Source organism: Ovis aries, chromosome 3, assembly GCF_016772045.2.
Source record: "Ovis aries strain OAR_USU_Benz2616 breed Rambouillet chromosome 3, ARS-UI_Ramb_v3.0, whole genome shotgun sequence".
NCBI lineage: Eukaryota > Metazoa > Chordata > Mammalia > Artiodactyla > Bovidae > Ovis > Ovis aries.
In genome coordinates, this window is record NC_056056.1 from 180,956,508 (window position 1) to 181,027,693 (window position 71,186).

Below are 71,186 nucleotides of genomic sequence, written 5' to 3' on the forward strand. Positions count from 1 at the left end.
AAGAAACAGAAGGAAATAGAAAAGCATGCTGTTCGGAGGCCAAGGCACAAACACACATCAGGCACTGAGTGTTCAACAGCATCGAAGTCATGTGTCCATAGTGCTTTGTGTGGCTGTGGATTTGGCAGTGTGGAGAGAGAGCTCTGCTGGCTTTGTCAGAAGCTGTGTTTATGGAGCCGATTTCCCTGGGGTGAGGAGTTAGTGAGAGGCAAGAAGTGATGGTGGTGGTTGTAAGCAAGACTCTAGAAGTGGCAAGTGTCTCTTCTGCCCACGGAGATGGACCTGACCATCCCATTTAATGCTGCAAGTTGCTCTCCCCTCGCTCACCCAATCTTCTTACCTTGCTTCCCTTATTTTCCCCATGATGGCATTAATCCCCTTCCACAATATTACATGACTCTATCCTTTGCTTGGGGCTTCCCAGGTGGTAAAGAACTTGGGGTTAGTGGTAAAGAACTCACCTACCAATGCAGGAGACATAAGAGAGATGGGTTCGATCCCTGGGTGGGGAAGATTCCCTGGAGTAGGAAATGGCAACCCAGTTGCCACTACAGTGTTCTTGCCTGGAGAATCCCCACAGACAGAGGAACCTGGTGGTTTACAGTCCAAAGAGTCGCCAAGAGTCAGACATGACTGAAGTGACTGAGCTCAGCACACACAGCACATCCTTTACTAACTTATGGTTTTCTTTGTTGATTGTGTCTCTCCCCTGTGAGACCAAAACAGTTTTGAAAATGGAGATCCTTGTCAGTGGCATTTGCTGATATATCCTAAGTGCCTAGAGCCTAGAACAAAAGGTTAACATCCAGTGGGTTTTCAAAAATGAATGAAGAGGAGAAGGACAGGGATTAAGAGAGATGCTGGGGCAAAGCAGGCTTTGGTTCTAAAGATGGTGGCAGTTTGACTATGTTTATGGCTTGGAAGACCTCTCCAGTTTGAAAGCACAGAAGAGAGAAGTGGGAAATAATGACTCAAGGTCTAAGAAATGGTGAGTTTCAGAGCATGCTTAAAAAAAACAGTCTGGTTTGGGGAAGTTGCATGTGCTGACATGTAAAGGGGAGGGTAGGTCCATGGAGTGTCTTAAATAACTCCAGTGGGCTCAGAATTAATGACCTGGGAAATGGAAAACCTGGGGTTAATGCTCTTTTTGAACAAGAAAGAGACAGATCACTTCGGTGACCACTCAGGGTCACAGTGTTGCAGTGTCTCAAGACAGACCATTCAAAATCCTGTACAGCACAAGGTGAATGGTGCCTTCTGGAGCTGTGTAAGATGGCAGCCCTGTGTGGAGGGGCCGGTGCTGAGAAGGGTACAAGGCAGGATTGTATGATGGGAAACTCTTGGAGACGTAATGAGGCCTGACTAGGGTGTAGAAAGTTCCAAAGGTTGATTTTTTTTCCCAGCTTGTTGCAAGCTTTAATGTCATTCACATGCAACTGATTCCAGAATTTGTCCTGGTATTTGTACTCAAGATATACAAAGGGATGCTTTTATTCATATTTCTACTACTTTTATAAAGAACATGGTTTGAGAAATGTGTCCAGGGGTAGCATTAATGCAGGTTTATCTCCTTTGGTTCTGACTTTATTGCATGTTCCTCTCGTGGCCCCATACTGACTTCCATACTGAACAAAAGTCCCCTGCATTGGGAGGATGTCGAACTGGATCTGTTTCATTGGTTGGAGTTCCCTTCTCCTGTGTTCCCCATGGAAAGCAAGACACAGATGCCAGAAGGGTGGGCCAACCTCTAGTAGTGAGCAATAGACTTTTATTCTCTGTAAGTGGAGAAATAGTATAGTCCTTCTTCTGCCAGTGTTGGAGGGTCTCCTGGGGAGATGTGAGTCAGCAGTGGCTTGCCATGGGGGTGGGGGCATTTATGGCAGCAGCCAAATTCAGATCTGTTGGCTTGACCAGAGGTTTCATTCAGGTTTTTCAATAAGATGCTATGGAAAAATCTGAATGAAACTTTTGGCCACAGTACTAGAGGGTGGGCTAAAGCTCCACTACTTTGGGCACCTGATGCAGACAGCTGACTCATTAGAAAAGACCCTGAGGCTGGGAAAGGTTGAAGACAGAAAGAGAAGGGAATGACAGAGGATGAAAGGGTTGGATGGCATTACTGACTCAGTGGACATGAGATTGAGCAAGCTCCGGGAGATGGTGAAGGACAGGAAAGCCTGGTGTGCTGCAGTCCATGGGGTCGCAAAAAGTCAGACATGACTGAGTGACTGAACAACAATAACAACTAGTGGTTGGGAAGGTAAGAGGATCCGAATATTAAATGTAAATTGTTTATGGAAAGCCCTTCGAAACCTGGGCTGGCTGGACTGAGGAGATAATGAACTGGGGTTTTGGTAGTTGCACTTGCTCAAGAAAGAAGGAAGTCACTTAGATACCATAAAATGTTTTGTTAAAAGCATGATTGTAGATAAGTTCCCAAACAAGACCTATAAAGGGAATTTAGCACTTACCCAGAAAAGGACAGCTAGAAGTTGTGACCTTTGAGATTGATGTAGGGAGGCCACCTATGTCATACTGAGATCATATTTCACTGTCCTATTATTCTTACTTGATTCAATGTCATCTTGTCCCCTCTGTAAGATTTAACTACATTCTAGTCTATTTAATAGATTTTAAATGGGTATCTAGAAATCATTGGCATCAGAAATGCGAAATAAATGGTGAGAAATAAATGGCATAGTCCCTGCTCTTGACTGGTTGTCAGACTTCCAAAGAAGACAGAAACACAAACAACTAGAGTAAACTGTGGTGGTGGTTTAGTTGCTAAGTCGAGTCTGATTCTTGTGACCCCATAGATTGTAGCTTAGCAGGCTCCTCTGTCCATGGGATTCTCCAGGTAAGAATACTGGAGTAGGCTGCCATTTCCTTCTCCAGGGGATCTTCCCGTCCCAGGGACTGAACCCAGGTCTCCTGCATTGCAGGCAGATTCTTTACCAACTGAGCTATGAGGGAAGCCCTAATGCTAAATGAAGCGTCTATGGAGATTGGGGAGGGCAGAGGGAGGAGAAGGTTCCTTCCCTCTGAGATTCCTATGGAGACTTTTCCTTGGTCATCTTTCTGCCCAAAGTCCCAGGAGCTGGAGTGTACAGTGGAGGAAAGAGTAAAGAAAGCTCAGGATTTCACGTTTGCTCCTAGGATCCCTGACTCTCCTCAAAGTCATTAGAGGTATCATTGGCCTCCATTCAACCTCTAACTGGCTGTGACCTTGAGGTGCCATTCACTGCTGGGGAGCCTGTGAGTGGGGATGTGGACTCAGTCTTATGTGGAAGCCCTTTTGACTGCCTGGTGCCCTCAGGAGCAAGCCAGATCAATGAGTAGACCCTAGGGATAATGAGCAAAAGCCCTCACCTCCAAGAAGCCTGCCCAGATAACCTTTTCCTTTGCCTGGCAAAGCCTCCATAAACTCTAAGATGTAGCTCCGTGGATATCTCCTCTGTAGAGCCTCCTCTGATCTCCTAGGAGATGTGTCTCTAACTTCCACGTGCTCCTACTGTGAGTGGGAGGTCCTCACAGTGCATAGGAGTGAGAGGTTTGCACCTGACCCCCCCCACCCCCCCCGGATTGTGCATTCCTTGTGGCCAGTCACCGGCTTTTACTAAACTTGATTACCTAGCACATGGCAGGTACTCAGCGCTGGTTAAACAGATGAATACATGAATGAATGTCAACATTTTACATCCTCCTTCACTCCACAGAGCTACCATCAAGGTCCTTGAAAGCTTCCCTTGCCTCCTTGGGCAGAAGTCATCTTTCCTCATACTCTCATCGAATGTTCTTTTACTATCTACTACAATACGCCAGAAAATTTGGAAAACCCAGCGGTGGCCACAGGACTGGAAATGGTCAGTTTTCATTCCAATCCCAAAGAAAGGCAATGCCAAAGAATGTTCAAACTAACACACAATTGCACTCATCTCACATGCTAGCAGAGTAACGCTCAAAATTCAACAGTACATGAACCGTGAACTTCCAGATGTTCAAGCTGGATTTAGAAAAGGCAGAGGAACCATAGATCAAATTGCCAACATCCATTGGATCATAGAAAAAAGCAGGAGAGCTCCAGAAAAAAGTCTATTTCTGCTGTATTGACTATGCCAAAGCCTTTGACTGTGTGGATCACAACAAACTGGAAAATCCTTAAAGAGATGGGAATACCAGACCACCTTGCCTGCCTCCTGAGAAATCTATGCAAGTCAAGAAGCAACAGTTAGAATCGGACATGGACTTGTTCCAAATTGGGAAAAGAGTATGTCAAGACTGTAAATTGTCATCAGTGATCAGTAATCAGTGAAAGTCACTCATTCTGACTCTTCACGACCCCATGGACAAAATAGCCCATGGAATTCTCTAAGCCAGAATACTGGAGTGGGTAAACTTTCCCTTCTCCAGGGGGTCTTCCCAACCCAGGGATCAAACCCAGGTCTCTCGCATTGCAAGTGGATTCTTTACCAGCTGAACCAAAAGGGAAGCCTAAGAGCACTAGAGTAGGTAACCTATCCTTTCTCCAGCTGATCTCCCCAACCCAGGAATCAAAGCAGAGTCTCCTGCATTGCAGGTGGATTCTTTACCAGCTGAGCTATGACACCCTCTTGCCCGGGGCTCTGCCAGATCGGGCCTCTGAGCAGAGCTGGAGCTCTGCCGTTCTGGAGGCGCACTCGGGCCTTCCCCATCAGGTTAAATGCCAGGCTGGATGAAGCATAAGCTTGAATCAAAATTGCTGGCAAAAGTATCAATAACCTCAGATACACAGATGACACCATCCTTATGGCAGAAAGCGAAAAACTAAACAGCCTCTTGATGAAAGTGAAAGAGGAGAGTGAAAAAGCTGGCTTAAAACTCAGCATTCAAAAAACTGAGATCATGGCATCCAGTCCCATCACTTCATGGCAAATAGATGGGGAAACAATGGAACAGTGACAGACTTTATTTTCCTGGGCTCCAGAATCACTGCAGATGGTGACTGCAGGCTTGAAATGAAAAGACGCTTGCTCTTTGGAAGAAAAGCTATACAAACCTAGACAGTATATTAAAAAGCAGAGACATTACTTTACTGACAAAGGTCTGTCTGTTTGAAGCTATGGTTTTTCCATTAGTCATGTATGGGTATGAGAGTTGGACTATAAAGAAAGCTGAGCACCAAAGAAATGATGCTTTTAAACTGTGTTGCTGGAGAAGACTGTTGAGAGTCCCTTGGACTGCAAGGAGATCCAACCAGTCCATCCTAAATGAAATCAGTCCTGAATATTCATTGGAAGGACTGATGCTGCAGCTGAACCTCCAATACTTTGGCCACCTGATGTGAAGAACTGACTGACTGGAAAAGACCCTGATGCTGGGAAAGACTGAAGGCAGGAGAAGGGAATGACAGAAGATGAGATAGTTGAGTGGCATCACTGACTCAATGGACATGAGTTTGAGCAAGTTCTGGGAGCTGATGATGAACAGGTAAGCCTGGCAGACTGCAGTCCATGGGGTCACAAAGAGTCGGACACGACTGAGTGACTGAACTGAACTGAACAAAACAGGAGCTGGCTGGCAAAGTTTTTTGTTGTTGTTGTTTTTTCTTAAAGGACCAGATAGTAAATATAGCTTTGCAGACCACATGATTTCTGTTTCAATTTCTCAGCTTTTCCACTGGAGCACAAAAACACTGGAATAATTAAAAGCAGGGCCTCTGGAGACAGAATAGCTATATGCAAATTCTGTTTCCAAACTCTGTTTCTCCCTTCCTTTTACAGTCAGAGTTCCTAGGCAGCCTGATGAGGGTAGGAAGGCAACCAGGACTCATGCAAGGAGTGTGGCAGTAATGGAGTACCAGAACTGGGTAGCTCAAGACAACATTTATTGTCTTATAGTTCTGGAGACTTGAAGTCCAAAGTCAAGGTGTCAACAAGGCTGAGCTCTCTCTGACAGCTTTAGGGGAAAATCTCTCTTTGCCTTGTTCACGTTTCCAGTGTAGGCTGACAATCCTTGATTTTTCTTGCTTAGAGATGCTTCACTACGCTCTGTGTGTCTGCACATCTTCTTTCTGTGCATGTGGCTGCGTCCACATGTCCCTTTTATACACATGCCAGTTATACTGGATGAGAGTTCACACTAATGACCTCATTGTCACTTAATTACTTCTATAGAGACCTGGTTTTCAAGGAAGGTCACATAAAAAGTGCACTGCCCTTAGTATTTTCTGTAATTTGAAATTGTCTCAGAATAAAAGCAAAAAGAAGAAAAATACAATGTAATCAGAGACTACCTATTTGACAAGTTGTTTCACTTTTTATGCCTTAGTTTCATCAGGAAGGATAAGGCAACAACTACCTAAAGGGTATTGTGAAGGATAGAGATCATGTGAGTGAAGCAGCAGGTCCAGTGTCTGGCCATGATGTAAATGCTCACGCCACGGCTCTTTTCAGTACTATGTTCTTGTCCATAATTTGCAGTATTTCTTAGAATCTGAGACGTCATCAACAATAATGTAAGGCACATTATCATTCTATATGCTACTGGGAAAATAAGAACATACCTAATTAAGCTGACAGAATGATTCTTTTCACTTAGAATCTTTAATATTTCTTGAGAGAGCTCTTTTAGATTTCTTTTAATGTAGGCTTTAAAATTCTATGTCTCTATATTAATTATGTCTCCAAAATCAATGTGGATGGTGACTGCAGCCACAAAACTAAAAGACACTTGCCCCTTGGAAGAATAGCTATGACAAACCTAGACAGTATATTAAGAAGCAGAGACATCACTTTGCCAATAAAGGTCCATCTAGTCAAAGCTATGATATTTTCCAGTAGTCATGTATGGATGTGAGAGTTGGACCTTTAAGAAGGCTGAGCACTGAAGAAATGACACTTTTGAACTGTGGTGCTGGAGAAGACGCCTGAGAGTCCCTTGGACTGTAAAGCAATCAAATCAGTCAATCCTAAAGGAAATCAGTCCTGAATACTCATTGGAAGGACTGATGTTGAAACTGAAGCTCTCGTACTTTGGCCATCTGATGTGAAGAACTGACTCATTGGAAAAGACCCTGATACTGGGAAAGCAAAAGGAGAAGGGGGTGACAGAGGATGAGATGGTTGGATGGCATCACTGACTCAAGGGGACATGAGTCTGCGCAAACTCAGTGAGATAGTGAAGGACAGAGAAGCCTGATGTGCTACAGTCCATGGTGTCACAAAGAGTCAGACATGACTTAGTGACTGAACAACAGCAAAATGATCACATGAGAAGAAACTTACAAGCAAAAAAAAATGCATTGGTTGAGGTGTGCCAAAGATTTTTTTCATATTTGCAGGCTGGTGCTCCCAGATCATTTAATTCAGAGTCCTTGCATCTTTGCTTTTCTATCCAACAGCATCTGTGTGCCATCAAGGGCATCAGTGATACAGTGAATGTTCCGCTGTTAATCTCTGAAATGTTCTTCCTGGCTACCACCACCTACCATTCTGTGTATATTTAGACTTGTTATTAAAGGACAATGAAGGAAAAAGAGAAAAGGGAGAGAGAGGGAGACTAGGAGAGTGATGACAGATTTTATCTGTCTTTTTTATGCCTATATCTTATGTCCAATATCTGATTGCTCTATATCTTTATCTCTTGGGGGTCTATATCTATTGTTTGTTGTTTTTGGTTACTTTCTGCAGCTTCTTTCCTTGTAAGTTTGGTGACTGTTGTTTGTGAGCTTATAAGTGAGGAACAGATAATGCTTTTCTCCAGAGAGATACGCATGTGTTTCCACAGGGAGTCAGGGACTATCCTCCCCTAGACTTGATTGCGGTCTCCTTGAGGGCTCTAAGTTCGAGGTGAAAACCTTGAATTTACTGTCCCTGTCTTTGGGAGCCCAAAGTCCAGATGGTCAGAGCAGTTAATCAACATTTGCACTGATCGCAAATTTGACACCACATTTCCTGCTTGCTTAATACTCGAGGTTTCAGCTCACTATTTTTGCTGTTTGTTTTTAATTCTTGTTTGAAAAGAGGGAGTGCCTTAAAGAATTCCTTCTCCCCTGGGAAGTTGAGCAATGCATTTAAAAGACAAGTGGATGCAGAATCTAGGGATTTCAGAGTGAAAGAGACCCTTGGTGTATTTAGATCATCACACCAACTGACCTAGGAGATCTTCTGCTGTCTTTGGGGGTTGACTCATGGTCACGCTGAGTGGAATGCCACAGTGGAGCAGCAGATGACGGCCTGATTATTATTATTATTTTCATCCCATGCAGGTGGTATGCAGGAGTCTTGAGGGTCTTTTGTCAGATTTTTGTAGGGTGTCTACTTGGCTCCTTGACCAGCTCCTCTCCACTTTGAAGGGCCTTTCTGTCTGGATTTTCTGACTCACTCTCTTTCTCAGTTTTGCTTCTGACTGAAGGCCAGAGGAGCTGCCTGTGCTGGGCTGCCCACCTCTTCAATGATTTCTTTGCTTCTGTGTCATAAAATCAAGAGCAGAAAGTCACTTCTATGTCCTCGATTGGTTGCTTTGGTACATTTCTTTTCAATTTTCTTCAGGAATTTTTTGTTCATTTTGGTTAGTATCTGGGAAATACAATCTGAGTTTTTGCTTCACACTCTTATTTAATCCAGAAGTCTGAAATCTATATTTTTCACAGCACCTTAGAAGTCGCAGATGGTCTTTAGAGCAGAATTTTAAAGTCAAGGGTCACCCATGGCCACCAAGTTAGCATGAATAAGCAGAGAAGGTTATGGACAATTCTGATGTCAGAAAGTCTGCCTATCACTTTGTTTAACTGAAGCACATAAAATGCTACTAAGCATAATGTGATTTCATACAAGTAAAGTTCAAAAGCAGGCACAATTCAGAATGGCAGCCTCTCAGTCACTTAGACAGAAGTACCATAGACTCATCAATTCCACTTCTGGGAATATTCTCAAAAGGAGTGAAAGCAGGGATTCGAACAGATATATGTGTATCTGTGTTTATAACAACATTATTCACAATATACAAAAGGTAGAAACAACCCAGATGTCCATTATAGTTGACTGGAAAAACAAAAGCAGTCTATTTACACAATGGAATACATTCAGCCTTAAAAACAAGGAATTCTAACATGTGCTACAGTATGGATGAAGACATTATGGCAAGTGAAATAAGCCAGTCACAAAAAGCTATATCCTGTATAATCCCACTTACATGAGATACTGAAAATGGTCAATTTCAAAGAGATTGAAAGTGGAATGGTGGTTGCCAGGGAGTAGGAGGAGGTGAGTACAGGGAATTATTGGTTAATGGGGACAGACTTTCCGTGTTGGATGATGAAGAATCTCTGGAAATGGATGGTGGTGATGGTTGCCCAGCCATGTGAGTGTACTGAACTGAATGCCACTGAACTGTACAACAGGGTAAAAATAGAAAATTTGTTTATTTCGTTCCAATTAAAAAACACACAAATTTACAGTCAGGGAAATCAAGGTAATGGTTATCTTTGAGAGAGAGTGATGGATGGAGGCACAGAATAGACTTCTGGGGTTTGGGAATCTTCTATATTTCATCTAGAGGTGATTATAAGAGCATATAGATTTCTTAATAGTCCCTACACTATATATTTGCTGCTGCTGCTAAGTCATTTCAGTCGTGTCAGACTCTGGGATTTGTGTAATTTAGAGTATGCACCTTTAAAATGTTCTAAATACAAGTACCATGGAGAATTTTATGGAGAATTTTTTTTACTTCCACAAGCAAAACTTGTTTGGTCCCAGGCAGAGAGGAGTTGGGCTCCACGACATTCACAGCAATTGAGAAAAGAATCACAGAGCTGGGAAAAGGCAGCCTGCCATGAACCAGGTGGCGCTCCTCCACCCTCCAGCCAGAACAGTGTTGAGTAACCACGTACCCCATCCCGCCCTGTGGAAGTTCACACCCACGTCATAGTCACGCCTCAAGAACACAATTTCAGTTTCTCTCCGTTTATTTTTTGCGAAACTTCTTGTTGTTGTTGCTTGTTTTTACATTATTGGGGGCTTTATTTTCAGACGTCAAAGACTGTTAATCTCTGATGCTCCATGTTCAGGTCACCTCACTGCTGGAAACACATCCTGTCACTGAGTCCCCCACGTGGAGCCTCGAGCCTGAGGGTCATCTTTGCCCACTGAGAAAGAGGGGTGTAACTCTTGTTGGGAACTCTGCTGCGCTGGGAGAGGGAGCTGGGCTGCCAGGTACCAGAGAGCTGATGACAACAGCTAGCTGACAACTGAAAGGGTTAAACTTTTATCACTTACTGTGATGGTGTAAGATGCTATAAGATGGTAGAAGCAAGATGGTAAAACAGGAGAAACACAGACCCTTGTCCTACCTCCATAGGGCCAGATGAATCCTCTCATTGTTGAGGAAACCAGAACACAAGGCTCCAGCCTTTTTATGAAACTTTGAGTTGGGTGAGGGCCAGGTGGAGGGCTTGGAGTTGAGAAGCACAGGGTTCTGGGTAGGGAAGTGTCCTCCAGGTGGCTCCCTTCCCCCCATAAGGAGACCTCCACCCAAGGCCTCAGCTAAGAGGTCTAGGAATGCAAGGATGCGAAACAGCATGACGGACCGGGGAGAGCCTGAGTCCTTGACCTCTACTCTGCCGGAGCTGGCCCTGCACCGTGCGTGCACAGTCTGGAGTAGGGGTGGGGGGCAGACAGGGACAGCTAATCTGGGGTCAGGGCTGAGAAGCACACACGGATTTTTAACCAGGAGCCGGACTCCTCAGCAGTGTGTCTCTTGCCCTCTCTAGGTGGGAAACGAGGGGTTGGAGGGTCAGACCTTCCCCGAGGAGACAAGACGGAGTTACTCAGGCTCCCTGGAGAGCTGGAGAGCTCAGCACCTGTTGCTCTCAGTCCGCAGAGCTCAGTCCAGTGAGACTACCACACCTCGACTTTCTGGAAGGGCCTGTTTCCTCCGCCTAGTGATCAGGCCTGGGGTGGGCCCTTTGGGGTGGGGTCTCCACCCCCTAGACCACAGCAGAGGAGCACAGCGCACGCCTTCTCTGTCCCACAGGACATTCCAGGCATTTGGGCCGGGCCTCTCCTGGTAGGAGAGAAGCAAAGAGACATCAGGCCAGGAATCCAGTGGCCACAGGTTCCAGCCTTCCTCGCCCTTCTGCCCCAGCCCCTGCCCTGCACCGTTTCCCCTCATTTCTCCCCTTTCCCGTCACTCTGTCTCTGCTCAGGAGAAAAGGTACTGTCTCTTGCCGGACTCCAGTATGGCTCAGGGTGGACCATCAGCACATGTCTTTATTTAAAATGTTGTATTTGTTTATCATGTATTTTAAAAATGTTTTTATAGTATTGTATTAAAATATCATCTTGAGGACTTCCCTGGTGGTCCAGTGGTTAAGAATCCACCTGCCAGTGAAGGGGACATGGGTTCAGTCCCTGGTGAGGGAAGATTCCATGTGCCACAGAGCAACTAAGCCTGGGTGCCACAGCTCCTGAAGCCCATGCAACCCAGAGCCCGTGCTCTGCATCAAGAGAAGCCACCGCGATGAGAAGCCTGCACACTACAAGGAAGAGTAGCCCCACTCGCCCCAACTAGAGAAAGCCCTTGCACAGCAGTGAAGACTCAGCGCAGCCAAAAACAAAATAAATGCTTAAAAAAATTATATATATATATATATTTTTTTTTTTAAAGATAAATAAAACTATCATATTGATTACTGAGGATTTGGGTGCCACCTGAAACTCTGAGCCCAAGGGGATGCCTTCCTCTTGGCCCTGCTGTGCTCAGGGGCCGCTCTCCATTCACTTCTTCATTCATTCATTCATCTGCCCCACACACAGCTGTTAAGGGCCCCATCTGTGCCGGGGGGCATGCTGGGTACTGAGGAGAGAAAAGGAGCTCACAGGACAGTGTTGGGGAAAGACAGCTGTGAGCCCCAAGACTTGTGGAACAGTGGAGGAGGGGGGTACAAGGCAAAGGGGCCCCAGGGGAAGCAAAATTGTACCAGCTAACACTTGGGGGTCTCTTGTACCAGGCTTTGAGCTAAGGTCTTGCCCTGTGACATTTCAATGGCCCTTTGATATTTACAGATACTTGTAAGTCAAGATGTGGGTCCCGAGCCCTGGTGAAGTTACATGCAGGTAATCTGCAGAAGATCTCACCCTGAGCAGGTGGCGATGGGAGGCCAGGTCCCTGTGGCTCTGAGTTCTCACCTGCTTTGGGTGTTGCAGCCCCTCCCCCCGCATCCCCCCGGGGGTGTCTGGGAAGGCTGCATGAAGGAACTTTGCACTGAGCAGAGAGAGCACATGTGGAAGTTTCTAGGGAGACCGCATAGAAAAGATTGGAGTACTTCTAGAAGAAGGAGCAACACTGGCAAAGCCAGAAAGGCTCAGAATAAAGCTTCACGTCTTGGTGTCCACAATTCTGGGAAGCCAGGCAATCTTGTGAAGAGGCGCTTGTACAGAAAGAGGCCAGGGCCTGCCGCTTCCTCTTTCTGCTTCTCTGTTTCCTAACAACGTCAGCATAAATAGGAAGCCTGAGAGGCTCGCTGACTGCCTCCGGGAGACACCACAGAAGGGCCATCTGTCCCGGCACAAAGAGGTACGTGTGGGCTTCGGGGCAGGCTGAAGGGCGGGGTCGGGAGCAGGGGCGTGTGGCAGTCTGGGATGGGAAGGACAGTGAGAGCCTGGGGGTGTTGAGTGGGCAAGTGTGCCCCAGGGACTTGGGAGGTTAGGGCTTGGCCTTTTGGAAAAATCTGAACCCAGACTCCTGGGCAGCCAGTGGACGAGGAGACAGACAGCAGGGACCAACCAGCCTAGGTGTTGGGGGAAGGGCTTTGGGGGTCCAGTCCTCACTGGTGGATCCGCCTGTCCTGTCAGCGGGGAAGATGCCTGGGACGGTAGAGAGCTCAGGCCTGGGAGTCACACAGCTGTGTTCTGTTGTCTTTACTTTGTCACTAAGGTGTCACTAAAGTTGGTGGCAGTGGTAAGATCCTGTCCTGGGCTTCTGTCTCGTGTCTGGAACAGGGGAGCGCCGATAGTCTCTGACATCCTGGTTTAGAAAAAGTCTGTGCATGCACGCACATGCACACTCATTCGTGTGCGTGCAGACACATGTGTGAATGTCCACGGGGATGCAGAGACACTGCAGGCAGATGATGAAGCCAGGAACCTTGCTGTGCTCAGACCTAGATTGGTGTGGGGTGAGGAGCTCATGTCAGAAGATAAGAGGGGAGCAGGTTCCTTACTTACTTAGAGGCATGTCTTCCGCCCTCCAAGAATGTTTTCTTTATGGTCGTACTCTGCCCTGACCACTGTTGATTAGTTGGGTTTGGGCCCAGCTGTGGATGCCTGCTCCTGAAGTGAGTTGGCTAGGTGGTGGGCATCTGGGGGTGTTTTCGTCCAGGTGTGCACTTGCCCTCTGGATGGGAAGGCAGGTGTTTCTCTGGGTCCCCACTGAGATAAGAGCCTGGGGGGGCTTGCCAGGCAGCCCACAGCAACAAGTTGCAAATGTGCAACGTTTAGCCTTTAGACACCTCGCTGTTACATTTTTGTATAAACGGATTCTAATTTTCTCTGCTTATCATCTTCCTTGCTTTCCAACGGTTTAATAACAAGTAAAATCTGTCCTGCTAATTTTGGGTCACCCTTTTATTCATTCATTAGTTTTATTTATGTTGTGTTATATCCACTAACATCACAGGATACTTCTTGAGTTCTTTAACGAATGCATTTAATATTAAACAAGTGAATCCATGGATCTATGCTTTGCTAAAAATTTAAAAATTGGGAGTACATTAAAGTGATTATTACATACATGTTGCCCTATGGCTTAGTTTTCCACTTAGTATTATATTCTGGACAACATTCTGTAATAAGGTGGAGAGATGTGACTCATTAATTAGCCCTAAGAGAGACACGACATTTCCCAGTTTAGGTGTTACTGAAACAGCGTGATGGGGTCTGGCTGCTTGCCGTTCAAAAGCCAATAAGCAGGCCAGGTTGGTGGAAAGGAAAGTTTGCTTTATTTCAGATGCTGGCAACTGTGGTGGCAGGGCGTTGTGGATGTCTGTCCAAAGGCCAGCTCCCCACACTGGCAACCAGTGAGGCAAGAGCTTTTATAAACAGAAGGTGGGGATGGGGCTACATACAGAAACAGCACAATCAGCTCTGACAGTCATCTTTAAATTGGTCACCGGTGATCTGACCAGTGTCATCGTTATTGTTTTAGATACAGTTGACCTTCAGTTTCAGGGCCCATTTGTTCCCATTTCTTTGAGGCCAGTTCTCAGAATCGTGGCAGCTGATGTCGTGAGTACAGTCTGGTGGTCATGCAGTTAACTTCTCCATCTTGGTGTTTTAGTATCTGCAAGACAGCTCACAGGATATGGCTCAGAATACTATCTATAGCCCTTGAGAAAGCACTAAAGATCCTTGACTCTGCTTAATGATTGCATTATTATTATTACATTATTATTATTTGGTCTCTTTCGACCATTTTCCCTTGCTTCTGTATGTCTCACTTTTCTGATTAAACTTATTCTTTGACTAAAGTTTTCCACAGAAAAAGGCAGGCAGAGGACGCGGTGGGGTGGAGGGTGGGCAAGGACCAGGGGGTCCTGCTCCATTTCACAGGTGCACCACGATTTACCCAATCGATCGTGGTGCACCTAGACACTTGCTTGACACTTGGGTGGCTTCCAGTTTTCCACACCTGAGAAAGTCTTCCTACAGCCCAGATTCCTAGAAGCAGAATTGCTGGGCAACAGACTGCACATTTGAAATAATAATAGATATTGTCAAACCATCCTCAAAGTAGCTGAACTAACACACATCCCATGGCAGTGCATAAAAAGTCTGGTTTCTCCTTAAGAAAACAGTCCATCTTTTAATTGCATCCAGTGTAATGGATGAAAATTATCTGGTTCTCACTTGGATTTTTCCTTTCCCTGGTGATAGGTCAAGTTGTGCGTGTTGAAAGGCCATTGGGATTCAGTTTGTAATGTGCATGGAAATGTCCTTTACATTTCTCAATGGGTTGGTTGTCTTTTATGTATTGAGTATTAATACATTTGGAGCATTTTAGGAGCATTCCATTTATTACGTGTATGAACCATTTATTGACATATGTTGAAAATATGTCTTTCGGATTACTAGTCTATTTTCTCTTTGGTGTGTTTAAAGATACCTTGCATTGTATAAAAATGTATTCATTGCTTTTAAGTCAAATCTGTCATTATTTCGTATTTCGGGCTTTCTGGATTTGGTGTCTTATTCAATCCCTGAGATTAAAGAAATATTTTAGAGCTTTTATCATTTTTAGCTTTGACATTTAAATCTTTAATCCATTTAGAATTTGGAGGTGTGGGTAATAAGTAATCATCTAACTTTTTAAAAAAATGATTAGCTGGTTGTCTCAATATCATTAATTTTGAGTGTGCAAACCATGTGTTCTCTGTGATTTGAAATTCTATTATTACTTCCAATTCCTAAGTAATTCTTTTCCTTAACATTTTCTGTTCCATCTGTCTACTATTATACTCATCGTTTTTCTAACCAATAGAGCAAGTCCCTCATGTTGGATTTGTTATAATCTAGAATCAATTTGTTAAGCCAGTTGAAAATCTTTCTGAAGTCTTACTTTGGATTGTCTTGAATTTACAGATTACTTGGGGTAAGGCTGATCCCCAAATACGGGTCATGTCATAACAACAGCAGGCAGCCTTCTACTTTAAATTAGAAGGTACTGACATTTCTGTTGACTTTAATGTTACTGAAGTTTTCTAGTACATACCCAGAAATGCCAACATTCTTTTCAATTCCTCATTTACCAAGGTTTATTTCTTTGTCTGATCACGAATGGCTTTTGTATTATCAAATATTTAAGGGCATCTGTCGAGATAAGCTTATCTTTTTCTCCTTTTAATCTGTCTGTTGATCTATTTCTATTAATCACAAACAGAGTTGATGCATTCTTCTTTTTAAAGTCTTCATCAGGTTGTCTTATGAAATTGTTTTTGTCTGGAGTGAATTTGTGCCTTTTTTTACCTTTTCCAATTGCTATTTTTATCATTAAATTTCTGCATGAGTTTGAGAATTTTGGTGAGCATGTTTATTTTATTTTGAGCGAGAAGGCATTTGGCTTTTCTCTCCTCTTCCTCCCTCTCCTCGTTCTCCTTTCCCCCTTCCTGTAATCCTCTGGTTCCCATGCTTAATCCTCACTCATAGTGATCTTTAACCCTTACATTTTAAACACATATATTTATATTTAACTTATATTTTCCATCAGCATTTGGGCTTACTCAGAGTATATATACTCCTCCAAAACAAGGCAAGATCCTCATCAAGCTTTGGGTTCATCTCTGCTTTTTACCTCTAACCTCATAGCCAACACTTGTGTTAAAATGATCTCAGTTGTACTTCAATGTTGTTACTGTGTATTTATTTGTTTTTACTTTGAAAAGTGGAGTTGCTCCATCGTGCCGGACTCTTTGCGACTCCATGGACTGTAGCCTACCACGGTCCTCCACCCATGTGATTTTCCAGGCAAGAGTACTGGCGTGGGTTGCCATTTCCTCTCCAGAGGATCTTCCTGACCCAGGGATTGAACCCAGGTCTCCCTCATTGTAGACAGCCGCTTTGCTGTCTGAGCCACCAGGGAAGTCAGTAACAATATTTCTTTACTTAACAGTAAGTCCTATTGGTTTCTTTTTTCAAAATTGATTCTAGTATCAGGTGCTATCTCTCTTTTTTGGAACTTTTATTTTGTGTGTGAAATATATGCTTGAGTAACTCTCTTTAAAAAGATCTGGAAAGCTTTTGGACTGTAGCCTGTCAGGCTCCTCCATCCATGGGATTTTCCAGGCAAGAGTGCTGGAGTGGATTGCCATTTCCTTCTCCAGGGGATCTTCCCAACCCAGGAATCAAACCCAGGTCTCCTGCATTGCAGGCAGACGCTTTACCATGTGAGCCACCAGGGAAGCCCTTTTTGTCCTTACATTTCCAAAATATTATGATTTTTACCCCTTGAACTTCAAAGTAAGCTAGACTTTTTATATTTCTAGGTTCAAACATATTTTGTTCTCAGTATTTTCAAGACATTACTATCTATTTAGCATCCTGTGTTACTTGTTAGAGGACTTTGCAAACCCAATCTTTTTTCACTGAAAATAACTTATTTGTTTACTTCTGGAAGCTTCTAGAATTACCTTTTACTCTTTGATGACCAAAAGTTTATTAGTATGTGACTGAGTATGGTGCTATTAAAAGTGAGTTTTGCTTTTAACTTAGTAGATTATTGCCTGATGTAAAGCCCTGTGAATTTTTCTTCTATTTGCAATTGTATCTCTTTGGTTGCACATGGAAAACCCCCAAATAACAGTAGCATAATACTATATAAGTTTATTTTTCCCCTCACATGAAAGATGTCCAGAGGTAGGCAGACTCAGACTGTATGGTTGGTCCACCATGAGAAGAGCTATCGAGGTTCCTCTTTTTCTGTGATGTATGATTTCTACACTCAAAAGAACCTTCTAATTCAAAATGACTGCTGGAAATCCAGCCAGCGCTGCAAACTGGAGAAAGGAAAAAAAGCAGAAGGGCAAAAATAGATTCCTCCTACCTGAGCCACTTCCTTTAAGCAACTTTTTTTGAAAGACACACCCAATGATTCTACTCACCTCTTCTTGGACAACATTTAGTCACATGACCACACCTAGCAATAGGAGAGTGTAAGAAATAAAATCTTTTATTCTGGCAGCAAGAAACCTACATAAAACCTAACCTTTTGTTACCAAGGGGAAAGGGGACAGCTAGGTAACCGACACCGTCTGCCATACCTGCCCTCCGTTCTCTGTCTTCTGCTTCTAGATGTTGGAACTCTTGAATTTCTTTCCGAGGCTTCAATTTTTCTCTAAGACTTTTCTTTTCCTAGCCTATTTGCTGTCTTCAATATCTACATTTGTAACATGACAGTTCATAGTGTTAATTCTGATTTGGCCCATTATTGAATTACGGTGTGTGTTTGTTTCTTTGTTTTATGGATTTCTTCAACAAAACTTCAATAAAATTTCAATTACCTTCAAATGCTAAGAACTCTGATTATTTGTCCTTTGCATAGCAATCTGTTCTTAAGTGGCCACGATTTCTCAAATCTCTCTGAGCATGCTACTTAAGATGTTTTAACGTTTTGTTTTGTTTTTGCACAGACATCTGTGCATATCTACAGAAGTGTCTGTTGGGTCAGTATATGTCAGGATAGAGATGTAGGACTCCAATAATTGGGAAATACAACACTATGCTACTCATTATTATAACTGGTTAAGAACACAAATTCTAAAGCCAATCTCCTGTGCTACAGTCTCAGCCTTTTCCTTTCTGCTGTATCACCATGGACCTATACCAGTTCCCTCATCTACAAAGTGGAGATTTTAACCTACACATTGATGTGTTAATATCTGTACAGCCTTTTGAACAGTGGCCAGATGATGGTAAGTGTTTTGTAATTGTTAGCCACTAATACGAATTCTCTGCATGTAGGTCTTTTATGCTTGTGTCCTTGGACGCCATCAATTTGTTTGAACTATTTATAGCATAAAGGTAGTCACTTGTTCTCCATATTTTGGCACAAACATTTATTTTTTACTTTGTCCTTTGCTTTGTGGTTCAGTTATTTTTATAAAACACTGAAGTGTTCACTTTTAGGCACTTTTATTTGTCAGCCTTTGTCTTTGATTTCTTCTGGTGCTTTGAAGCTGAAATAGTTCAACGATATCCACTTGTACAGTTTGCAAGTTTCATAGGATTTAACTGCCTATATTTAAATTTTTCATTGATTTGATACATGGGGAATGGTGTAAGGTAGGGATTTAGGCTGATATGTTTTATGTTGTTATTCAATTGTTTCAACACTTTTTATTATTCCATCACTTAATACTGATTTGTGGTTCCTCTTCATCACATAGTACATTCTCTGGTGAAATACAGTTCATCTAATCAGTATGTCCACTGATATGTTGTGTGTGTGCGTGCATGTGTGTGCATGTGTGAAAATCCATTACTTTACTTATCAGATCTTTATAATAAATTTTGCTATTGAGTGGAAACTCATTATTTTATTGACTATAGTTGACTTATAATATTTAATAGGTGTCAAGTGTAAAGCAAAGTGATTTGGTTATACATATATATATCTAAATTTGTTTTACTTTTGATTCTTTCCCATTATAGCTTATTATAAACATAGTTTATTTATAATAGTTTATTACTGAATACAGCTCCCTGTACTGTACAGTTAGTCCTTGTTGTTTATGTATTTTATATATGGTAGCATACATGTCAGTTCAGTTCAGTTCAGTTCAGTTGCTCAGTCGTGTTCGACTCTTTGCGACCCCATGAATCACAGCACACCATCTCTGTCCATCACCATCTCCTGGAGTTCACTCAGACTCATGTCCATCGAGTCCGTGATACCATTCACACATCTCATCCTCTGTTGTCCCCTTCTCCTCCTGCCCCCAATCCCTCCCAGCATCAGAGTCTTTTCCAATGAGTCAACTCTTCACATGAGGTGGCTAAAGTACTGGAGCCTCAGCTTTAGCATCATTCCTTCCAAAGAAATCCCAGGGTTGATCTCCTTCAAAATGGACTGGTTGGATCTCCCTGCAGTCCAAGGGACCCTCAAGAGTCTTCTCCAACACCATATTTCAAAAGCATCAATTCTTCAGTGCTCAGGCTTCTTCACAGTCCAACTCTCACATCCATACATGACCACAGGAAAAACCATAGCCTTGACCAGACAGACTTTAGTCAGGAAAGTAATGTCTCTGCTTTTGAATATACTATCTAGGTTGGTCATAACTTTTCTTCCAAGGAGCAAGCATCCTTTAATTTCATGGCTGCAGTCACCATCTGCAGTGATTTTGGAGCCCCCCCAAAATAAAGTCTGACACTGTTTCTACTGCTTCCCCATCTATTTCCCATGAAGTGATGGGACTGATTGTCTATTTACCCCCTACTCCCAATTTACCCCTCCTCACTTTCCATTTGGTAACCAAAAGTTTATTTACTATTGGTGCTTACTCACTCAGTTATGTCTGACTCTTTGCAATCCTCTGGACTTCCCACCAGGTGCCTCTGTCCATGGAATTTTCCAGGCAAGAATACTGGAGTGGGTTTTCGTTTCCTCCTCCAGGGGATCTTCCCAACCCAGGGATCAAACCGGTGTCTCCCGCGTCTCCTGCATTGCAGACAGATTCTTTCACTGCTGAGCCACTGAGGAAGACCCATTTTTCTATGAGACTTCTGAAGTCTTATTAACTGTCCTCACACATATTTTTTCTCTTGTGAATTCCTGCCAAAAAGAAGGAAAATCTTATTAAGTTTTGATTAGAGTTGTGTTAAACTTATAACTGATTTTCAGAAGAATTAACCTCTTTACATGTGAAGAATTTGCATTTGTGGTAAGACCCAAAGAGAAACTCTGAGTTTTTAGCTGAGTTCCAGGTAGGCAGAGCAAGCTGCACCAGCTCAGGCAGACTCTCCTTTGCCTGCCAAGGCACTGCTCCCCTGCAGGAGCTAAAATACTCTCCCCCAGCCCCAGACAAACCCACTCTTCCTTCCCAGGCATTTCTTGGACTAACCACCCCACAAAGATCATCAAGTTTGATTCTCTCACGATCTCATGTGAGATACGTCGGGTTGGGCCCATTTTACAGGTTTAGAGAGCGAGGTTCAGAGGGCACTGAAAAGTCAGCCCAGGCCGCCAGCACAGGAGGGACAGGGCCTGTGTTGAAAGTCAGTTTGGCTGAGCCTAGAGCCGCACTTTTCCCAGCAACAGAGCTTCTGGTATATGTGTCTGTGCAGCTTGAGTGAAGTTTTCGACAATTTTACAGACAGAAAAGGAGTCATGGTCCTCTCTGTTCTACTTTCCTGGTACTTCCCAGGGGCTGGATAAAATGAAATGAGGAAATCCCCAACCTTCTGCAGAAAAAAAAGGGAACCGGCATTTCAGGGGGTAGTGTGGGAGGAATGAGGTAAATGGAACAACGTGGGGAGAGCACCAGGCTTGTGTATGTGTGTGTGTGCATGCACGCGTGAGCATGTGCGTGTGTGGTGAGGGTGTGTGCACATGCTCACTCCCACAGAAGGATCACACCCCAAAACCCAGTGACTCCCCCAGGTCAGTACCTGGTGGGGGGAAAAATCAAATACCAGGCTTCCCTCTTGAATTTTCTCATTACCAGGGCAGTGTGGCCCAGTGGGAACCCACATCTGCAGAGGCCACTAAGTGCATCTCCTTCACGGTCACATCCCTGGCACTGAGTTGAGGAGCAGGGACTGTCCCAAGGGCCAGGCTGAGGCAGCAGTGGGGCTGCAGCCAGGCAGCAAGGCCGCTCCTGGGTCCGCCCTACCACGTGGGCCAAGTCTCATGGGCTGATGATTCCTTCCGCAGGCCTGGAGGAGGCAGGATCCCAGAGAGAGGAGGATTCCCAAGAGCTGATGACATGGGTCTAGCCCAGCCTCCAGCAGGGGAGGAACACAAGACTCCAGGGCAGTGAGGAGCCCACACTTTGCCCAGACCTGGACCCACCCGAGCGGGCCACCTGTTCTCCAGAGCTGAATCACGAGATGACACTGACCCGGGGGCTGCTCTCCCTGGCTCTGCTGGCGCTCTGCTGGGGACTCAGCACAACAGGGGCTGAAGGTGAGCTGGATCACCCCCACCCTTTCTCACTGCCGGGCCACAGAATCCAGAGCCCCAGACTTCTGTCCTCCCCACCATCTCTTCTCTCCCCTGATTTTCCCTGCAGGCCTCCCTTCCCTCCCCCTACACTCCCGTTCCTTCTTCTCTGGCCTCCTGTAAAGACCCTCTCTGGTTGTGTGGCTTCTCTGTCCACATTTCCCAGTGTGGCATTCCAGACCTCTAACCTCCTGGCTGGCCATTCCAGTCCTTTGTCTGACCTTGTGTTCCCCCCAGACACTCAGCACCTGGAGGTCTTGACCAGTTCCCACCTCTGTACCTTTGCTCCTGGGGACCCTCAGCCAGGGTGTGGGGGGTGTCTCTCCTCTTGCCTCAAGGCCCTGCTGAGATGCCCCCCTCACCCCGGGCTCCTCAGGCCACTGACCACCCTCTCCAAGGGCTCCAAGAGAACTCAGCTCCCCTGATAACCCTGGGAACCACACTCCACTTTCCAAGCATCAGGCCTAGTGGGGCCTGATCCAAGAGCAGGGTGGGGAGGTCCCAGAGTAGGGCCCTTAGGGGTGGGTTTGTGCCTCTGCTCCCAGGCTGCGCCCACCCGGGGGGCCCAGGGGCAAGGCCTGTGTCTGATGCATGTGGCCACCTATAGTGGGAGGGACTCTGTTCCTCCAGGAGCAGGGCAAGGCAGGGGCTCAGGACACATGCTCTGAATCAACTAGAATATTATGTTTTTCCCGACAGGAGGGTCCACAGCGGGCTCCCTTACATCTGCACACTTGCAGAGACAGCTGCCTCTGCCCCTGCCACGGTCCCTGGGGACCTTTGCCTGGGCTCTAGGAGCCTCTAGAGGATTCTGGGAGATTTTTCTGCAGTGCTGTGCACCCAGGAGGTGGTGACAAGGGAGAAGGTGTGACCCTCTTTCTGCTTTCCTCCCTGGCAGGGACTATCCCTCTGGAGACCCTGCGCTGCCACAATGACTACACCAGCCGCATCATCTGCAGGTGGGCAGACACCCAGGATGCCCAGCAACTGGTCAACGTGACCCTCTACCGCAGGCCCAAGGAGTGAGTGAGGCAGGGCCCAGGGTTGGGGGGCAGTGAGGGGTGCTGCTGTGTGGGCAGTGCCAGAGGTTTGGGGCTGGACAGAAGGTAAGGATGGGAAACTCCTGCCCAGGAGCTCCTGACCCATCAGGCAGCCTGCTGGGCCCAGGGGCTTGTGTCTGATGTCCGGTTTGGGGGAAGAACCTCCAATGTTAATATTGTTGATGACGGTGATAATCTCTTATTTTGTCACAACTGAACAAAATCAATCGGCAGAAGTCAATTTTGGTTCATCCTCCTTATGAGGTTGGCAGGACAGGGACATGATGCCCAATTCACAGATGGAGAAACTGAGGCTGCAGAGGTGAGGTCTCTCCCCGTGGCCACACAGTGGGTTCAAGGCCTTAGCAGGACCAGTGTCCTGTGTCCAGCCTGCAAGGCTAAGCACCATGTCTCCCCCAGGCCCTGCTGCCTCTGGAGTGGGGGCTTCTCTTCTCGCCTCACCTAGTCTCCAGGGCATAGCCCATTTGGGAGGGTACTCCCACCATTCTGGGATCCAGTGATAGTCTAACTCACCATAATGGAAGTAATTAAACAGCAGGCATCACACAGGGTCTGGGGAGACCCCTGACGACCTCCCCTTGGAAGAAGGGCTTTCGCTCCACAGCATCATTGCCCCTACACTCTCTCCCCTGCTCTCCCCAGAGCCTCCATCCTCCTTGTCCACTGCCCCCATCCCCATCCTCAGCTGTGGCCTGCCTCCTCCTGCACTGGGACACCAGAAGAGAAGCTTCCCAGCACCTCCCCCTGCCGTGGCCTTCCACCTCCCTGGATATTCCCTGCAGTGATGGCCTGTCCCAGGCCTGTCTGAGGCCAGAGCCGGGGTCCCAGTTGGTCTTGCTGCTCAAGGACATCACTGCCATCCCAGTCTCCACTGTCCCCACGCTGTGGAGGGACACTGTCCCGGATCCACTTACAGATGCCAACCAGACTGCAGCTCAGGGCCTCGCGAGCCCAGTCTCCTAGCCCGGCTGTCCACTCTCTGCTTCCCTCTGAGGGAACCTCCTGTAAAGAGTGGTCTGGAGCCCTGTTTCCAGTGCCTCTCAGGTGCTTCCTCCAGAGCCCACTCTCCCAGGACTCTGCTGCCCCCAGCAGGCCATTTAACCTGCTCCTGCTGGAGTCAGTGATGACCATGTGGTGAAAATCAGTGGTTAGTCCTGGCCTTCTCCCCACACACCCGCAGGCAGCACCTGACAAGGACCTAAGCACAAGGCACCATGGCACCTCCCTCCCTGACCCTGGCCAGCACCCGGGCCCTTCCCCACGTCCCCCTGGCCTGCCCTTTTCTGTCTCCTAGTCTGTTCCCTACTCTGAAGGGGACGAGGTCCCAGGGCTCTTGGACCTCCCTTTTCTTGCATCTGGATCCAGTGGCAGAGATCCAGCCCCAGACTATGGTTCTGACCCAGACATGCTCTCTCCAGCCTGGACCTTTCCCCAAGTTCCAGAACCACAGGTGCACTTGCCTGTCCACATTGTCCCTTATAGTCTTTAACTTCAAGTGTCCTAAACAAGTTCCTGCTCTGCCTCCCAAAGACAGCCCCTTTGCTAGATTCCCATCTCAGCTCACCAAAGGGGAGCTTCCAGGGGCTCAAGCCAGACAAATGGGGGCAGTCTTTTATTTTTTGCATTCCAGTCTCCTTTCCCTCCTTTCCTTCTTCACCGCAACGTCCAATCCATCAGCAAATGTGATCTACTTCATCTTCAAATAGAAAGTGAATCTGGCTAACACCTGATTCAGACCACTTCTTATCACTGAGATAGTCCAGAAGCCTCCTAACTTGTCCCTCTGCTTCCAGTATTGCCGCCCCCAACCCCCAGCAACCCAAGTCAATCTATCCACAGCTCAGCAGCCACAGAAATCCTTTCAAAATGTGTGTCAAAACAGCACTCCTTTGCTCATAACTCTCAATTTTCCTCACTTCCAGTGAATTCAAAATTCCTTACGTTCCTTTTAAGCACTGACCTTCTGTAACCTCACTCTGCTAGGCTCCTGGACCTCCCACCCTCACATCTCTACTCTGCATGCACTGTTAATTGCCTAGTCACACAACATCCCAAACCTATGCCTACCCCAGGACCTTTGCACTTGCTGTTCCTTTTCCTTGAAATCCTCTTTCCCCAGATTTGGCATGGTTCCCTCCCTGATCTTCAAGTTTCTGCTCAGATGTCACCTTCTCCAAGAGGTCTTCCCTGCCTCTTTTACTTCAAATTGTATCCCCAGGCCAGCCCTTCTGACCTGCTCACACCCCTTTCCTTCCTGACTTGTCTATGTACGCTTTTCTCCATTTGACATGTGACATCATTCTTTCATTGCTTTGTGTATGTCTGCCTCTATTAGGACGTCTGCACTGTAGACAGGGATTTGCATGTGTTTTGTTTCCTGCCAGGCTCCCTGGTACTAAACAAAGCCTTACACGTAGGAACCACCCGTTAATATTTGTGAGTGAGTGATTCTTCTCTCTCGGCTAACCTTATCCTCTCCTGGCAGGGACCATCCACAGCGAGTGTCCTGCAATCTTAGTGACGACAAGCCCTGGTTAAACAGCCCTTGTCCTGGCTGTGTACCCAGAAAATGTGTTATTCCTTACCGAAACTTTGTCCTTGCCGACTATGACTACTTCTCATTCCAACCGGACCAGCCTCTGGTCACTGAGCTCACCGTTAATCTGAGTCAGCATGGTAAGGCCTGGGGTCCCTGGCCAAGCGTAGTCCCCTGTGAGGACAGAGAACCCTGGAGTGTCCACAAGTGCCTGGCCTACTTGGGGAGGCAGATGTGGAAACATCTAATCCTCCAGGGTTGTAAGGACCATACAAAGGGTGTGGTGGGCCAGGAAAAGGAACAAGGGATTCTGCCTTGGGGAGAGGACCCAAGAAGTTTCCAGAGAAGGATACACATCTGCTGGGTACTGAGAGGTGCAGGATGACCCTGGGCAGAGGAACTAGTTAAGTGTGGCCTGAAGAGGGAGTTACAGGAGTCACAGTGCCCTCTGCTGGTGGCCACGCAGGCCACCTCATGGACCGTGGGGACAGAAGGAAGCTAGCTCCCTCTGGAGTTTAATTTGAGCACCTTTTATGGAGTTTATGTTCTGAGGCCTAGGAATCTGCACAGCTTCATTCATTTTCACGCTGAATCCCCACGATTTAGCAGAAGGCAGTCTGAGGTCCATGGAGAAGAGGGGTCTGTCCAAGGTCACTCAGCCAGTGGGAGCAGTGCCTGGCCTGGGACCCAGGCCTATCCACACATGGGCCACAGAGGACCTTCACCTCCCGCACAGTCATCCAGCCCCTTAGGGACCCTTTCCTTCCTGTCCCTCCAGTGCAGCCCCCCACACCCAAGGACCTCAGCGTCACGACTACCGGGGAGAGTCTCCTGCTGTCCTGGAGGATAGCCCATGAGGGTTTCCAGAGCCACTGGCTATCCAGCCTGGAGTTTGAGGTGGCCTACAAGCGACTTCAGGACTCCTGGGAGGTAGGGAGCCCACCAACTGTGCCCCAAACCCACAGGTACGCGGCCTAGCCGGCCCTGCTCAAACAGCCCCTCTCCCCTCCAGGATGCCCACACCATCCACTCCACGTCCCCCCAGGCCATCTTGGAGCTAAAGTACCTCCTGCCCAGCAGCACCTACGTGGCCCGAGTGTGCACCAGGCTGGCCCCAGGCTCGGGGCTCTCAGGACGACCCAGCCAGTGGAGCCAGGAGGTTTCCTGGAACTCCCAGCCAGGTGACAGAGTTGGGACAATGCTCCCTTTGGAGAGGGGAGCTCATTACAGCTCCAGGACAGGAGTCCACTGTCCACACAAGAGGATCCTCGGGTGCTCTGTGTTCAGCGTGGCTTCCTTGGACCCACCCCATCCCTACTGTGACTCTGCAGAGGCAGAGGCTGCATCTGACTCACCCCCAGGCCCCAGTTTGCTGTCCACGTTCTGTGGAGGAATAATTACAATTTAATCACAATGGCATATGGGCAGCTGTGTTTTCATGAGGGCTGCACGACATGTGGACACACCAACACGACGGTGTTATTTAATAAATCCCCAAACCCCGAGGCTGAGAGGTCCTCCCCACTTTGCACAGGGGTGTGAAGTTTCACAGAATTCACCCTCTGACCTGAGGTCACACGGCTGGCAGGTCAGGCTGAGTTTAACCCCTGATGTTTTTAGCCCCACAATCTCTCTGTGACGAGTCTCATGCTGAGCCCACTGAAGGCTAGGAATGAACGAATGAGGACTGAAGGAGGGTTTGTTCTCCCTCCCAGGGGATAAGGCCCAGCCTCAGAACCTCCAGTGCTTCTTTGACGGGGCCGCCCTGCTTACTTGCACCTGGGAAGTGAGGTCCGAGGTAACCCGCTCTGTCTCCTTCACCCTCTTCTACAAGACCGGCCCTGATGCACGGTGAGTGTTCCCTGCCTCTGTCCCCTCCCCTCCTCTAAGCCTCACCCTCTCCAGGCCTCCTCCTGCCCCTGGAGCCCACCAGAAGCCCTGCGGTCTCACCCCTCACATAGCCCTGCCTCCCCCTGCCCTGACCTCTGCCGTGATCCTCAGGGAGGAAGAATGTTCTCCTGTGCAGAAGGAGACTGGCAGTCCCTACATCCGGCACCGATGCCAGATTCCTGTGCCTGACCCCAGGAACTACAGCCAGTACATCGTCTCTGTTCGACCAAAGATGGAAGAGAAACTTATAAAGAGCTCAGACAACAGTGAGTTTGCCCCTAGCCTTCTGTGTGGAGCATCTCCCAACAGCACTGTTCCGTTCCTCATGGTCCAGACTTCATGTGTGTCAATTTCAATGAAATACCCCAGGGAGCCAGATGGAACAAAAATGATTCCAGTCTATCCTGGAAGTTCTCAAGAAGCAATAATGCAACAATGACAAATAACATGAAGGAAGATGCAACTGATATTCCTCAAGAATATCAGTATTAAAACACCTTTGATCTCAGTCTTTTAGCTCTATCTGCCCTGGTGGCTCAGATGGTAAAGAATCTGCCTGCAAAGCAGGAAACCCCGGTTCAGTCCCTGTGTTGGGAAGATGCTCCGGAGAATGGAATGGCTACTAACTCCAGTGTTCTTGCCAGGAGAATTCCATGGACAGAGAAGCCTGGTGGGCTATAGTCCATGGGGTCACAAAGAGTCAGACACGACTGAGCTACTAACACTTTCACTTTATTTTCCCCTCCAACTCCTCAGTTGCTCAAAAGTTCCTACTTCTGCCCATGACCTCCTGGTCTTCCCACCGATTTTTCCTTTTCTTTCCCAGATTGGATTTTTCTTTTTTAAGTTTCCAAAGTCCTCCCCAGATTGATATTTTCAGAGTTAATAATAATTCATCTGTGATTTCATCTGTGATTTACTTCTTATGTTGGGTACTGATGCTGCTAAGTCACTTCAGTCATGTCCAACTCTGTGCGACCTCATAGACGGCAGCCTGCCAGGCTCCCCCGTCCCTAGGATTCTCTAGGCAAGAACACTGGAGTGGGTTGCCATTTCCTTCTCCAATGCATGAAAGTGAAAGGTGAAAGTGAAGTCACTCAGTCGTGTCCAACCCTCAGCGACCCCATGGACTGCAGCCTTCCAGGCTCCTCCGTCCCTGGGATTTTCCAGGCAAGAGTACTGGAGTGGGCTGCCATACCAGGGGGTATGCAAATGGACTGTGGTTCCTTGCAGGCTAAGCTCCCCAGTTCCTGTTACATAGCGAGGACCTCATGCAGAGGAAACTCCTGCATTGTTTCTCAATAATCAAGTTCTTCTTCCCAATCTCTAGTGTGTGTCAGGGACAGCAGCTGATTTGTCTTAGTTACCTGGGTTTAAATCTGCTACTTATTGTTTGGGATCTTCCATGCAATCTTTGTCTCTACCACTTGATAGCTGCCTGTCCTTGGAAAGTTACCTAATCATTGTGGGGCTCAATTGTCTGAAAAGTGGACAGATTCAGAGTACTTACTACATCCAGTTGTTATAACTGAGTGAAATTATTCATATAAATTTAGCATGTATAATAATGCTTAGAACAGTGTCAATACTCTAGGTTAGAATACATAAACAGTACATTTATTTCTATTTAAATACTAGGGGTAACCCATACTTTTGGTCACCTCACCACAAAACAAGTGTATGTTAACATCTCCCAAGAGAAGGGCATTTCAGGTCAAAATAGATGACATGGTGAAACCGGGGTGCAAAGACCCTAAGATGGGTGGGATCTGGGGTCCTGGGTTAATGGAGAGAGCACCTATGATGAGCACGGAACACAAGAAATGTTCCACTGGAGGAATATTAGAAACAATAGGCCTTAAAAGTTTTCCTCCCTCCAGTCCAGATGGCTCCCCCAACCCTCAACGTGACCAAGGGCAGAGATGGCTACATCCTGCACTGGAAAGAAGAAAAAATGAGCTACTCACACATAGCTTGCATCTTCCAGGTCCAGTACAAGAAAGAAGGAGCCTCATGGGAGGTGAGAGCCTGTGCCCAGGGAGGGGCCTGGAGGGGAGGAAAGGGCAGTGAGACAACACTTGGGAAAATGTCACCTGCCGGATGCCTGGCTCCCAGCACATGACCAGCCTCACAGAGCCACTGGGACTTGGCGGTCACTCCAATGAGCAGTCTCATTGTCTCTTCCTTTGGTGAAGGAACTGAGACTCACAGAGATGATGTGAACTTGGCCAAAATGTACACATGACCCTGAGTTGCAAAGGGGGCATAGACATCAGGAGGGGGAGAGCTGAGAGGCAGCTGGAGGATGGGTTTTCAAAAGTCACAATAAGGGGACACTTCTTCATAAGAATCTCATCCAGGATGCAAATGTGCAGTTGCTAAGAGCAGAGCAGCTCCTGGGGAGGCCAGCAGGGCCTCAGCCCAGGGCTCAGTATCTTGCCCCGGCCCTCAGGCAGCCACTGGGGCCTGTGGACAGAACCTGGGACTCCACAGAGGGCAGACCAGAAACCTCAGAGCCAGCCCCAGAATTTTCGGCTAGAAATGGGGAAACTGAAGCCAGGAGGAAGTGGGTTAGTGGTGGAGCTGGGAGTGGTCCTTGGGCTCCTGAACATCTGTTTTATGGTCCAGGTTTCGGTCACCCTGCACCACACTCCAAGGGAGACCATATCTGGGGTTCAGGCTGCCCCAAGGTGAGCTGGGAGGGTGAGCGGGGCATGATGGCTCCTCAGGGTTTCTGCACCCCGATGTTGTCATGTGTGCCAGGAGTTCAGTACAAGAGGTGCTCCCTGGTCCTGTCCCTCTGGAGTGCAGTCCTCCGTGGTGAGAGTGATGCTGCTCAGATCTGCGGATGTGACTGCAAGCTGGAAACTGATGGGTAGCAGGAAGGTTGGGGTGCTGAGGTGGGAGGGTTTCGTAGCTGTGCCCACGCACCCCAGACCTCAAGACTCCTGCTCACACACCTGCCCCTGCAGGACACCAAGACAGAGGACTTCCAGAATGCCCACACCATGTCACTGCCGCCTCTGGAGCCAGCCAGCCGGTACCAGGCCAGAGTGAGAGTAAAACCCGACCCGGGGAACTACAATGGGATCTGGAGCGAGTGGAGTGAGGCAAGGTCTTGGGACACCGACTGGGGTAGGTCTGCCACGCCCTGCCTCACCCCTCCTGGCACAGCCCTGCTGGGCAGAGGACAGGGAGGATATGAACACAGAGATGTAACCCCACCCCAGAATAGCATCCTTCCCTCCCAGGCATCATTAGGGATTAGAAAATTATACCTCCTGGTGTGCAATGCAGACTGCAGGCAAGGTCTCCAGAGGACAGAGGAGAGAGCATGTCTCACCAACAGGTCTCCCTGAGACTGAACCTTAGCCTTCTGTTAATATGGCCCAGGCTTCTATTGGCTTCCCAGGTGGAGCAAGGGTAAAGAATTCGCCTCGCCTGCCAATGCAGGAGACACAAGAGATATGGGTTTGATCCCTAGGTCAGGAAGATCTCTTGGAATAGGAAATAACAATTTGCTCCAGTATTCTTGCCTAGGAAATTCCATGGACAGAGGAGCCTGACAGGCTATAGTCAATGGGTTCACACAGAGTCAGACATGACTGAGAGCACACACACACACACACACACACACACACACACACACAGAGGCATGCTTTCATTAGCCTTTGTGGAAGCTACTACCCAGGGACCACTCAGCCTGAGGAACTACAGACTGGGGCCTGAGATTGGAAAGCTTTGGTCTGATTTCTCAATCTCCTACTTTTGTTAATTTCATTTATCTATCACCATGGTGGCCACCAGGAGACAAGTATAGGACAAGGTCCAGGAGGTGGCTGCAGAAAGAGGACAAAGTGTTTGCAACAAGGTCCCCAGTCCCAGCCAACTGTCAGGGAAAGAGCCCCAGAGAGAGGACCTCAACCAAGCAGAAAGGAGAACTGGGCCACAGGACCTAAGGGAAAGAGATCAAGGGAGTTCTGGAGGGGCCCAGCCAGTAAGGGGCTTAAGCCCAAGTGGACAGTTGAGAGAGTCTTTGATGGGACTTTGCATTTTATGGTTCCTCCACCATCACCCCTTGCTCCATCTCTGCCTCCTGTTGTCCGTGTTCTTGATGACCACCTTATATGCCACCTCCTTTGGGAAGTCCCTTGTGATTGCCTTTGGCCACAGTTGCTGCCCTCCCATAGCAACTCCTGCTACTGGCCAGGATCTAACCCTCTGTGTCCTCCCACCGAGCCAACATTGTGGGTGGCTCAGACAAAGGCCCCCTTCTTCTTAGTCAGTTTCTGGCCTCCTCTCCTCTGCACCCCAAGGAAGCAGCTACACCCCATCTTCTGAGTCTCTAGCCCTTTCCCTCCCTGGATGCTAATGATCCTTTTTCCTTCCTGGCTTCCTGAAGTGCTGCCCATGTGGGTCCTAGCCCTCATCCTTGTCATCAGCACCTTAATCCTGCTTCCAATTCTGCACTTCTGTGGCGTCTACGGGTACAGGTAAGGGTACTCCAAGAGGAGGGAGAGTGTTATCCAGGGCCCCAGAGGATGCCAGGGCCACTCTCTGTCACTGCTTTGTCACCTGCTCCCAATGGGGTCTTGGACAAATCTGAGCTCTCCCTGGGCTTCAATTCCACCTCTGTACATGAGCACAGGCAGCTGCCCTGAGGTCTTGGGCAGCAGTCACCTCTTTGCTGTCTTTCCAGGCTGAACCGGAAATGGGAGGAGAAAATCCCCAACCCCAGCAAGAGCCACCTGTTCCAGGTAGGAGCTGGCCGTGAGGGCAGCGGAGGTGTGGGGCTCGCGTGCTCCTGCGCCCATGTCCCCATGCCCGCGTCCTGCTCCCCTTCCTGTGGGCTTTGAGTGGGGCTAGGGGTGCAGGTGGCTAGAGAAGGGTCTGGGAAGCTCCAAGAGCCAGGCCATCCCGCAAGCCCAGCGCTGAGACCCCCTGGTCTCCCCTGGCGCTCAGGGTGCCCTGCCGGTGGGGACTCACCCAGGATAGGAGGGAGGGTTGGCATGGGGGGCTGGTCCCTGGGAGGCTCCAGGAGAGGCGTAGTCACATCGAGGGCAGGTGGATGGTGGAAGGCAGAGTAGTTTTCCAAGGACAGAACGGCAGAGCTGAGTGCTAAGGGGTGCAGGGTGGTGGCAGGTGGGAGAGGCCACGGCAGGAAGAAGGCATGTGGTGGGTGGAGATGAGGCTCCTTCGAGAAGGGAATTGAGTGGGGAGGGCGGTGAGTCTGGGGCACATCGCAGGAGGCTGAGAGGACCCTGGGGAACAGGAACCCTTTGGTCAAGTACACGGGGCCAGAGCTGCCTTGGGAGGGTCTCACGGCAGTGCAGAGGGGGCTGGGGTGAGCATGGAGCAGGGACAGTCCAGATAGAGTCCTCAGAAGACCCAGGACCCCGGCGAGGTCCCAGCCCCTCTCTGGCCTCGTCTCCCTAGTGTCAGGAGGCCGTCCTGCTGGTACTGAGAATCTGCCTCTTCTGGGGGCTCCTGAATCTGTACCATCCTCAAGGCCTTCCTTCCATCTGCACCTTCTGGAGCACCTTGACTCCCAAAGATACAAATGCCCTTTCTCTTCCCAGAACGGGAGTGCTGGACTCCGGCTGCCAGACAGCGTGGCCACCCTGGGCGGTGGAAGCTGCCCACAGAAGGGGCCGTGGGGCAGCAGCTGCCCTCAGCTCCTGGAGGGGTGAGTGTCGTGCAGGGGATCCCTGGGTGGTGGGAGGGTGGCCCCCTCTTGCACACCAGAGGTTTGGAGGAGGTGGCCTGGGTCTGGGCCTCAGTTTGAAGACATCCATGGAGGCTAGTGGCGCTAAAGCAGGAGGCATCCCAGGTTAGCGAGGGTCAGACCTCAGACTTGACTGGAGGCAGGAGACTGGAGCAGATGACCCCCCTTCACCCTGCTGCCCAGGGAGACCACACTGCCTTGGCTCCACTGGGTGGCAGAGGGTCTGTGAACCTTCATGGCCTCAGCATCAGAGCCACCAGCTTGCCACTAACCCTCATGTGAGAGATGACTGAACCCAGGCTGGACACTGACCTGGGGCCTGAAGCTGGGTGATAGCAAGGAGCGGAGGGTGGGAGGGGTCCTTGACCTTGAATGAGAGCATGGAAGCTGGAGGGCCAGATCCATGGGGAGGCTGAGGAGCATCTGATTTCCTGCTCTGGGCCTGCTCCCCAACACTGCCCTGCTCTGAGTTTTCTGTGGGTGTGGCCAGGCCTCTCGTCCCACTACCCCCTCTGCCATGAGCTGAGACGTCTGTCCAAGGAGGTCCCAGCATCTCACCCCTGTTCTTCCCACAGGGTGTTCCCTGTAGACTGCAGGCACAGCGAGGTGTCACCTCTCACCACAGAGGACCCTAAAGATGCCTGTGACTCATCATCAGAGCCTGACATGACTCTGATCGCCTCGGACCTTCCCACGGAGCAGACCCCCAACCCCCCGACAGAGCTGACTGCCCCCTCAAGCAGGCCTGAGAGCCAGGCTTCCGGCTTTGACTTCAACGGTCCCTATCTGGGGCCGCCCCACAGCCGCTCCCTGTCTGACCTCATGGGCCAGCAGGTGCCCCCACAGACAGGCATGAGCAGGAAGCCACAGTCCTCGGGGTCCCTGGAGTACCTGTGTCTGCCCGCAGGGGGGCAGGTGCAGCTGGTCCCGCTGGCCCAGGTGAAGGGGCAGGGCAAGGCTGGGGATGGGGATACAAAGTCCAGCCCAGGGGCCCAGAGGAGCCATTCCCTGGAGTCAGGGGTGGGCCTTGCCCCTCCAGAGCCTGGGCTGATGGAGGATGGTCAAGACCAGAAGGATAGGGCCCCCACAGTTCTGCCCACTGGCTGGCCTGAGGATGGTACCATAGCCTCTGGTTATGTCCCCACTCCAGATCTGATATTCACCCCACCCACTGAGGCCCCATCTCCCTCCCAGGCTGCCCCTCCGAACCTCCCCTCAGACCAGAACCCCACTTTCCATCCTGGACTGGCTAATGGGCCCCCTGTAGCCTCAGCTCCCCGGAAACCAGAGTTCGAGGGCTATGTGGAGCTCCCTCCAGCCACAGGCCAGTTTCCCCAGTCCCCTCTAGCCAGCCCTGCCCCTCCTAGAGTCAGCAGCCCTGTCCTGAGCCCAGGCCTGCACCGGGCAGATGTGCCCCCCACCTCCCCTACCCCTGAGGGTCTCCTTGTCCTGCAGCAGGTGGGTGACTACTGCTTCCTTCCTGGCCCTCTCTCCCCCCAGAGTAAGCCCACTTCCCCAGGACCATGTCCTGAGATCAGGGACCTCAACCAGGTGGTCCAGGCTAAGAAGCCTCCAGCTCAGGCCTTTCCCCAGGTGCCAGCCATTCAGCTCTTCAAAGCCCTGAAACAGCAGGACTACTTGTCACTGCCCCCTTGGGACATCAGCAGGCCTGGGCAGGTGTGCTGAGTCTCTGTAGACCTGGAGGGAGGGGAACAGAGGAAAGGGCCTGCGTTTCCTCCTGCCCTGCCTGGCGCTCCTGCCACCCCTGCTCCCTTCCCTGGTCCTTTCTGCAAAGCCATGGAGAAGCTTCCATGTTGTAACAGATGGAGACCAGAAAAATAAGTTAACCATCTACCTCCTTCCTTGACCTTCAGCAAGGTCAAGCTTCTCTCCCTCCCTTCCTCTCTGCCACACACACACATACACACACACACACACACTGTTCTTTGAAATTAACTTATTTTAAGTTCTGAATTATTGGAACTTTATATATATATATACACCAGAGAAGGAAATGGCAACCCACTCCAGTACTCTTGCCTAGAGAATCCTGTGGACAGAGGAGCCTGGTGGACTGCTGTCCATAGGGTCGTACAGAGTCGGACACGACTGAAGCGACTTAGCATGCCTGCATGCATTGGAGAAGGGAATGGCAACCCACTCCAGTATTCTTGCCTGGAGAATCCCAGGGACGGAGGAGCCTGGTGGGCTGCCGTCTGCGGGGTCGCACAGAATCAGACGACACGACTGAAGCAACTTAGCAGCAGCATATATACACACACTCATTTCATTTGTCTCCTTTTCCTTTTTACTAAGTTTCCCTGCTTTTGCTATTGTCTTCTTTCTCTTTCCACTGATTTATCACTAGAATTAGTTTGCGGTCTGGGCTAAGCCCATTCTGAAGTTCATCCTGTCTCCATCAGAGCCTTTTCTGATGCTGACACGTCTGGTTTCGTGGAGGATTTCTGTCTGTCCCTGGCAGGCGTGAATGTGCACAAGAGTCCAGCCTGGAGGCAGGAGGCTGGAGGCAGTGTGGAGGCTTGGGGGTTTCAGACTTGGAAGAGCAGCCCTGGACACAGCAAGCATCTGTCACCCCAGGTGTGGTAGCAAAGCACCAGCCTCAACTGTCTCTCCAAGAATTGTCACTTCCCATGGACTTGGCATGGGAAGCACTGTCCTGAACTCATGGGAAACACTGCTAGTCTCTTCGAGGTGACTGGGGAGCTTCGGGGGACCCCCTAGTCCCTGCATTTAAGCAGTGGGCAGTGCAGGTTGCTGGTTGAAGTGATCTCCTTCCTATACTTAGGCTAGTGGGGCTGGGGAAAGTTTGAGAGGGGAGCAGAGTTCAAAAACCAGGTAGAAAATTCAGAAAGAATTGCTCAACAAGGGGAAAAGGAAAACGACCCAAGGGCATGGACGCTTGAGCTTATAGCCCAGATCTCCCGGCTGCCCTCCCTCCAGAAAGATCTTACCACTCCCACCCCACCAGCCACCTACAAGAGGCTTTTGGTCTGTGATTGGCCTACATTGAGGATCATGGTTCTTTTAAATCTTTGCCTTTCTAATATGCAAAAGATAGCATTAAATTGTTTCAATTTGCATTATTTCGAAACTGTCATGTTTGCACATATTTTCCTATGTCTTGGACATTTGTAATCCGCCCCCCGCCCCCCCGAGCTAAACTCATTAAGATCTCATTGCGTCAGATGTCCACTTTTTTCTAAGTAAACTTTACAAAGTATTTAGCTCTGGCTGGCCTTTCACAGATGGTGCAAATTTATTTTTCCAGTTTGTGGTTTGCCTTTTAATTCTGTTCATCACGCTTTTGAGTGTATTCAATGCAGGCTTGTCTGGGTGGTCTAATGAATCTATGGGTGAACTCCATGGCTTCCCTTTTGGTGTCAGATTTGACAAAGGCCTTCCCCATTGAAAGCTGCATTTGTCCAAAGTCATATTTTTTTCTGGTTCTTTTTGTGTTTGAAAATTGTATGCATGGAATTCGTTTGGAATGTATGCATTTAAGATGGAGAGCCAGCTTAGACAAGTAGCCCAGATGTTCTGGAATCCTTGGTGGAATCACCCATTCTTCATCCGTGTATCTGATATAGAAAATCTGTGTATACACTTGGTCAGTTTCTAGACTTCCCTTTTTATTACATGGTCTTCTCCATGGACCCCACTGCCCTGACTGTTCTAGCTTTATCATATGTTTTAGTAAATGGCAGAGCAAATGTTCTTGTTTCTTTCATCCACAAAAATCCCTGTTGATTATGGCATTGTTTGTAGCTGAAGAAAATGATAAACAGTTGAAATCTTCACCCATAGTGAAACTAATCACAACATTTGAGTGCATTCTAAGGTGGAATCCAGTGTGCAAAATGAATGAAGTGGACCTATGCGTATTAGAGAGAAGTCCAAGATGTGAATTCCAAAATGTTTGGGAAAAAATTGTGATAAAATATTTTTATTACAAAACATTAATGTGTATATAAGTGTTTAGGTGGATGGGCAGGGGTGCCGTTTGAAAGTATACCCTAAGGAGGATGGATTCTGTTCAACAGAAGGGCCTTCTGTCTACCACAGTGAGTTAGGGGCAGTTTTGATCAGACCTAAGATGCTGGTTGTAACAGAATGAGAAGCAAGTGACACTCCCAGGACAAGCCAGGAGAGAGTGAGGGAAGGAGAAAGATGGGCTGGGGGAAAGAAATATAAAGGACACACGCAAGCTAATAAAGGGATTCCTTGTAATCCAAAATTCAAATCTAACTGGGCATCCTGTGTTTAGTCTCTAATAAGAGTGGAGACAGAGGGAAGAGACTGAATTCCTCATAAAAATAGATGAGAATTATTTTGCTGTTGATGTGGATTTTTTAAAATTTTTATTTATTTATTTTTATTTTCAGCTGTGCTGAATCTTCACTGCTGCTTGGCCTTCTCTCTAGTTGCAGTGCGTGGGCTTCCCGTTACGGTGGCCTCTCTTGTTTTGGAGCACTAGCTCTAGAGAGTGTGGGTTTCAGTTGCTGCCCATGGGCTCAGTAGATGCAACTCCAGGTTCCAGAGCACAGGCTAAGTTGCCCCAAGGCAGGTGAGACCTTCCCAGACCAAGGACTGAACCCTTGTCTCCTGAGCTGGCAGGCAGATTCTTTACCACTGAGCCACCAGGGAAGCCCTGCTGCAGCTAAGTCGCTTCAGTCGTGTCTGACTCTGTGCGACCCCAGAGACGGCAGCCCACCAGGCTCTTCTGTCCCTGGGATTCTCCAGGCAAGAACACTGGAGTGGGTTGCCATTTCCTTCTCCAATGCATGAGAGTGAAAAGTGAAAGTGAAGTTGCTCAGTTGTGTCTGACTTCGCGATCCCATGGACTGCAGCCCACCAGGCTCCTCCATCCATCGGATTTTCCAGGCAAGAGTACTGGAGTGGGGTGCCATCGCCTTCTCTGAGGGAAGCCCTAGATGAGCACTATTAAGAGCTTATGCCTGTCAGGCCCTGCTCCATTGATTTAGGGGATTGCAACCCCTTCAGACAAATTCTACCTTTATCATATTCTTTTCTGTGTGTGGGGAAACTAAAGCACAGAGAGGTTATATGACTCACTCCAGGTCAACCAACCAGTGGGTGGCAGAGGCAGGATTCAAACCTTGGCCCTGTAGCTTAGAAGAAAAAAAAAAGCCAGTCATTCAGTTGTGTCTGGCTTTCTGAGGTCCCATCATAGAGATCCCATGAGCCTACCAGGCTCCTCTGTCCATGGAATTCTCCAGGCAAGAATATTGGAGTGAATATTGCTAATTCCTTCTCCAGGGGATCTTCCCAACCCAAGGACTAAACCTGGGTCTCCTACATTTAAAGTGGGTTCTTTACTGTCCGAGCCACCAGGGAAGCCCTGGAATTTAGAATCTGCCCTCAAAAGCAAGGTCTCTCACCAGAATGTCCACCTGTGAATGCAAAATGATCCATATTGCTTGGCAAGACAGAAAAAAATTACAAAATGAGCAGGTTTGGCAGGGCGGGAGGGTGGGGGGGGGGGGCGGGTAGGGGCAGGGGATACTGAGCCAGAGCCAAGCAGAAAAACATGTTTTTACTTCTTTAAGTGTAAGTAAGTGAAAGTCTCTCAGTCGTGTCTGATTCTTGCGACCCTATGGAATATACAGTCCATGGAACTCTCCACGCCAGAATACTGGAGTGGGTAGCCTTTCCCTTCTCCAGAGGATCTTTCCAACCCAGGGATTGAACCCAGATCTTCCTGCATTGCAGGCAGATTCTTTACCAGCTGAGCCACAAGGGAAGCCCAAGAATACCAGAATGAGTAACCTATCCCTACTCCAGTGGATCTTCCCAACCCAAGAATCAACCCAGGATCTCCTGCATTGCAAGCAGATTCTTTACCAACTGAACTATCAGAGTAACCCTTTTATCTCTTTGGGAGCTAAATATTAAGGGTGTGGGTTCTCACTCACTGATGTCTTGAGATACCTTGCAAGTAGGACCATGTATTCTTCACCTGTCTGCCCCTGAGAAGCCAGCCCAGAGCTGTACACATGAGTAAGGGACCACCGAGGAGTTGTCATGACTGAGATCTCCAGGAAGCTGTCCCTGAGATGGAAGGAGACACACAAAGGACCTACTGGGGTGTGACAACACAGCGGAGAGGGAGAAGCAGAGCTGAACAGGAGCCGTTAGGTTTTCCAGACCTGGATAAACATCTACCAGCCTACAGGGAGCTCCAGAGCAAAAAGGCCCTGCTGAAAGAGCCCCACAATGGACAGAAATGACCAGGCCCTCGGGCTCTCGTGGTGTTGGCTCATGATGTTTTCCTAATAGACTTTACTTTTTAGAGAGGGTATCCCTGGTGGCCCAGTGGTAAGGAATCTGCCAGCCAATGCAGGAGACATGGGTTCAATCCCTGGGTCAGGAAGATCCCCTGGAGAAGGAAATGGAAACCCGCTCCAGTATTCTTGCCTGGGAAAACCCATGGACAGAGGAGCCTGGCAAGCTACAGTCCATGAGGTGGCAAAGAGTCAGACACAACTTAGCAACTAAACCACAACAATTTTTTTCAAGAAATATTAGGTTCACAGCAAAATCAAGCAGGAAGTACAAAGATTTCTGATATATCCCCTATCCCACATATGCACAGTGGCCCCCACTAGCCACATCTCTGGTTCACCAGAGTACATTTGTTATAATTGATATATATAATCAATTACACCCATCCAAAGTTCATCTACAGTCCATGGGGTCGAAAAGAGTTGGACATGATTGAGTAACTAACACACACCTTGGTGTTGAACATTCTATGGGTTTGGAAAAAGGTGGAATGACATGTGTCCCCATTATGGTATCATACAGAGTACTTGCACTGCTCAAAAAACTCTCCATGCTCCGCCTATTCATCTCTCCCTACCTCCTGACTCTAAGCAGCAACCGATCCTTTGACTGCATTCATATTTTCGCCTTCTCCAGCATGTCATATAGTTGGAACCACAGTGTGTAGCCTCTTCAGTTCAGTTGAATTCAGTTCAGCTGCTCAGTCGTGTCTGACTCTTTGTGACCCCATGGACTGCAGTACGTTAGGCTTCCCTGTCCATCACCAATCCCGGAGCTTGCTCAAACTCGTGTCCATCGAGTTGGTGATGCCATCCAACCATCTCATCCTCTGTCATCCCCTTCAGATTGGCTTTCTTTCACTTTGCAATACACACTTCAGTTTCCTCCAAGTCATCTCATGGCTTAGTATCTCAGTTTCTTTTAGCACTAAACAATATTTCCTTTGGCTGTTACATTTGGATGTATCAGTTTATTGTCCATTCACCTACTGAAGAACATCTTGGTTGCTTCCAAGCTTTGGCAATTAGGAGTAAAGCTGTTATAAACATCCATGGGCAGGTTTTTGGTGAACATAAGTTTTCAGTTTCTCTAGGTAGATACCAAGGAGCATGACTGCTGGATCATATGGTAAGAGTACATTTAGTTCTATAAGAAACTGTCAACCTATCTTCCAGAATGACTGTCCCATGCTACTTGCCCACTAGCAATAAATAAGAATTCCTGTTGTTCCACATCCTTGCCAGCATGTGGCGATGTTGGTGTTACGGATTTTCGCCATTCTAATCAGTGTGTAGTGGAATCTCATTGTTTTCATTTGTAATTCCCTAATTACATTTGATGTGGAACATCTTTTTGTATGTTTATTTGCCATCTGTACACTTCCTGGTGGGAGGAATCCGTTCACCTCTTTTACTCATTTTTCAATTCAATTCAGGTCAGTTGCTCAGTCATGTCTGACTCTGTGACCCCATGGACTGCAGCATGCCAGGCTTCTTTGTCCATTACCAACTCCCAGAGCTTGCCCAAACTCATGTCCATCAAGTCAGTGATGCCATTCAACTATCTCATCCTCTGTTGTCCCCTTCTCCTCCTGCCTTCAATCTTTCCCAGCATCAGGGTCTTTTCCAATGAGTCAGTTCTATGCATCAGGTAGCCAAAGTATTGGAGTTTCAGCTTCAGTGTCAGTCCTTTCAATGAATATTCAGGACTGATCTTCTTTAGGATGGACTGGTTGGACCTCCTTGCAGTCCTTGGGTTATTCATTTTCTTCTTCTTATTATTCACTTTCTTATGATTGTTATAAGAGTTATGTGGACCATTTGGATAATGATCCACTATCAAATATGTCTTTTTCAAATAATTTCTCCCAGTCTGTGGCTTGTTTTTTCATTCTCTTGAGCAAGTACTCTTACACTATTTTGGTGGAAAGTAGTTTTTTAGACATTTTGTTTCTAAAAATATTTGAGAAACATGACCAAAAAGATAGGTATGTAAATGTTTATTGCAACATTATTCATCTTTCAGAAACAGAGACCACATGGAAGCAGCAGTGTGTTCCCTAAGTCTGGGGGGGAGAGGTGTGGATGTGTGTACTCCACCCTGGGGAATACTATATGGCCGTAAAAAGAAAGGCTGGTAAGGAAAGATTTCCAAGATACATTAATTAGAAAAAGCAAGGTCTAGAACAATCGGTTGAGTAGAATCACATTTTTAAGGTGGGGAGCCTGAAGGGAAGTAGTCAATGTAGGCTTAAGTCTATAAATGCAAGGGGAGACAATAAGCGCACACAGCCACCCAAGACTGGGGTTTCCTCTAGTGAGGGCAGGGAATCAGAATATTTTTATTCTGCAGCCTTTTAAACTGATCTTTTAATGTTTATGTGCTACTTGTGTAAAATAAAACCAATATTTAAAAAACATTATGATTGTGTCAAAAGCAAGGGAAGTGAAAAAAAAAAAGTCAAATACCTATTTATTACTATGAAAGCAAACAGAACCATAAGGCCAGGATTCTCAGATTGGATTACATATGTTTTAATGCAGTTGTGGTCTGTTTTCAAAACACATACACCACACATAGGGTTTGAAATTTAACAATAATAGGATGGAAAAGGCAAATGCTAATAACAACAAAAGGCAGGTGGCAGTGTTAATATCAGATTGAACAATATTTAGGACCAATATATTAAATAGAACAAAGAAGGACACTTACAGCAAAAATAAACAACTTTGAAGACACAGTGATCATCAGCTTTTAAAAACTGAACAGCACGCAAGACATGGAAGCAACCCAAATGTCCATCTGCAGAGGAATGGATAAAGAAGAATGTGGTACATATATACGAAGGACTATTACTCATCCACTAAAAAGAATGACATAATGCCATTTGCAGCAACATGGATGGACCCAGAGACTGTCATACTGAGTGAAGTCAGTCAGACAGAGAAGAAGAAATACCATATGACATCCCATATTTGAGGAATCTAAAAGGAAATTATACAAATAAATTTACAAAACAGAAAGAGACCCACAGACTTAGAGAATGAACTTATGATTGCTGGGTGAGGGGAAGGGGTGGAGTTTGGGATGGACATGTCCACACTGTTATATTTAAAATGGATAACCAACAGGGACCTACTGTATAGCACATGGTCTGCTCAAGGTGATATGGCAACCTGGATGGGAGGGGAGTTTGGGGGAAAATGGATACATGTGTATGTATGGCTGAGTCCCTTAACTGTTCACCTGAACCTATCATGACATGATTTGTTAATCAGCCATACCCCAATACAAAATAAAAAATTAAAGAGCTTAAAAAAACCTGAATGGCATAGGACAATCCATAAAGCAAATTCTTATAAATTTAGGAGAATCGGATAAAACTCTCAAATAGCAAATGTACTTATTTCATATTTGGCAGATCCCATAGATAAAATATTTACAAGAATTCAAGAAAGTATCCTGGTACAGGACACACAGTGGATTCTCAACAAAAATGGGTGAATGAGTGAGGGGAATCAATTTAAAAGCTGACAAAGAGCATTCGATTTTATACCAGGCACTTCACTCTCTTAATCTTCCTCACGACCTTGTGAGATGGGCATGGTTATCACCCTATTTTACAGATGAGGAAGCAGAGGCACAGAAAGGGTGGAGATTTGCCTAAAGGTAGTAAGTGGCTGAACAGGGGGTTGAACTTAGGCAATTTAACTACAGAATCAGAGCTACTATCCTCTCCTGCCTCTGGAAATAACTTACATATGACAATAATTAACAAGTGAGATTATATAGGTGAATAAGTTTATTCATAGCTGTATAATATACATATGTGTATATATATACAAATAAAGATTACCTTCTCTTGCTTCTTTTTCTTTTATTCCTAAGGAATAGATAGATAGACAGATCAACTTAGCCACAAGGAAAAGTTTAAAGAAATTTCAGAGAGGAGAATTTTCTATATTGTGATTACATTTTCTGTCACAACGAAAATAAAAATCAGTAATAGGGGGATCAAAGAAGAGTCTTGATTGCTTGCTTATAATTAATCTTAATTGAGAACAATTTCTGGAAGTGAGGGCTTAGACTAAATAAACTTGGCTGAGATGCCTTTGCCAGGCTGAGCGTGATGGACAATGTATAGCTCAGATCTTCAAAGGGTGAAGCCAAGGCAGGATCCAGCATGACTGAGGAGTGACAGGCAGGCCTGGAAAGGTCTGGCTCATCTCTTGACTCAGCTGAGGCTCTGCATCTGCATTAAATCCCGGACTTCTTCCCCAGAATCCTCCATGTGTCTAGAGAAGGCTTCCCTCGTAGCTTGGTAAAGAATCTACCTGCAATGCAGGAGACCTGGGTTCAAGCCCTGGGTCAGGGAGATCCCCTGTCGGGCTGGGGGGCTGCTCCATGGGGGAGGTCCGAGGTGGTCAGAGTCATGTCAGGCTCTGATGATGGGTCACAGGCATCTTTAGGTTCTACAAATTAATTATTATAAATGTGAGTCTCCACACTTTAAATGCTGACATTTTTCTGGGTAATAAGTTTCCCAGCACTCAGCACCAGATCATTCCTGGGTTTCCTCTCCTACACTCTTGTAATATCCAACTGTTGGAAAAATTCCTAATCTTTTGAGGCACAGCTGAAGATCTGTCAGTAAACGTTTTGGGCAATGCATTTCTAGAAAGAACTCTGTACCCAGGACTAATGGTTCAGAAAGATCCTAAGACCGTTATCTTTGACTGTAGAAAATGGTTGGCAGTCTAGAGCAGTCATTTCTAAAGCATTTTATTTAGACTTTAGCCTCTGAGGACTCAATACTATGAGGAATGGCCTTGCTAAGTCATTCTTGTGACGTCCGCTGTTTTGAGATTTGAATAAGAGGAAACAATGTGGTTGGGTGCCTTGTTGATCTGTAGGTCTGGCTGCTTTTCTTCTTTGCGCCATCATCTTCAGGGTGTCTGCCTCAAAGATAATTTATCATGAATCTAAAACTCAGTTTTGAACTTACTTGTCTTGGTGAAATTTTGACATGGCTAAGCTGACGTTTTGCTTCTAATTTATTCACACGAGATATGAACAGTTGGGAGCTATAGTCAGTTTCCTGTGATAATGGAAAAGAATATAAAAAAGAATGTATATGTGGGTATGAGTCACTTTGCTGTACAGTAGAGACTGGTACAACATTGTAAATCAACTATATATGCTTCAATAAAAAGTAAAAAAATACCAAGGAAAAGATGTGACAATTCTCACACTGGAGCTCTTCTTGAAGGATATATCGCCTAAGTGGAATTAAACCACTAAAAAATGAACTAGAATTCTTAAAAGGATCCTGTTCCATGTGAGGAATATTGCTACTCTAAAACTTCTACAGTGATGAGACATAATTAAATCTCCATTCCTGCCTTTTATTGTTATTTCAATTTTAGAAGCTCAAACCATCTATAATATTCTTCCAGAAATTATCAAGCAAATGCACTCTCTTAATATTTGTATTAACCATCAATCTGGTCTCCTAGTCAATGATTTAAAACGCTTATTATTTTTTTCTTCAGAAAATTAACAGCTTTCGCCACTATTAATTAGTGCAGCCTTTTACTTTTGAAATAATAAATATATGTTTATACTTCAAGTGACTGATTCAATTTCAGCATGAAAAGTGTGTAAGCAAACATATTGCAAGGAGAAAAAAGAGAAGTAGATGGAGTAGATACAAATTTTAAAAGATAAAACTATGATAAAATGTTTGGTGACATATCTTGGATGATAAAACAATAAAGAGAGGACTTCCATAGTGGTCTAGTGGTTAAGACTCTGCACTTTCAATGCAGGGGGCTTGGGTTCAATCCCTGGTCAGGGAACTAAGATCCCGCATGCTGCATGGTGTGGCCAAAAAGTTAAAAAAAAAAAAAAAAATATATATATATATATATATATATATATATATATATATGTTTGCAGGGCAGTAGTAGGGATGCAGACACAGAGAACAGACTTGTGAACATAGCAGGGGAAGCAGAGGAATGGACAAATTGAAAGAGTAGCATTGAAACACATATATCACCATATGTAAAATGGATCACCAGTGGGGAGTTTCTGTATGACACAGAGAGCACAACTTGGTGCTCTGTGACATCCTAGGGGGCTGGGATGGGGAGGAAGTGAGGTTCAAGAAGAAGGGGACATATGTACACCTATGGCTGATTCATGTTGATGTATGGCAGAAACCAACACAATATTATAAAGCAATTATCCTCCAATGCTGGAGAGGGTGTGGAGAAAAGGGAACCCTCCTACACTGTTGGTGGGAATGCAAACTAGTACAGCCACTATGGATAACAGTGTGGAGATTCCTTAAAAAATTGCAAATAGAACTACCTTATGACCCAGCAATCCCACTTCTGGGCATACACACCAAGGAAACCAGAATGGAAAGAGACACATGTACCCCAATGTTCATCGCAGCACTGTTTATAATAGCCAGGACATGGAAACAACCTAGATGTCCATCAGCAGATGAATGGATAAGAAAGCTGTGGTACATATACACAATGGAGTATTACTCAGCCGTAAAAAAGAATTCATTTGAATCAGTTCTGATGAGATGGATGAAACTGGAGCCAATTATACTGAGTGAAGTAAGCCAGAAAGAAAAACACCAATACAGTATACTAACACATATATATAGAATTTAGGAAGATGGCAATGACAACCCTGTATGCAAGACAGGAAAAAAGACACAGATGTGTATAACGGACTTTTGGACTCAGAGGGAGAGGGAGAGGGTGGGATGATTTGGGAGAATGGCATTCTAACATGTATACTATCATGTAAGAATTGAATCGCCAGTCTATGTCTGACGCAGGATACAGCATTCTTGGGGCTGGTGCATGGGGATGACCCAGAGAGATGTTATGGGGAGGGAGGTGGGAGGGGGGTTCATGTTTGGGAACGCATGTAAGAATTAAAGATTTTAAAATTTTAAAAAAAATTTAAAAAAAAAAGAGAGAGAGAGAAATTCTAAAGTGATGGACTCTGCCCTAGAGGTCCATGTCACCCCCAAGCCCCAAAAACTCTTTATCTCCCTGGGCCCTTTCTGGTTGAGTCAGCCTTGTGTCTAAGCAACCTCCATCCGAATTTCTCGAGGCACATGCTGAACACTTCCTTAGACTCATGCAAGGCTATTATTTCAAAAGAATCAAATTCTACGGTGGAGAGGAAACCATGGAAAGGTCTGAACTAAGAGGAAGGCTGGCTTTTATTCTGGTCCCTAAGATCTGTGCATATGAAGCTAGGAACTTGGGATGCAAACCTGGACTCACCCTGAAACCTTGACAGGTCCTTGCCAATGGTGATAGCTGACTGGACAGAGGGTAAGCCAGCTACCCAGACCAGGGCTTGGGTCACAGGCTCCCCATGGCTGGGGAGGGCCCCAGCTCAGGCAAGCCACTCTGAACCCAGCCCTCCACACCCACCTCTCCTGCCTTTTGCCTCCTGCCTCCTCCATCAGCACCACCTCTGCCCACTGGCCCTCCATTAGTGGCAGCTCTGAGCCTTGGGCTACACTTGCAGGATTTGTCCATCCAGGTCTCTCTGTGCCCAGTGGTGGGTCCTCCTCTCTCCTTGACTAAGCCGCCTGTGCCCACCCTCCCATTCCTTCCTTCCTCCCACTGCATAGCTGGAGGCAGCGATCCATGCTCCATCCTAAGACCAGCCTTGGCTCTAGGCAGCAGGGATGCACAGGGCCAGAGCAGTTTTTGACCCCATGCAACTCTGTTCTTTTCCTTATTCAGTTCAGTTCAGTCACTCACTAATGTCCAGCTCTTTGTGACCCCATGGACAGGCTTCCCTGTCCATTACCAACTTCCAGAGCTTGCTCAAACTCATGTCCATCATGTCGGTGATGCCATCCAATCATCTCATCCTCTGTCGTCCCCTTCTGCTCCCACTTTAAATCTTTCCTAACATCAGGGTCTTTTCCAAAGAGTTGGTTCTTTGCTTTGGGTGGCCAAAGTATTGGAGTTTCAGCTTCAACATCAGTCCCTTCAATGAATATTCAAGACTAATTTTCTGTAGGATTGACTGACTGGATCTCTTTGCAGTCCAAGGGACTCTCAAGAATCTCCTCCAACAACACAGTTCAAAAGCATCAATTCTTCCAAGTTCAGCTTTCTTTATAATCCAGCTCTCACATCCATACATGACTACTGGAAAAACCATAGCTTTGACTAGGCAAATCTTTGTTGGTAAAGTAATGTCTCTGCTTTTTAATATGCTGTTTAGGTTGGTTATAGCTTTTCTTCCAAGGAGTGAGCGTCTTTTAATTTCATGGCTGCAGTCACCATCTGCAGTGATTTTGGAGCCCAAGAAAATAAAGTCTGTCACTCTTTCCATTATTTCCCCATCTATTGCCATAAAGTGATGGGACTGGATGACATAATCTTAGTTTTCTGAAAGTTGAGTTTTAAACCAACTTTTTCACTCTCCTCTTTCACTCTCATCAAGAGGCTCTTTAGCTCTTCTTCACTTTCTGCCACAAGGGTGGTGTCATCTGCATATCTGAGGTTATTTATATTTCTCCCGGCAATCTTGATTCCAGCTTGTGCTTCATCCAGCATGGCATTTCGCATGATGTACTCTGCACAGAAGTTAAATAAGCAGGGTGACAGTATACAGACTTGACATACTCCTTTTCCTATTTGGAACCAGTCTGTTGTTCCAGAATTCCAAAGAATAGCAAAGAGAGATAAGAAAGGCTTCCTCAGCAGTCAGTGCAAAGAAATAGAGGAAAACAATAGAATGGAAAAGACTAGAGACCTCTTCAAGAAAATTAGAGATACCAAGGGAACATTTCATGCAAAGATGGGCTCGATAAAGGACAGAAATGGTATGGACCTAACAGAAGCAGAAGATATTAAGAAGACGTGGCAAGAATACACAGAAGAACTGTACAAAATAGATCTGAAGATCATGAATGACCAGATAATCATGATGGTGTGATCACTCACACTCACCTAGAGCCAAACATTCTGGAATGTGAAGTCAAGTAGGCCTTAGGAAGCATCGCTATGAACAAAGCTAGCGGAGGTGATGGAATTCCAGTGGAGCTATTTCAAATCCTGAAAGATGATGCTGTGAAAATGCTGCACTCAATATGCCAGGAAATTTGGAAAACTCAGCAGTGCCCACAGGATTGGAAATGGTCAGTTTCACTTCAATCCCAAAGAAAGGCAATGCCAAAGAATGCTCAAACTACTGCACAATTGCACTCATCTCACTGCTAGTAAAGTAATGCTCAAAATTCTCCAAGCCAGGCTTCAGTAATACGTGAACTGTGAACTTCCATTTGTTCAAGCTGGCTTTAGAAAGGCAGAGGAACCAGAGATCAAATTGCCAACATCCGCTGGATCATCAAAAAAGCAAGAGAGTGCCACAAAAACATCTACTTCTGCTTTACTCACTATGCCAAAGCCTTTGATTGTGTGGATCAAATAAACTGTGGAAAATTCTTCAAGAGATGGGAATACCAGACCACCTGACCTGCCTCTTAAGAAACCTGTATGCAGGTCAGGAAGCACCAGTTAGAACTGGACATGGAACAACAGACTGGTTCCAAATAGGAAAAGGAGTACGTCAAGGCTGTATATTGTCACCCTGTTTATTTAACTTATATGTGGAGTACATAATGAGAAACGCTGGGCTGGAAGAAGCACAAGCTTGAATCAAGACTGCCAGGAGAAATATCAATAATCTTATATATGCAGATGAAACCACCCAATGGCAGAGAATGAAGAGGAACTAAAAAACCTCTTGATAAAAGTGAAAGAGGAGAGTGAAAAAGTTGGCTTAAAGCTCAACATTCAGAAAACGAAGATCATGGCATCCGGTCCCATCACTTCATGAGAAATAGATGGGGAAACAGTGGAAACAGTGTCAGACTTTATTTTTTTGCGGGGGGGGGGGGGGGCCAAAATCACTACAGATGGTGATTGCAGCCATGAAATTAAAAGACACTTACTCCTTGGAAGGAAACTTATGACCAGCCTAGATAGCATATTCAAAACCAGAGACATTACTTTGCCAACAAAGGTCCATCTAGTCAAGGCTATGGTTTTTCCTGTGGTCATGTATGGATGTGAGAGTTGGACTGTGAAGAAAGCTGAGCACTGAAGAATTGATGCTTTTGAACTGTGGTGTTGGAAAAGATTGTTGAGAGTCCCTTGGACTGCAAGGAGATCCAACCAGTCCATTCTAAAGGGGATCAGTCCTGGGTGTTCTTTGGAAGGACTGATGCTAAAACTGAAACTGCAATACTTTGGCCACCTCATGTGGTCAAAGTCGACTCATTGGAAAAGACCCTGATTCTGGGAGGGATTGGGGGCAGGAGGAGAAGGGGAAGACAGAGGATGAGATGGCTGGATGGCATCACCAACTCGATGGACATGAGTTTGCGTGAACTCCAGGAGTTGGTGATGGACAGGGAGGCCTGGCGTGCTGCAATTCATAGGGTCGCAAAGAGTTGGACACGACTGAGTGACTGAACTGAACTGAACTGAACTGAACTCCTTGGAAGGAAAGTTATGACCAACTTGGACAGCATATTAAAAAGCAGAGACATTACTTTGTCCACAAAGTTGCATATAGTCAAGGCTATGGTTTTCCAGTAGTCATGTATGGATGTGAGAGTTGGACTATAAGAAAGCTGAGCATGGAAGAATTGATGCCTTTGAACTGTGTTGTTGGAGAAGACTCTTGACAGTCCCTTGGACTGCAAGGAGAACCAACCAGTCTACCCTAAAGGAGATCAGTCCTAGTTGTTCATTGGAAGGACTGATGTTGAAGCTGAAACTCCAAAACTTTGGCCATCTGATGCAAAGAGCTGATTCATTTCAAAATACCCTGATGCTGGGACAGATTGAGGGCAGGAGGAGAAGGGGACAACAGAAGATGAGATGGTTGGATGACATCACCGACTCAATGAACATGGGATTGGGTGAACTCTGGGAGTTGGTGATGGACGGGTAGGCCTGGCATGCTATGGTTCATGGGGTCGCAAATAATCAGACATGACTGAGCAACTGAACTGAACTGTTTTCCATATCCAGTTCTAAATGTTGCTTCTTGACCTGCTTACAGATTTCTCAGAAGGCAGGCCAAATGATCTGGTATTCCCATCTCTTGAAGAATTTTCCAGTTTGTTGTGATCCACACAGTCAAAGGCTTTGGCATAGTCAATAAAGCAAAAGTAGGTGTTTGTCTGGAACTCTCTTGTTTTTTTGATGATCCAGTGGATGATGGCAATTTGATCTCATCCTTGGGTCCAGTCTTATTCCTGAGAGCTAGGAGGCTAGCCTCTGACACCTGAATTCCTGCCTTCTTTCTCATGCTGGAGTCTCTGTCCTAAAAGACTAGAGAATCGTACCTGTCCTGTTCTGCCCCTGCCCAGCTCCTGACATGCTTCTGGTCCCACGCTTGGAAGGAGGACCCCTTTCTACTGAAGATTTCCTCCTGGCCCCCCTCATTAATGAGTGAAAACACGCTTCCTCCTCTATTACTGCTCAGTGCTCTTCTCTGCTTCCCTATCTCTCTCTGCATACATGGCTTCCAAGTTTTGCATTTTACTGATATTTGTGAGTCTTAAAAAAAAGAAAAAACAAGAGAAGCAGTACTAAATTTTTATTTTTAAAGCAGATCAGTTAAAAAAATTATTAACTAAACTTTAGACCAGCTTCTTGACCCTAGGCTCTGACCTCCCTTTTCTTGAAGCATTTTCCTTAGAAATCTTAACTCTCTCTGTCCTGTTGAGATATGTAGACATCATTTTTTAAAAGGCTCTCTCCAGTCTTACAACCCAGAATTGCCTTACTCAAGGACCTGGCTGCTATCCTTTTGAAGTGTCATCCTCAAAGAAGTTGGGTCTCTCTCTCCCAGTTACTGTGCAGAGGTAGGTGCTTGACTGTACTGAGCACCTTACTCCAAATTGTAAAACTACTTTCTGGCCTTTGATAGGAGAAAGCTTGTTTCTTTGGGTAAAGCCAATTAGCAAACTCAGACAGGCCAATGAGCTCCCTCTCTGGAAAACTCTTAAAAAACCTCCCGCCCTTTTTGTTTCAGGAAAATTGAGTTTATATTTGGTTCTAGTCTCTCTCCCCTAGCAACAGTCTTTTTTTTTTTTAATTGGAGGCTAATTACTTTACAATATTGTAGCGGTTTTTGCCATACATCGACATGAATCAGCCATGGGTGTATATGTGTTCCCCATCCTGAACCCCCCTCCACCACCCTCCCATCCCATCCCTCAGGGTCATCCCAGTGCACCGGCCCTGAGTACCCTGTCTCATGCATCGAACCTGGACTGGCGATCTGTTTCACATATGATAATATACATTTTCAATGCTATTCTCTAAAATCATCCCACCCTTGCATTCTCCCACAGAGTCCAAAGGGCTGCTCTTTACATCTGTGTCTCTTTTGCTGTCTCACGTACAGGGTTATCATTACCATCTTTCCAAATTCCATATATGTGTGTTAATATACTGTATTGGTGTTTTTCTTTCTGACTTACTTCACTCTGTATAATAGGTTCCAGTTTCATCCACCTCATTAGAACTGATTCAAATGCATTCGTTTTAATGGCTGAGTAATATTCCATTTTGTATGTGTACCACAGCTTTCTTATCCATTCGTCTGCTGATGGACATCTAGGTTGCTTCCATGTCCTGGCTATTATAAACAGTGCTGTGATGAATATTGCAGTACACTTGTCTCTTTCAATTCTGGTTTCCTCAGTGTGTATGCCTACCAGTGGGATTGCTGGGTTATATGGTAGTTCTATTTCCAGTTTTTTAAGGAATCGCCACACTGTTCTCCATAGTGGCTATACTAGTTTGCATTCCCACCAACAGTGTAAGAGGGTTCCCTTTTCTCTACACCTTCTCCAGCATTTATAGTTTGTAGACTTTTTGATAGCAGCCATTCTGACTGTCGTGAGATGGTACCTCATTGTGGTTTTGATTTGCATTTCTCTGACAATGAGTGATGTTGAGCATCTTTTCATGTGTTTGTTAGCCATCTGTATGTCTTCTTTGGAGAAATGTCTCTTTAGTTCTTTGGCCCACTTTTTGATTGGGTCGTTTATTTTTCTGGAATTGAGCTGCAGGAGTTGCTTGTACATTTTTGAGATTAATTCTTTGTCAGTTGCTTCATTTGCTATTATTTTCTCCCATTCTGAAGGCTGTCTTTTCACCTTGCTTATAATTTCCTTTGTTGTGAAAAAACTTTTAAGCTTAATTAGGTCCCATTTGTTTAAGTTTGCTTTTATTTCCATTACTCTGGGAGGTGGGTCATAGAGGATCCTGCTGTGATCTATGTCAGAGAGTCTTTTGTCTATGTTTTCCTCTAGGAGTTTTATGCCGGGAGCCAGTGTGAGGAATCCCGCCCGTGACAAGGTCATGAGGAAGGAAGCTGACATACGCAAGGCGTGCTCAGACTTCAGGGGCCCCTCTGGAAATTCCTAAGCATGTACCCCAACAAAAATCTGCCGGCTTTTGTGCTCTGCTTTTCCACTCTTCTGACATTTTCTGGAAAAAGTCAATTCAGGGCTTTAGTCTTCTGCATTTGAAAGAGTGTTTCAATCCAAATACCCCTCTGATGTCTTTCTAGCCTGCCTGCAGCACTCGTACAGCTGCGCTGTGTGATTGTTTGAGGCCTCCTGACCGCAGGAGGCACAGGAAGCTTAAAACATCCTAGGAATGTAGGGGCTTCCGAGGAGTCAAAATCTTTAGAATAGGACTGATTAAAGGTTTCATTTGTTGAGTCAATATTTGCTGCCAAATTTTCACATCCTTTATTTGTAGATATAGTTGGTATACAGAAATGCAAGTAGTAGACCTGGTATTAGCAACATTAGATCTTTGAGTTAAGTACCTTCTTTGTTATATCCCACTGCACCTTTGTTCTATAGAGATGTAACTTTAGTGCTTTAAGGAGATGTAGATTAAAGAAAAACACTTCAGGGGAAACAAAATTAACATTCATTAAGGAAGAGAGCCAAAAAGTGTTAACAAGCCTCTTGGCCAGAAGATAATGTAAATCACCTGAGACCTTTTGTATACAAAATGATGTATAGAAAGAGTCTGAGCTGCGAACGCTACATAATTTTGTGTTACCCATTGATCTCTGTGTTTTATCAAAAGTATAAAAGGCCTTCTGAACAATAAAGGATGGGGCCAGTTTCTCGGACCAGTTTCTCGAACTAGTCTCTCGGCCTGGTTTCTTGGGGCTCTGGCTCCCCCGTGTCTCTCTCTCTCTTTCTTCTTCTCTCTCTTTCCCTCTCTCTGCTCTTTACTTTAACTTCAGGCTGAATCTCCACCTGGGGCGCGGAGGCTCACCAGGTCTACTTACTTGCCCTGGCTGTTAAGACCCACGAGAAAGGGAGCTTAAGGCGAGGCACCCTTAGATATTCAAGCGGGCGCCGGTGGCCCAACGTAGATGGTGCAAATTCCTTGTCTGGAATTTTATTGGTCTTCCAGGTAAACCAAGCTATTCAGCCCTCTTCCTCCACTTAATCTTCTTACTACACTATAGTTTCTTAATCTAATCTTATATTAATAAATAAACAAGTCTTTCCACGCCAACGCCGTCCACCCTTCGAATTCCCTGGATCCACCGGGGCTGGACCCCGGCAGTTTTATAGTTTCTGGCCTTACATCTAGATCTTTAATCCATTTTGAGTTTGTTTTTGTGTGTGGTGTTAGAAAGTGTTCTAGTTTCATTCTTTTACAAGTGGTTGACCAGTTTTCCCAGCACCACTTGTTAAAGAGATTGTCTTTTCTCCATTGTATATTCTTTCCTTCTTTGTCAAAGATAAGGTGTCCATAGGTGCGTGGATTTACCTCTGGGCATTCTATTTTGTTCCATTGATCTATATTTCTGTCTTTGTGCCAGTACCGTACTGTCTTAGTGATTATAGCTTTGTAGTACAGCCTGAAGTCAGGCAGGTTAATTCCTCCAGTTCCATTTTTCTTTCTCAAGATTGCTTTGGCTATTCAAGTTTTTTTGTATTTCCATACAAATTGTGAAATTATTTGTTCTAGTTCTCTGAAAAATATCATTCATTGGTAACTTGATAGGGATTGCATTGAATCTATAGATTGCTTTGGATAGCATACTCATTTTCATTATATTGATTCTTCTGATCCATGAAGATGGTATATTTCTCCATCTGTTTGTGTCCTTTTTGATTTCTTTCATCAGTGTTTTATAGTTTTTTATATACAGGTCTTTTGTTCCTTTAGGTAGATTTATTTCTAAGTATTTTATTCTTTTTGTTGCAGTGGTGAATCTTGCAACAAAATTTATCTTTCTGTTTTGTCATTGTTACTGTATAGGAATGCAAGGGATTTCTGTGTGTTAATTTTATATCCTGCAACTTTATTATATTCATTGATTGCTGCTGCTGCTGCTAGGTTGCTTCAGTTATGGCTGACTGTGCGACCCCAGAGACGGCAGCTCACCAGGCTCCCCCGTCCCTGGGATTCTCCAGGCAAGAACACTGGAGTGGGTTGCCATTTCCTTCTCCAATGCATGAGAGTGAAAAGTGAAAGTGAAGTCACTCAGTCACATCCAACTCTCAGTGACCCCATGGACTGCAGCCTACCAGGCTCCTCCACCCATGGACTGTCCTGGCAAGAGTACTGGAGTGGGTTGCCATTGCCTTCTCCATATTCATTGATTAGGTCTAGTCATTTTCTGATGGAGTTTTTAGGGTCTTCTGTGTAGAGGATCATATCATCTGCAAACAGTGAGCGTTTTACTTTTTCTTTTCCAATCTGGATTTCTTTTATTTCTTTTTCTTCTCTGATTGCTGTGGCTAAAACTTCCAAAACTATGTTGAATAGTAGTGGTGAAAGTGGGCACCCTTGTCTTGTTCCTGACTTTAGGGGAAACGCTTTCAATTTTTCACCATTGAGGATAATGTTTGCTGTGGATTTGTCATATATGGCTTTTATTATATTGAGGTATGTCCCTTCTATTCCTGCTTTCTGGAGTGTTTTTATCATAAATGGATGTTGAATTTCATCAAAGGCTTTCTCTGCATCTATTGAGATAATCATATGGTTTTTATCTTCCAATTTGTTAATGTGGTGTATCACATTGATTGATTTGTGAATATTGAAGAATCCTTGCATCCCTGGGATAAAGCCCACTTGGTCATGATGTATGATCTTTTTAATATGTTATTAGATTGTGTTTGCTAGAATTTTGTTAAGGATTTTTGCATCTATGTTCATCAGTGATATTGGCCTGTAGTTTTCTTTTTTGTGTGGCATCTTTGTCTGGTTTTGATATTAGGGTGATGGTGGCCTCATAGAATGAGTTTGGAAGTTTACCTTCCTCTGCAATTTTCTGGAAGAGTTTAAGTAGGATAGGTGTTAGCTCTTTTCTAAATTTTTGATAAAATTCAGCTGTGAAGCCATCTGGTCCTGGGCTTTTGTTTTCTGGAAGATTTCTGATTACAGTTTCAATTTCCATGCTTATGATGGGTCTGTTAAGATTTTCTATTTCTTCCTGGTTCAGTTTTGGAAAGTTATACTTTTCTAAGAATTTGTCCATTTCTTCCAAGTTGTCCATTTTATTGGCATATAGTTGCTGATAGTAGTCTCTTATGATCATTTGTATTCCTGTGTTATCTGTTGTGATTTCTCCATTTTCATTTCTAATTTTGTTGATTTAATTCTTCTCCCTTTGTTTATTGATGAGTCTGGCTAATGGTTTGTCTATTTTATTTATCTTCCCAAAGAACCAGCTTTGGGCTTTGTTGATTTTTGCTATGGTCTCTTTTGTTTCTTTTGCATTTATTTCTGCCCTAATTTTTATGATTTGTTTCCTTCTACTAACCCCAGGGTTCTTAATTTCTTCCTTTTCTATTGCTTTAGGTGTAGAGTTAGGTTATTTATTTGACTTTTCTCTTGTTTCTTGAGGTAAGCCTGTACTGCTATGAACCTTCCCCTTAGCACTGCTTTTACTGAGTCCTATAGGTTTTGGCTTGTTTTCTTTTCATTTTCATTCATTTCTATGCATATTTTGATTTTTTAAAAATTTCTTCTGTGGTTTGTTGGTTATTCAGAAGCGTGTTGTTTAGCCTCCATATGTTGATATTTTTAATAGTTTTTTTTTTTCCTGTAGTTGATATCTAATCTTACTGCATTGTGATCAGAAAAGACATTTTGAATGATTTCAATGTTTTTGAATTTACCAAGGCTCGATTTATGGCCCAGGATGTGATCTATCCTGGAGAAGGTTCTGTGTGTGCTTGAGAGAAAGGTGAAATTCACTGTTTTGGGGTGAAATGTCCTATAGATATCAATTAGGTCTAACTGGCCTATTGTATCATTTAAAGTTTGTGTTTCCTTGCTAATTTTCTGTTTAGTTGGTCTATCCATAGGTATGAGTGGGTTATTAAATTCTCCCACTATTATTGTGTTACTGTTAATTTCCCCTTTCATACTTGTTAGCATTTGCCTTACATATTGCAGTGCTCTGATGTTGGGTGTATATATATTTATAGTTGTTATATCTTCTTGTATTGACCCTTTGATCATTATGTAGTGTCTTTCTTTGTCTCTTTACACAGCCTTTATTTCAAAGTCTATTTTATCTGATATGAGTATTGCTACTCCTGCTTTCTTTTGGTCTCCATTTGCATGAAATATCTTTTCCAGCCCTTCACTTTCAGTCAGTACTTAAGGGTCTTGTTTTTGTATCCACTCAGCCAGTCTTTGTCTTTTGGTTGGGGCATTCAACCCATTTACATTTGAGGTAATTATTGATAAGTATGATCCCATTGCCATGTACTTTGTTGTTCTGGGTTCAAGTTTATACACTTTTTCTGTGTTTCCTGTCTAGAGAAGATCCTTTAGCATTTGTTGGAGAGCTGGTTTGGTGGTGCTGAATTCTCTGAGCTTTTGTGTGTCTGGAAAGCTTTTGATTTCTCCTTCATATTTGAATGAGATCCTTGCTGGGTACAGTAATCTGTAGGTTTTTCTCTTTCATCACTTTAAGTATGTCCTGCCATTCCCTTCTGGCCTGAAGAGTTTCTATTGAAAGATCAGCTGTTATCAGCTGGAATCCCCTTGTGCGTTATTTGTTGTTTTTCCCTTGCTGTTTTTAATATTTGTTCTTTGTGTTTGATCTTTGTTAATTTGATTGATATGTGTCTTGGGGTGTCTCACCTTGGGTTTATCCTGTTTGGGACTCTCTGGGTTTCTTGGACTTGGGTGACTATTTCCTTCCCCATTTTAGGGAAGTTTTCAACTATTATCCCCTCAAGTATTTTCTCATGACTTTCTGTCTTCTTCTTCTGGGACTCCTATGATTTGAATGTTGGGGTGTTTGACATCGTCCCAGAGGTCTCTGAGGTTGTCCTCATTTCTTTTAATTCTTTTTTCCTCTCTACTTCATTTATTTCCACCATTCTCTCTTCCACCTCACTTATCCTATCTTCTTCCTCAGTTATTCTGGTTCCCTCCAGAGTGTTTTTGATCTCAGTTATTGCATTATTAATTATTGATTGACTCTTTTTTATTTCTTCTAGGTCCTTGTTAAACATTTCTTGCATCTTCTCAATCCTTATCTCCAGGCTATTTATCTGTAACTCCGTTTTTTAAAAAATTTTATTTATTTTTTTATTTTACTTTACAATGCTGTATTGGTTTTGCCATACATTGACATGAATCCGCCACGGGTGTACGTGAGTTCCCAATCCTGAATGCCCCTCCCACCACTCTCCCCATATCATCTCTCTGGGTCATCCCAGTGCACCAGCCCCAAGCATCCTGTATCCTGTATCGAACCTAGACTGGCGATTCGTTTCTTTCATGATAGTATACATATTTCAATGCCATTTTCCCAAATCATCCCACCCTCTCCCTCTCCCAGAGTCCAAAAGTCTGTTCTATACATCTGTGTGTCTTTTTCTGTCTCACATACAGGGTTATCATTACCATCTTTCTAAATTCCATATATATGTGTTAGTATACTGTATTGGTGTTTTTCTTTCTGGCTTACTTCACTCTGAATAACCGAGTTTATAAGTTTCATCCACCTCATTACAACGGATTCAAATGTATTCTTTTTAATGGCTGAGTAATACTCCATTGTGTATATGTACCACACCTTTCTTATCCATTTGTCTGCTGATGGACATCTAGGTTGCTTCCATGTCCTGGCTATTATAAACAGTGCTGCAGTGAACATTGAGGTACACTTGTCTCTTTCAATTCTGGTTTCCTCAGTGTGTATGCCCAGCAGTGGGATTGCTGGGTCATAAGGCAGTTCAATTTCCAGTTTTTTAAGGAATCACCACACTGTTTTCCATAGTGGCTGTACTAGTTTGCATTCCCACCAACAGTGTAAGAGGGTTCCCTTTTCTCCACACCCTCTCCAGCATTTATTAAAAATATGGAATGCGTCACAATTTTGCATATCATCCTTGCACAGGGGCCATGCTAATCTTCTCTGTATCGTTCCAATTTTAGTATATGTGCTGCTGAAGCGAGCACTGTAATTCCATTTTTTTTTTCAAGATTTTGAATCATTTTACTATCATTATTCTGAATTATTTTTCAAGTAGACTCTCTATCTCCCCCTCTTTTGTTTGGTTTGGTGGTCATTTATCATGTTCCTTTACTTGCTAAGTATTTCTCTGTCTTTTCGTCTTGTTTATATTGCTATGTTTGGGATGGCCTTTCTATATTCTGGCAGTTTGTGTTTCCTCTTTATTGTGGAGGTTCCTCCCTGTGGGTGAGGTTGGATGAGTGGCTTGTCAGGGTTTCCTGGTTAGGGAAGCTTACATTGGTGTTCTGGTGGATGGAGCTGAATTTCTCCTCTCTGGAATGCAATGAAGTGTCCAGTAGTGAGTTTTTAGGTGTCTATAGGTTTGGTGTGACTTTGGGAAACCTGAATATTAAAGCTCAGGGCTATGTTCCTGCATTGCTGGAGAATTTGCATGGTATGTCTAGCTCTGGAACTTGTTGGCTCTTGGGTGGAGCTTGGTTTCAGTGTAGGTATGGAGGCTTTTGGATGAGCTCCTATCGATTAATGTTCCCTGGGGTCAGGAGTTTTCTGGTATTTTCAGGTTTTGGATTTAAGCCTCCTGCCTCAGGTTTTCAGTCTTATTCTTACAGTAGCCTCAAGACTTCTCCATCCATACAGCACGAATGATAAAACATTTAGGTTAATGGAGGAAAGATTCTCACAGTGAGGGAACCCAGAGAGGTTCCCAGATTTACATGGAGAAGAGAAGAAGGAGGAGGGAGATAGAGGTGACCAGGAGGAGGAGAGTGGGAATCAAAAGAGGAGAGAGAAATCTAGCCAGTAATCAAATCCCTATGTGCTCTCCACAGCCTGGAACATCCAGAGAGGTTCATGGAGTTACACAGAGAAGAGAAGAGGGGGGAGGGAGATAGAGGTGACCAGGAGGAGAAGAGGGGGGATCAAAAGGAGAGAGACCAATCTAGCCAGTAATCAGTTCCCTAAGTGTTCTCCACAGCCTGGAATACCCAAAGAGATTCACAAAGTTGGGTAGGGAAGAGAGGGGGGAGGGAGGAGAGAGAGGTGACCTAGGGGAGAAAAAGGAGAATCAAAAGGGTGAGAGGGCAATCAAGCCAGCAATCACATTTCTAAGTAAAAATGCGTACTGAAGATTGGATTCTTAAAGGTACAAAATTTAAAATAAATACCAAAAAGCAAAGATTAAAAATCTAGAGTAGAGGTTAGACTCTCAAAAATACAATATTTAAAAAACAAAACAGAATCACGAAAATTATTTTTAAATATATGAAGTTTGCTTTAAAAATAGGGTCTTTTTTGGCAAGGTAATAGTAGGTTATAAAAATGAAAATTAAAGGAGTAATAAAGGACTTAAAATTTAAAATTTTTTTTAAATGATAATAGTAAAAACATACACAGGAATTTCTCCAGAGCTGTTGTGGGCAGTGTGTGGTCAGTTTAGTTTCAGATAGTTCCTTGTTCCAGCTTATACTTTTTCAAGGCCTTTAGGCCCCTTCCAATGTAGTTGGTGCCAACTACATGTTTTTAATCTGTTGCACCTGCCACTTCAAAAGCAGTTCCTTCTATTTTGGCTTCTTCTGTTTGCAAGTCTCTTTAGTGTCTAATTTCTGTCCTGACACAAGGGGGCGAAGGTGGTCACTTATTTAGGCTCACTTGTTCAGTGATGCTGTGGGGAGGGAGGAACACTGCAAACAAATATCACTGGTGTGTGTGGGGAGTGCTCGCAGTGTCTCGGCCACACTGGGTTTGCCCCCACTCATGGCATGTGTGCTTTCCCAGTCTACACTGCTCAGGCTCCAGGTTGCTCTGCAGGGGGACTGTCTAAAGTGGGCCCTGGGTGGCGTGCACTTCCCGGGTCTAAGCCACTCAGGTTTAGGTTCTCAGGTACTTCACAAAGGCGCAGACTCGGTTGGGCCTGTGTTTTCCGCCTTTCCCAAGTCCGAGCAGCTCAGGTGACCTGATGCTTGGTGAACACACTCTCCCCAGGTGGGGTGGTGAGTCTTATCACCTCCCCCGTCCCAGCTGCTCAGCTTCCTGGGTGCGCAGCGGGAGCACTGTCTCAGGTGTGCCATGTGTCTCCTCTAGGGAGCTCATCTCTGGCTGAGACCCTCCTGGCGGATGTCAACCATCCAGGATCCCAGGAAAACTTGGTTAGCAACTGGGAGCCTGCTCGCAGTTTGGTAGAGGATGCCATCTCTGGGGCTGAGATTGCCCCTTTCTGGCTCTGGCTGTCGCCCGCCTGCCTCTCTGCCTCCAGTGGGGGATGGGCCGGTCCACAGTTGGCTAGCTCTCCTCTGGTATTTGCTCAGTCCTTTGTTCTGTGAGCGGGCTGGCAGTGTCTTAGATTAGAGCTTTTCTCATGAAAGTTCTCTCCCTCCCTCTCTCTCTCTCTCTCTCTCTCTCTCTCTCTCTCTCTCTCTCTCTCTCTCTCTCTCTCTCTCTTCTCTCTCTCTCTCTCTCTGGCTATCCCACAGTTTGGGTTGCTATCTCACTTTAGCTCCCTCAGATTGTCCTCAGTGCATTCAGGCCCAGTCCTTACCCTAAGCAATGCAACCCTCGCCTCCCTGTTCAGCCCCCGCTTGCTGGTGGCAGATGTGAGCATCTGGACTACTTCTCCGCTGGGAGTTGCCATTAGGCATGTAATCTGTGGGCTTTATTTATTTATTTATTATTTATTTTTCCTCCTGGTTATGTTGCCTCTGAGATTCCAAAACTCCCCACAGGCCCGCTGGTGAGAGGATTTCCTGGTGTTTGGAAACTTCTCTTTCACAACTCCCTCCCTGTGACAGGTCTCCATCCCTAACTCTTTTGTCTCTGTTTTTATCTTTTATATTTTGTCCTACCTCCTTTTGAAGGCTTCCCTGGTGGCTCAGAGGTTAAAGCGTCTGCCTCGAATGCAGGAGACCTGGGTTCGATCCCTGGGTCGGGAAGATCCTCTGGAGAAGGAAATGGCAACCCACTCCAGTATTCTTGCCTGGAGAATCCCCTGGACGGAGGAGCCTGGTAGGCTACAGTCCTCGGGGTCACAAAGAGTCGGACACGACTGAGCAACTTCACCTTCACCTCCTTTTGAAGACAATGGGCTACCTTTCTGCATGCCTGGTGTCCTCTGCTAGCGTTCAGAAGTTGTTCTGTGGAATTTGCTCAGCATTCAAATGATCTTTTGATGAATCTGTCGGGGAGAAAGTGGGCTCCGCATCCTATTCCTCCACCATCTTAGGACCGCCCCCCTCAATAGTCTTAAATAAAGTCTTCCTTGTCTGTTTCATTTGGCAACAGAAGCCACAGTGGTGGGACTGTCCCTCAGAACCTGAAACCCGCCAGAGATTATGGGTTATGCAGAGATTTTTAATGTCACAGAAGCTACTGGTAGGGCCTTTCCTTTAATTTATTGTACTGATTGATTTCTTAAGTTGGCACTATCACTGCACTGTGGGAGTGAATTATTCTACTCAGTCAGATAGTCCTTTGAAACACTGTTGGATCTGATTTGCCAATACTTTATCAATGATTTCATGTCTGCATTTAAAAGTCTGATAAACCTATAGATCTCTTTTTGTGCTAGCTTTATCAAATTTGGGGAACATGGAGAAAAAAAGATAAGTAAAAAAAGCATTGCTTTCACATTTAGATTACAGGGTTAGAAAAGCTGTCAAATATCAAGTATTTTTAAATTGTTACAGTAAAAAAGGAGAGGACTCTCTTAATGATGCAATCATCTGCTGAAGCTTCATGCTTTCTAAATATTGTGCTGCTTCAAGAAATTTGCTAAGCTTGCTGTTGAATCATTTATGTATACTGACATAATTTTTGAACTATCATCAATTTTCATGAATTATATAATTTAGCCTGAGCAATGTTTCAGAAGCCCTTTGAAACAACTGAATTATTCAAAGAGTCTTAATATGAGCAATAAAAAGTAAATGAATATGCTCATGAGCACCAGAGGAATTCAGTTTTTTCTGGGAGGTGAGTTTGAGTTCAGATAAAGCAGGTAAAGCAATCAAGCATTGGTTTTCAGGCTTTTTATTCTGTTGGTAATTTTAGCTGCAAGCCTGTTCTTGATTAGCAGCTGGTCAAATGGCCACTCTAAAAAGGACCTTCATCTTCTTGATCTTAGGTTTTCTCTCTCAAGAGAGGCTTATGTGTTTTCTTCCCACAGTTTAGGAATGTGACAGCTGCACTGAACCTAACTGGGAAGTTTTCCTTCCATCTTTGCCTTTCCTCTGGGATCATGTAAATAACACAGGGATAATCTGTTGCTTAAAAGTAAATTGTCTTAAAAGAACTTGAACACTAAATGAATTTAAGCATTTGAAAGAACTTGTTAAACAATACACTTATAAGTGGTTAATTATTATATATGCTTTTCCTTTTGTTTCTACTATTATTCTGTTTTTCAGTATTTTACAATACTTTTAAGGAGACTTGTTGGTTTCTAAAAAATACTCTTTCTACATGACAGCTGACATTCATCTCCCAAGGATCTATGTCAAAAGAAAAGCTTCCCCTGCCCAGTCCCAACCCTGCCAAGAGATGTGTCTGTCTCCTGGGGCATAATATTAATTTGATATGCTTCTTGACATATTATTTCTTAAAACTTTATTGAAGTATGGTTGATTTACAATGCCAGGTTTAATTTCTGCTGTACATTGAAGTGACTCAGTTATACACCTATATATGTGTAGAGTGTGTGTGTGTATATATATATATATATATTCTTTTCCATTATGTTTTATCACAGAATAAGCATAGTTCCCTGTGCTATACAGTAGGATCTGCTTGTTTGTCCATCCTATAGATAATAGTTTTCATCTGCTAATCCCCAATTCTCAGTTCTTCCTTTCCCCCACCTCTTCCCCTTTGGCAATGTGACATATTATTAAACTGAACATCAAATTAAAACCTACATCAGAAATATACTCATGTTTTTTCTCCCTCATTAGCATTTCTACTTCTTTTTGAATTGGTTTTGGTGTGTGATATTTTACCAGATAATCAGGCTTTTCAACTAGACCTTCCAAATTATGGGCACAAAGTTGCACATAATGTTTCCTTGTACTTGTCAATTTTCTCTTTCTATGACAATATCTACTGTTCTCATTTGTATATTGCACACTTTTTGTCCTCTTTTTTAAAATTAGGCCTAGGCCTGGGCAGCATTAAGTCTTCTGAAACACTCAGAATAAAATTATTGATATCATCTACATAAAAGATATAAGATCATAAATGTCTTTAGTGCCAAAAGTTTTCTAACCCAGAAGCAGAAAAAGACCTCATATAACTTTTTCAGTATTAACGTTTCATCTCTGGTGGGTCATTATCAGGTTCCTTCAGGAAAATTCTTCACATGGAGCCTAAGGTTCCGTGTGTACCAAAGCATCAGGACTTTCTTCTTTTGGTGGGAAGAAAGAGGGGAATTACTCTTACTTCTTCATTCCCCCTCCTTCTTTCCTTCTCACTTTTCTTCCTTCCCTTTTTCTTTCCTTTCTCCTTGTTAAATGTTGCCTCCTTTTCTTCAGGAGGCTGTGCCAAGGGCTTCGTGTCCCTCCAAGTAAAGCTTGCTTATCTCTAACAAGAAGGAATTACCCCACATCTACAAGTTCTTCATTCTAAGTAGCCATCTCAAAATTAGGTTTAAAAATAATTCAGATTTGTGGTTGGAATTGTACCTGCTTGCTGGCTACATATGCATATACTTCTCTTAAAAACTAGAGAAAAGTGAGTGAGTGTATCATTATTCCACATGAGATAAAAGGAACATGTGATTGAACATCATACAGGTCCTGGTGGTAACTTCTTCATCTGGCTGTTGCAGGGAATCTCTTGGCCATGGGCAAACCCCACTGGTGTCACTGCTGTCAAAAAGAGAACTGATATAAAGTCAAACTCTAAGACAGCCTCAGAGGTTGAAGAACCCTACCTTCGAGCAAAGGACTGGGAACGGTGCCAGGGTGCCTGGCTTACAACACTGTGTATTCTCTCACAGTCTCTGGCTCAGACCAGATGTGCCTCAGCTGGATTGCCCAGCTCAGGGTCTCTGGCAAGGACACAGGCAAAGTGTCAGCTGAAGCCACAGTCATCTTAAGGTTCAACTGAACCAAGATTCGCTGCCAAGTTCACTCAGTGATAACTGAGGAGATTGTGCCTTGTGTACTCTAGGACCAGGAGCCTCACTACCTTTCTGACTACGGACCAGAGCCTGACACGCTCAGTCTTGTAGCATATGGGCTGTTCCATCAGGCAGTTTGCAACATGGCAGGTGAAGGGCTTAGTTGCTCTGCAGCCTATGGGATCTTCCCAGACCAGGAATCAAACGCATGTCTCCTGTATTGGAGGAGCCACCAGGGAAACCCTTGAGAGAGTATTTTTACTGGCAGCTTCCCATTCGATGATGTATTTCAAACCAAAGATGTCTTGGGGGAATTTCTTAAAAGAAATTTCTATCAATCAAGTACTGGAACATAGATAAAGCTGACTTAAGTTTGTGGGACATTGATGCTTCAGGATATGCTTAGTAATTCAACAAATAATAAAATGAAGTGTACAGTTATAAAAGAGAGAGAGAGAGAAACTGAATAACACCACACACAATACTCATTTTTGCAACTGGCCATGTGGGCACAACTGGTGTTAATAACTTTTCCTTCCATAACTCATTCTCTTTTCCTTGTGCCCAACCAGCACTTCCATACTCCTGGTTCTTTACCTGTCAGAGCAGCTCACATTATCCTTGAAGGTGGTTCTACCTCATTTAGTTCGCTGTAGTTCTGTTCTTACTTTTACCATTGGGCATACAATGTTATGGAGAAGGAACTAGCAACCTACTCCAGTATTTTTGCCTGGGAAATCCCATGGACAGAGGAGCCTGGTGGGCTACAGTCTATGGAGTAGCAAAGAGTAGGTCACAACCTAGCAACTGAGCATGTAATGTTAAGAGGCGTCACACAAAGGCCTGGATCCTTTCCTTGGTGTAATAGCAATCTTCTCCCTTGAGCATCACAACCAATGACCCCAACAGGACCATGGCTCACTTCTTGCCTGTTGGTTTAGTGATGTGATAAGCCTCAAGTGGGCAGGTGCAGCCTCAGCTTCTGGGACAGCAGAACCTTTGTCTGATGTCCCCTGTTAGAATCATTTCTCCCACAGTAACCTAGATTTCTAAACCAGCAAAGCCCAATATTGCAGAGACAGGAACACAATTTTTGCAAATGGGCCATTAGGAAAGTCTAGTCCCAGTTCTGGCCCTTGTTCCTGGACCAGAATCTTCAGAAAGTCTGAAGACTTCCCTGGCAGTCCAGTGGTTAAGCTTCCATGCTCCCACCGCAGAAAGAACTGAGATCCCACAAGCCCTGCGGAGTAGCCAGGAAAAAAAATCTAGGTCCTCCCCTTTCCCTGATGCTCAGTCCCTTTGTAGAAAGCTAGAAGAAACATTTGCCATATACATGTTGGGCAGTGAGGCAGGGTCCTTCCTTGAAGGGACCCACCCTTCCCTTCAATCAAGGGCCTCTGTTCTAAGAACCTGCCCAATTCTAGGATTGAATAAGGGGGAAAATCTCCTTAGTGTGGTGACTCAAATCACATCCCTGTCCATTAGGAGTTTTTTCATTCGTACAGATTAAAACTTTCTTAGGTTGCCCAACTACATCACTCCTAAGTACACCATGACCAATTAACTTCTGCTAAAGCCCTCTCGGGTTATACTATTCTTTCACTATTTCAGCTCTGCTTCCCAAGGTGCTAACCACACCCACCTTACAAGTACTTCCTCTTAGCCTCCACAACCCCTGGACTCTATCAAGGCCCTGAATTCAGGGAACCCATTGCAAAGGTGGCATCTCCCACATCGTTCCTGGTCTGCAAAAAACAACCAGAGTCTTTCAAGGAGGTTGCACTCCTCTCACTGCTGAAGCAGGGATTAACGCACTTCCAAAGGTCTCTATGAACACGTGGTTTGCTTGATAGAAAATGATGCAAACAGTGGGACTTCCCTGGTGGTCCAGTGGCTAAGACTCTGCACTTCCAATGCAGGGGGCCCAAGTTGGATCCCTGGTTAGGGAACTAGATCCCACATGCCAAAACTAAGAGTTTGCATGCCACAACTAAAGATTCCTCATGCTGCAATGAAGATGGAAGATTCTCTGTGTACCACAACTAAGACCTGGGACAGCCAAATAAATAAGTAAATTTTTTAAGGAAAGAGAGAAAGATAGAAAGTGATGCAAAGAGACTAAAGAGAAAGACTTATGGTGATGTTAACAATTTTTCCTGTTAGCTCAGCTGGTAAAGAACCTGCCTGCAATGCAGGAGGATCCCAGTTCAATTCCTGGGTCAGGAAGATGCCCTGGAGAAGGGATAGACTACCTACTCCAGTATTTTTGGGCTTCTCCGGTGGCTCAGCTGGTAAAGAATTCGCTTGCAATGCGGGAGACCTGAGTTTGATCCCTGGGTTGCGAAGATCGCGTGGAGGAGGGAACGGCTACCCACTCCAGTATTCTGGCCTGGAGAATTCCATGGACTATACAGTCCATGGGGTCCCAAAGGCTCAGACACAGCTAAGCAACTTTCACTTTCACTCTTTCACACAACAGTCCTTCAGTGAAGCATCTGGTTTCTCCTTTCTTCCAACAATAAATCATACCTTCCCTTAGTGTCTCCTGCAGGGATTGTGGGGAGATCACACCTGAAAGATCCAGCTGGCTTGATCAGTTGCCCAGCGCTTGCACATCATCACAAGTTATGCCCTGCTATGAGCTTTCCTAACAACGATGTATTCTGAGCAGACACTCTGCATGTTCATTAGATATTTTTGTCTCGTGCTGCTGAACATCTGCACTGCGGTGCAGCTCCGTGTCCCTGGATGACTGATGGGGAAGAGGCTTCCCCATCTCCAGTAGGCTTTGCCACATCTCATCAGCCCAAAGTATTTCCCCCAGTTTTATTGAGGCATGGTTGATGAATAAAAATTGTATGTATTTACATGGTACTGTGTGATTTCTTCACACAACATGATGATTTAATATACTTTTGCAGTGTGAAATGAACATCACAATCGAGTTAGTTAATACCTCCATCAGCTCACGTGGTAACCATGTTTGAGACCTACTCTCTCAGCAAATTTCAAGCAAACAATGAATATGAGACAGTACAGCCACTATGTTGTAATTTACATCCCCAGAACCTATTCGTCTCGTAACTGAAATTTTGTACCTTTTGACCAGCATCTCCCCATTTGTCCCACCCCTAGTTCCTGGCAAACACTATTCTACTCTCTGTTTCTCTGAGTCCTGTTTTTTAGATTCCACATATAAGTGAGATGATACAACATCTGTCTTTCTGTGTCTGGCTCACTTTACTTAGCATAATGTCCTCCAGGTTCAACCATGTTATCACAAATGGCAAGATTTCTTTCTCTTTTTATAGCTGGATAATACTCCACTATGTTTATATACTACATTTTCTTTATCCATTCATCCATGAGAAGATCCTCTGGAAGAGGGAATGGCTACCCCCTCCAGTATTCTGGCCTGGAGAATGCCATGGACTGTATAATCCATGGGGTCCCATGAACACTTGGGTTGTTTCGGTATCTTGGCCATTGTGAATAGTGCTACTGTGAACAAGAAAGGGCAATTCTCTCTTCAAGATTTCATTTCCTTTGAATACATACCCAGAAGTAGACTTGCTAGATCATATAGTAGCTCTACTTTTAATTTTTGTGAGGAACCACCATACTATTTTCCATAGTGATTGCACCAATTTACATTATCACCAACAGTGTGGGCTTCGCTGGTGGCCCAGATGGTAAAGAATCTGCTTGCAATTCAGGAGACTGGGTGCAATCCCTGGGTCAGGAAGAGCCCCTGGAGGAGGGTGTGGCAACCCACTCCAGTATTCTTGCTGGGAGAATCCCATGGACAGAGGAGGCTAGTGGGCTACAGTCCAGAGGGTCGCAAAGAGTCATGACTGAAGTGACCTAGCATGCACACATTCACAGGAGAAAATGTGCTGAAGTAAAGAAACTGTCGTGGAGGGGGGGACACACTGTCACTTTCTGTTACAGGATTTTAAAAAGTGCCAAGCTATGGATGAGTGGCTCAGATGGTAAAGAATGTGCCTGCAATGTGGGAGACCCAGGTTCGATCCCTGGGTTGGGAAGCTCCCCTGGAGAAGGGAAAGGCTACCCACCCTAGTATTCTTGCCTGCAGAATTCCATGGACAGAGGAGCCTGGTGGGCTACAGCCCACAGGATCTCACAGAGTCAGATATGACTGAGCAACTAACACTATCCCCATCCTGTGTGATTATGACGAAATGTGTTGCGTTTGCAATCTGAAAATTGAAAGAAACAAAAAAAGAAAAATATTAAAAGTAAATGAGAAAAAGTGCTGCTGCTGCTAAGTCACTTGAGTCGTGTCCAACTCTGTGAGACCCCATAGACGGCAGCCCGCCAGGCTTCCCTGTCCCTGGGATTCTCCAGGTAAGAACACTGGAGTGGGTTGCCATTTCCTTCTCCAATGCAGGAAAGTGAAAAGTGAAAGGAAAGTCACTCAGTCGCGTCCGACTCTGTGAGACCCCATGGACCGCAGCCTACCAGGCTCCTCTGTCCATGGGATTTTCCAGGCAAGAGTACTGGAGTGGGTTGCCACTGCCTTCTCCGGAGAAAAAATGAAGTGGATAAAAATATAGGCACAGAAGAATGGAATGGGTAAACCTGTTACTTTGGGAAAACACCAAGCTTTCCAGAAAAGGGTAGATGCACCTACATTCTCTGCGGCCCGGCCCTTCTTTCCTTTCCAGCCAGAGATGAGGCTTGACTCAGCTTGGTGCTGCCACCTAGAGGTCATCATCAGACATGACTCCAAATACAATCGGTAGTGACAGCCCCTTCTGCGGCAGTATGCAGTTTTCATTCTAACAAGGCTGACGGAGCTTCGTGGGAACTTCCAGTGTGAAGACAAGACGGCAGGAAAGAGTGCGACAGAAAGAGACAGACAACACATGTGTGTGCGTCTGTTCAAAAGTATTAAGCATTTCAAAAGCATGGCAATAGATCATTAAACCAAGTGGGGGCCCCTCTGACTGTAACGCCCTGTGTGACCACAGAGGTTGCACAACGAAGTTGTCCTGTTTGCACACTTGAGTCTGGCTGTGTGCATGTTTTCGATGCTTTTCTATATCTCTCATATGTGTATGTGTGTACAAACACACGTAACTGTGTGCAGGCATCAGGCTGATGTTCAGCCATCTGTGAATACACATCTGTTCAGGTAACTGTGTATGCCCATGATGGTGTATTTGTGTGTGTGAGAGAGAAGGCAGGTTTCTGTATTTCAGGACATGGGAGCCTCAGGTCTGTGACTTGGGCTGTTGGGGAATGGTAAATGGGCTGGCTGGCTTCCTGGGTAACACTTGCAACAGATCCATCTGGACCTGCCCACCAAAAACTGCAGAACTCTCACAGGATAACTCCATACAAACCCCCACATTAGAAGACTTGATCAGACTCTAGTCCAGCTTCTAGCAACCTAAGGCTGTGCCCCTTGGATGACACCAAGCCTTCCACTGAAAGGCCTGCCTGAGAAAACATAGCTGCTGGGAGAATTTACCATCTGTTGCAGCCAACACCCAACCGTAGGTCTCTGCCCTCCCTTTCTTAGAGTGTTTGCCAGAAACAGCTTACTTGACAAGTCCCTCCTCTATGCTTTTGAGACGTTTGTGTTTCTCCTCCAACCCAGGAGTAGCTTCCTCAAGGACCCAGACGAAAGACATCCTTTTGAAACACAAAGACCAGGGAGGCCAATCCCATCTCCCAGACTCTGGGAGGGCAGAATCTCAGCCTCCACGACTGCCAGCCTCCAGCCACCTGCCTCATCACATTTACTTGACCCAAAGCTCAGGCTCTGTTTACCTTTGACACCACACCCCCGCCATCTGCATTGTCCAGGGCACCCAGCCACAGGACAGAGGATGCTCTCTGGCTCTGGGAACAGAGCTCACCAAAGGCTCCAGGGACCAGGGACTTGGGGCCCCTGGAGAGCCTACCCTGCCCCGACCCTTCAGTGGGGTAACTGAGGCCCAGGGTCCAGACGCTTTTCAGACTTCCTTGGGGGAATCAAGTTCTTTCCAGTTGTCCATGTGGTAATTTACTTCATAATGTACATTTTTTTTCTCTCTCATTTCCTGAGTAAACCGTTCACAGGATCCCTGCCCCAGGGTCTGCTTCTGAGGACCCCAAACTCAGGCTGCCCTCCAAGGCTCGTACCCCCAGGGACTGCTTTAGAAGAGTTTTTTGTTTTCTGAGCTTCTCTCTGCTCAGTCAGCTGACCAGCACCCAGGCAGCCTGGCAATGGGCCATGTGTGTATCTGTCTCCTGCAGGCCGAGCTG

General features: G+C 45.5%; 1 protein-coding gene and 2 non-coding genes across 7 annotated transcripts; 2 read left to right on the forward strand and 1 right to left on the reverse strand.

The window, feature by feature from the left end:
• The first annotated feature begins 12,508 nt into the window (after positions 1-12,508).
• Positions 12,509-36,156, forward strand: CSF2RB (colony stimulating factor 2 receptor subunit beta). 5 transcript variants are annotated; one of them, XM_042247243.1, is made up of 15 exons: positions 12,509-14,264; positions 18,313-18,442; positions 21,406-21,657; positions 22,592-22,715; positions 25,240-25,430; positions 26,069-26,220; positions 26,303-26,471; positions 27,006-27,141; positions 27,292-27,446; positions 29,061-29,200; positions 30,153-30,315; positions 31,583-31,673; positions 31,880-31,937; positions 32,760-32,866; positions 33,481-36,156. In XM_042247243.1, the coding sequence occupies exons 3-15, from the start codon at positions 21,582-21,584 to the stop codon at positions 34,589-34,591; spliced, it is 2,673 nt and encodes an 890-aa protein (XP_042103177.1). In that variant the 5' UTR covers positions 12,509-14,264; positions 18,313-18,442; positions 21,406-21,581; the 3' UTR covers positions 34,592-36,156. The 5 variants fall into 5 exon arrangements, with proteins under 5 accessions (XP_042103177.1, XP_042103176.1, XP_042103179.1 ...); XM_042247242.1 differs by having other exon boundaries at positions 12,509-12,555; XM_042247245.1 differs by lacking the exon at positions 18,313-18,442.
• A 22,525-nt stretch (positions 36,157-58,681) lies between these two features.
• Positions 58,682-58,788, reverse strand: LOC114114150 (U6 spliceosomal RNA). Its single transcript, XR_003588989.1, has one exon. It is a non-coding gene; the product is annotated as a U6 spliceosomal RNA (small nuclear RNA).
• A 7,998-nt stretch (positions 58,789-66,786) lies between these two features.
• Positions 66,787-66,859, forward strand: TRNAG-UCC (transfer RNA glycine (anticodon UCC)). The gene has a single exon. It is a non-coding gene; the product is annotated as a tRNA-Gly (tRNA).
• The last annotated feature ends 4,327 nt before the right edge of the window (positions 66,860-71,186 follow it).

Coding starts and splice junctions, on each gene's coding strand:
- CSF2RB (XM_042247243.1), top strand. CDS start 21,582: ATGACACTGACCCGGGGGCTGCTCTCCCTGGCTCTGCTGGCGCTCTGC. Junction 21,658..22,591: donor CAGCACAACAGGGGCTGAAG/GTGAGCTGGATC, acceptor CCTCCCTGGCAG/GGACTATCCCTCTGGAGACC. Junction 31,674..31,879: donor TGTGGCGTCTACGGGTACAG/GTAAGGGTACTC, acceptor CTGTCTTTCCAG/GCTGAACCGGAAATGGGAGG.